Source organism: Notothenia rossii (genome assembly GCF_949606895.1).
Source record: "Notothenia rossii genome assembly, chromosome: 7".
Lineage (NCBI taxonomy): Eukaryota > Metazoa > Chordata > Actinopteri > Perciformes > Nototheniidae > Notothenia > Notothenia rossii.
Window position 1 is genome coordinate 11,338,658 of NC_136905.1, and position 71,075 is coordinate 11,409,732.

At 39.8% G+C, this 71,075-nt stretch overlaps 5 protein-coding genes across 9 annotated transcripts in view; 2 read left to right on the top strand and 3 right to left on the bottom strand.

Moving 5' to 3' along the window:
• Window positions 1-311: 311 nt before the first annotated feature.
• LOC307047159 (mitogen-activated protein kinase kinase kinase 5) lies at window positions 312-17,092 on the bottom strand. Its single transcript, XM_079693900.1, has 28 exons — window positions 16,592-17,092; window positions 16,367-16,506; window positions 15,425-15,612; window positions 15,126-15,294; window positions 14,335-14,441; window positions 13,992-14,162; window positions 13,672-13,784; window positions 12,985-13,144; window positions 12,685-12,835; window positions 12,350-12,454; window positions 11,989-12,038; window positions 11,293-11,388; window positions 10,125-10,209; window positions 9,789-9,922; window positions 8,938-9,065; window positions 7,477-7,613; window positions 7,243-7,348; window positions 6,980-7,137; window positions 6,063-6,264; window positions 5,683-5,842; window positions 5,187-5,352; window positions 4,164-4,349; window positions 3,959-4,064; window positions 3,617-3,866; window positions 2,350-2,462; window positions 1,263-1,360; window positions 1,086-1,162; window positions 312-890 (listed from the first exon to the last, which is right to left on the bottom strand). The coding sequence occupies exons 1-28, from the start codon at window positions 16,926-16,928 to the stop codon at window positions 794-796; spliced, it is 3,990 nt and encodes a 1,329-aa protein (XP_079550026.1). The 5' UTR covers window positions 16,929-17,092; the 3' UTR covers window positions 312-793.
• Window positions 17,093-17,789: 697 nt separating this feature from the next.
• Window positions 17,790-20,614, bottom strand: snip1 (Smad nuclear interacting protein). The gene is made up of 4 exons (XM_079693902.1): window positions 20,310-20,614; window positions 19,970-20,102; window positions 18,883-19,496; window positions 17,790-18,734 (listed from the first exon to the last, which is right to left on the bottom strand). Exons 1-4 carry the CDS (start codon window positions 20,468-20,470, stop codon window positions 18,476-18,478), a joined length of 1,167 nt encoding a protein of 388 aa, XP_079550028.1. The 5' UTR covers window positions 20,471-20,614; the 3' UTR covers window positions 17,790-18,475.
• Window positions 20,615-20,810: 196 nt separating this feature from the next.
• dnali1 (dynein, axonemal, light intermediate chain 1) lies at window positions 20,811-23,145 on the top strand. 3 transcript variants are annotated; one of them, XM_079693905.1, is made up of 6 exons: window positions 20,811-21,190; window positions 21,677-21,813; window positions 21,893-22,062; window positions 22,294-22,472; window positions 22,737-22,901; window positions 23,004-23,145. In XM_079693905.1, the coding sequence occupies exons 1-6, from the start codon at window positions 21,110-21,112 to the stop codon at window positions 23,037-23,039; spliced, it is 768 nt and encodes a 255-aa protein (XP_079550031.1). In that variant the 5' UTR covers window positions 20,811-21,109; the 3' UTR covers window positions 23,040-23,145. The 3 variants fall into 3 exon arrangements, with proteins under 3 accessions (XP_079550031.1, XP_079550030.1, XP_079550029.1); XM_079693904.1 differs by having other exon boundaries at window positions 20,811-20,966; window positions 21,102-21,190; window positions 22,737-23,145; XM_079693903.1 differs by having other exon boundaries at window positions 22,737-23,145.
• On the bottom strand, window positions 23,137-37,092 carry gnl2 (G protein nucleolar 2). The gene is made up of 16 exons (XM_079693901.1): window positions 36,871-37,092; window positions 35,420-35,504; window positions 35,226-35,320; window positions 33,556-33,695; window positions 31,715-31,899; window positions 29,981-30,047; window positions 29,722-29,880; window positions 29,508-29,621; window positions 28,140-28,268; window positions 27,167-27,271; window positions 26,137-26,295; window positions 25,678-25,785; window positions 25,054-25,577; window positions 24,643-24,713; window positions 23,720-23,799; window positions 23,137-23,575 (listed from the first exon to the last, which is right to left on the bottom strand). Exons 1-16 carry the CDS (start codon window positions 36,932-36,934, stop codon window positions 23,432-23,434), a joined length of 2,229 nt encoding a protein of 742 aa, XP_079550027.1. The 5' UTR covers window positions 36,935-37,092; the 3' UTR covers window positions 23,137-23,431.
• Window positions 37,093-68,359: 31,267 nt separating this feature from the next.
• rspo1 (R-spondin 1) overlaps window positions 68,360-71,075 on the top strand; it is an 18,033-nt gene continuing 15,317 nt past the window's right edge. For all 3 annotated transcript variants that reach the window (XM_079640430.1, XM_079640431.1, XM_079640433.1), the window contains exon 1: window positions 68,360-68,836. The gene's annotated coding sequence lies outside the window, so the exon portion shown is untranslated. The remainder of the gene's footprint in view (window positions 68,837-71,075) is intronic.

Below are 71,075 nucleotides of genomic sequence, written 5' to 3' on the forward strand. Positions count from 1 at the left end.
ACACACACACACACACACACACACACACACACACACACACACACACACACACACACACACACACACACACACACACACACACACACACACACACACACACACACACACACACACACACACACACACACACACACACACACACACACACACACACACACACACACACACACTTTCTATGGAGATGTCAACATTGTGAAAACAGAGGAGGGAACATGTGTGGATTTTTAAGACTGGTCACCGGTTCGTCACTCCTCCCAACCTACATGACTCTGAGCCAAGTGAAATAAATGTAGATAACAAGCCAGTCCAAGAGATTTTAAGTTCCTGTTTATTGCGCATGAATACTAACAGGATGTACAAGCGATCCGTTTTTTCCCCCAGACATTTGACTTAAATAAAGTATGCACTTAAAATCTCACGCACACGTTTTCTGTAACACAGAGTAAAACAGCATCATCAACAGGCACCGTTAAGACATATTTATCATGTTTTTTGCAGATAAATAAATACTCTTCAAGACAGCTGCTTTAAAAAAGGCCTAATAAAATCCCACTTTTGAAAGCCCTGCAAAAATATGAAATATTGGAAATATCTGAAATGAAAGGGAAGAATTTGATATGCACTAAAACGGCAAGAAGTCTCTTTTTAAGAAATAACATTCACAGTTCAACAACATGACTACAATCTATCCTGCTTTACATCCCTGTATGTCCGCCACGGCCTCTCGTCCTCTAGATGAAACGGGGCCAGCCCGTCAATAAATCTGTCCTTTGATGTTCAACATCAGCAGCCATTAAAGAAGAGTGTCCTCACTGTCCTCATTGTGTGTGGTGAGCTGTGTCTTCCTCCGAGCTCTGATGGCGGCCCAGATTCGACACAGCATGCCACCTCTGAAAAAGCAATTTTGTAGAAAATGAAATACAGTGTTACGAGCGTGCCAGCTCTAACACCACCGGGGCTTTTTGATGAAACTCAAACTAACGAGATAGACCGCATCTTTTCTCTGACACCATCTCTGGGTGAAATCCCTTTTTATATTTCTGCATGGAAAGATAGAGTAAGGGTGATGTGTGGCGGCAGCTCACCTTATTCCACAGTACATCAAGTCATCCCTGGAGGCCATGAAAAGGAGACAGTCCAAGGTGAACTCATGAGAGAGCAACTAGAAAACAGGATCACACAGGTTGATGAATCATGTGTAAATGACTAACGCCTAGACGCTTCAGGAGTAAAGAAAAGGGCTTATTTGAAATTGAGTTTACCTTTTTTATGGTGTCTTTATCTACAGGGACAGACTCGAGCCAGCGCACCAAAGCCCTCACTTCTGGATTTGAGCCTTTCCGTTTAGCCAATCCACCGTCTATAATGTACACAGATGACAAACATTCAGACTGGCTGGTGCCAATTACAATATCTTATGGTGTTAATGTTACAAACTATAGAAGCACTTGTTATGTTTCTGCACGCAGACTCTAAAATCGTTATCCAAACTGCCAAGTCAAGTTTGATCACATTAGCTGCCGGTCTTAAGGTCTACGCCTCCGACAAGAACCAGTCATGCAGAAATAATCCAGCGCCTGAAGCTGAGGTGTGCCGGGGATTCACTGGTACAAGTGTTGAGAAACAGGAATGGGAATCACTGAGTGTATTGATAATCCATAGAGGGCTTGGTCCCTTGATGCAATACTGGTCATGCGTCAGCTTGCACGTTTAATCGTCTGACCTTACGCTGAACCCTTACCAACCAGATAACGACTCCTTACATTCATGGCACACGACTTAAGAAACACAAGACAGCAAAATGACTCTACATTTTACAAGCAGGGGAACCATAACACACATGCTGACTTTAGCTAGATTAAGATGGTTGACATGGATGTTTGACCTAGATAAAATCAATAAATATTCTTGAATGATTTTTAAGAATGTGATGTACTGGACTGGTATGTTTGTATTGACTTAAGTCAAAGCTATTGGCAGAAGATTATGCAACAGCCATTCAAAATATTGGATAAGTTGTTCAAGCCCATTTTATATATTAGATATTGATTAGGTATATCACAAAACTGCTGTCTTTTAGTAAAAATTCTTTTTTTTGTGTTTTCATCAACACGTTTTTTACTGGATAGGTTTCCTGTGTGGAACATTTCCTGTGTGGAACATTTCAAAAACACTGGCAATAACCCTACATGTGAATATCAAAACAAAGATACAGACTTGATTTCACCAATTCGATCAACAAATTAGCTTCTCTTTTTTTAACAGAATGTGTATTAGTGTAGAGTAGTTGTATTAACTCGTCTCCTTTAGCCATAACCGTCTCAACATACATAACAACAACAAACTTACCTTCAGTGGCAGCTGCTCTCATCAGTGCATCTATCTGTTCCTGCTTCCTCCTGACAGAGTTCCTCAGTAGCTCCTGATACTCACTGTCCTTCTCAAGCAGCTGACTCAGCAGTCTGAAACAAAAACATCCATCATTACTCAGCAGAAAGCAGTGCCAGCCTAAAATCGCAATAATCACTGTGTTTCGCTTAATAGAGAAGCCGGTGTTGGAGGCAGTTTTTTTTATATGGTTAATAGCCTGCATTTAACACACACACACACACACACACACACACACACACACACACACACACACACACACACACACACACACACACACACACACACACACACACACACACACACACACACACACACACACACACACACACACACACACACACACACACACACACACACACACACACACACACACACACACACACACACACACACACACACACACACACACACACACACACACACACACAGTTTATGTAGCCTTTTAATGCTACAGAATAAATGTACATTATGATAATACAAACTGCTATTCACAGCTCGGTGGAAGTCTTTAAAAAAACACATTTATACAATTTAGCCTTTTAGGAAGCAAACTCCTGCTTTTGCGATGCATTTTAATAATAGTAATAATAATAGATTTAATTTGTTAGCGCTTTCACAGGTGCTCAAAGACGCTTTACAGATAATAGAGAAGACAAAAGAAAAGAGAAGAAAGGAACAACAAATAAATATATAGTTAAAGTTAAAGTCAAATAATACAAAAACAATCACACATTAAAAGCCAGTTTGAAGAGGTGAGTTTTTGTGAGTTTTTTTTAAGGTGGTGAGGTCGGTGCAGTCTCTGATGGGTTGTGGGAGTGAGTTCCAGAGGGAGGGGGCAGCGACGGAGAAGGCTCTGTCCCCCCAGGTCCGGGGGGGACAGAGCCCAGGTCCATTTTAACATGTCATCTGATTGTGTGTTGAATTTGCATTATCCTCCTTTTAATGCACAATTTCATCGTTGTAACTTTAATCTAAAGGAATTTTTTATATGTCTACTCTTTGCTATTTTTGTTTTGTTTTTATGTATTTTACTGGTACACATGATGTATCACTTGTATATAGACTCTTATGGCACTTCTATTCTATTTTATTGTATTTACTTCCAATATTTTATCTGTCTTATTGTGTTGCACTGTTGGAGCAACATCTCTCAAATCAACTAAATTGATGCAGCATGTAACAAGAACATAACATCTTATACATTTAGAAAACACCTGAAAGCTACCTGCTGGTCTCTATCCGCATGTCTCTCAGTTTCTCACTGAGGGGACAGTTGCTGTTGAGGACCAGGTCTGTTGGGGAGTCGGGGCTTGCAGTAGGCAGAATCTCATAAATGGAGGCTGTTGTCTGCTGCATGTCTGGTGGGGCCCACACCTGGTCTGGGACAATGACTACAGGAGTGTCTGGGTCAGCAGGATGCTCCTCAGAAGTGCTGTCTTCAGTCTCAAAGGAGGACTGCAGCTGGATTTTCAGCTCTGAGAGGTGGGAGGAATGGAAGAGGCACAGATGATGAGTATATAAAATAATCCAAACTACTAAACTCACACAGTATAAGAGGAAGGACTACCTGGTAGCAGCACAGTGATGGCGTCCTGCACTGCCTGTCTCAGCAGATTGTCCAGAGCAAACATCCAGTGAGGCTTCACCTGCTGTTGCCTCAACACCTTCTTCACCTGGAAACAGAGCAGGAAGTTCAACATGATTGAAATGTAACTTAGTCTATAGCTCACAGGAGTGTAATAATAACCATTGTTGACTCTGAAGGAACTTACTGCATCTTGGAAGCTGAACAGCACCGCCTGCAGGCCGTTCAGTGATACTGCAGCAGCCAGCAGGGTGGCTCTGAGGCGCAGCAGGCTGCTGGTCAGCTGCTTCCTGTCCGGTGAGCGGATGTTGTCTCCCAGGCAGTGAACGAGCTCAGTGATCTGATCTGCAGTCAGCGATGATCCCTCGCCATGCTTGAAACAGAAATAAAATGTTGGAAACACAAGGAAACACAAATTCCCAGCCACCTGCGTGCTTTCCATAAAACACATTAAAACAGCATTAGCACAGAACACCATTAAGATCAAAAAAGTTAGTTTGGAGAAAAATAAATATTCCATAGTCATGGCTGGGAATTTATTAAAAAATTGCTTATTTCATGTTTTTTTTAATTTGCTTAATAGGTTTTCAGATGTCAGCCTTTTTATCAGTATGATATTTAAATTAATATAATAACTTCCAGAGTATTTTAGGCTATTCTTTGACATAAAACAAATGTGAGAGAAACCGCCTAAGCTTACAATTTTCTTGCTGTATTTGTTCTGGGGGACATAACAGCTCTGGAAATATGGAAAACAAATGTTAAATAAAAAGGCAGAAATGCCCTCTAAAGATTATTAACTCACGAGCCAACTCTTATACTAACCCGAATTGATGGATCACAGCAAGGTTTCATATTTTGGGGTTTTGGGGAATGCAAATAATGCCAAGTCTGGACAATTTGTGTAATATCCAAATAAAAGCATATCCAGAGATTGTCATTTACACAGGAATGTCATTGCCGATTACACAGGAATTAAATTATTAGTGAACCAATAATGGTTGTAACACTAAGAATTGTTTGAACCGTTTTTTGGAATTTGTTTATATAATCTTTTTTAATGAACTTAAAAGCTGAAAGAGAAACTAAATATTAGTGAGATGCCCTATACTTCATAGGACATCCTATGTAGTGTGTTATGAAGGAAGCCATGAAGGTTATATATTTGACAATGTTTTGTCTCTTGTTTTTGTGACTTTGCTTTACCCACCTGGGGCACAGACTCCTGTATATGAGAGACAACATGGCTGATGTAGTCGGTGAGGACTCGGTGTAGTGTGGCTCTCCTTTCGCTGTCCTTCCTCAGCATAAAAAGACCAACGTTCTCTTCTGTGGTGGATGGACTGCCCATGTCTAATGGAGAGTCCTCTGGTATTCTGGACAGAAGGGGGCAATGAAGAGATCAATCACATCAGATCAACAGATTAAGATAGTTATGTATCTAGTGAAATAGAAATCACACTAAAAAGAAATGAAGATAAGACATTGATGATTCATTATGTAAGTTATACATTGTCTTTTGTAGACTGTGGCAGTCGATACAGTGGCATTGCACCCTTTTGACGCCTACACAGGATGTAGCCTCACAAGACTATATGACTGTAACCTTTTCTGTGGTTTGCCCCCGATCTAAGATCCTGTAAAACAATTGTTGATGTAGAGATAGTACATTTTTTATGTTTCTGTTGAGCAATAATGTTACTCACGACAGAAAGCTGTTGATACTCTCAGAGGTTTCAATTACTCTGAGGGGGAGTTGGTGCATCCTGAGGTCAAGGGAACAGGACAGGTCAATCGAACCCGAGTACGAATCTGTGTCCTCCACAAAGATGGAGATAGGTACAGACAGGCTGCGCTGGTAGTCAGCTGCAAAACCAGACAAGAAACCAGACAAGATTGTGGTTAGATATGAGTTCAAGATATCTGCCATTAACCAGGTTACAACATAAATGTCAACAAACGTGTATAGAAATGACAAAGCGTTTCGTAATGGGAACAAAGAAAGTGAGATAAACTGGCTGATGAAGAACTGACAATATACTGTATGTGAGAAAGAAAAGCAGTAAGTGAGTGTTAAGTCTCTCACCAGAAGAAAGGTATTCTTTAGGTTGTGATTCCTCCGGGGTCCTGGCCTTCTTCCTGGGGGACGACCTGAGGAAAGTGTCATTCAGCAGCTCTGCGGCCGTGGCTCTGTCGTCGGGGTCCGGTAGGAAACATTTCATCATGAAGGCCTTCGCCTCGTCTGACATGCACTCTGGCACCTTGGGGTGGATCTTGAACATGCCCACCTTGAAGGGATAATGTACATGTTACTGACAGAGTTTGATCAAATGTCATTAATACTTAAAATATTTGTTTTATGTTTATTTAAACAACAATACGTTATTTGTATTTGTTGTCCTGTGTGTCCTGGCTCTGTAAGGCTGTACTGATGCTGTGTTCACGCAACAGTAATTACAAAATTCCGACATCCGAAAAGCACTCACGTCAACAAACAATTCTTCATTTTGACTGGGACCTTTTTACGCAAACTCGTAACTTTATAACTTAATTGGTAATAAATAATATGGAAGTACCAACAAAACAACTCGTATCAAATATTACAACAGAAAAACCCAAATGTATGTAATATAATTTATGTGGCGTTTACATCATCATGCTAACATGTTAATGTTTAACATTATCACCATTTGAGTTTAATCTGTTAGCATGCTAGCATTTGCCAATTAGCGCTAAACAAAGTCAAATCAAATTTTGACCTGATGATGGTGCTAGATAAAAAGCAGTCATAGTCATTACAACTCATCCTCCTGGTGACATTAAAGTATGTAACACCATCCATCCATCCATCCAGTTCAGTCAAACACCATCATGTGGGACTTTTTCCTGAAAGCCTGGCTAGCATGTAGAGCTATATATATATATATATATATATATATATATATATATATATATATATATATGTATAAACATCAACCTAAAATACAACTTTCTCTTATTTACCTTGAACATGGCTGCCTGCGGACTTCCCAGCTCATGAAAGGGTGGTTTGCCCGTTGCCATTTCTATAATAGTGCACCCCAGGGACCAGATATCAGCCGGCTTCCCATAACCCCGAGGCCCCTGGTCGATAATCTCTGGGGCCATGTACTGCAGAGTTCCTGAAAATAATCATAAAGGTGATCAAAATGCAACCACTGTTATCAGTCCACAGATAAAATGACAGTACATCCTTCTGATTGAGTTAAAAGTAGAGAGCATCTTACCAGCAAAGGTCTCAGTGCAGGGGTTAATCCCTGCTAACCGCTTGGAGGTTCCAAAGTCAGAGATCTTTAACACTCCACTATAAGTGTTGATCAATACATTGTCACCCTGCAGCAAAGACAAAAAGCCCACATGGTTTTACTCAAATACAAACATCTTAGACAATAAAACAAGGATCACATGGTTCATTCATTGTTGGCCATTTGTCGGCAGAAGTCCCATGGTGCTCCGCTCACCTTAATGTCTCTGTGGACTATCTGATTGTCATGAAGGTATTTGAGCCCCTCTAGGATCTGCTTGGTGTAGAAGATGATGGTGGCTTCATTGTCTTTCAGGGGACCCCATTTGGAGCGGAGAAGAGATGACAAACTTCCTACAAGCAGAAAATATCATGTTAATTAAGCCGATCCATACTTTAACATCTACATGAAGGCAGTGAAGGGAATAAACATAATTTCTTCTGTTTGTGCTGGTAAATGCAATATTCTGTTTTTGTTGAATACGTTAATTCTCAGCAATATGTGGCAATATCAATCATGCCATAGTCTGCAGAGATTTTTCTTCAATGAGCAGGATGTGAGAAACCGCCCACTTTCTTAAAACTGGCTTCCAGTTGATATTACACAATCACAACTCCACTGAACACAAGAGAGACACTCAGCTTCCTTACAACGGACTGTAATAAGGGCATCATCCTGTGGGTCTCACAAATACTAGGGAAATACAGCTTGAAAGAAGGGGCGTTTTTCTTTTTGTTGGCACTTTTTAAGGAAGCAGGGCATGACTTCTTTGTAAGTCTATTTTAGTTCCAGGGAAAGTATCAAAGACATTGTTTCATCAGGGGTGTCAAACTCAATTTCATCGCGGGCCACATTAGCATTATGGTTGCACTCAAAGGGCCGGTTGTAACTATATAAATATACATATATAAATAATATATAAAATAATATATTATATTACACTATTGCCTCTGAATTGGATTATTATCGGATAGGGTAATAACTTAGTAATTAACTACCAACTACGTCTGAAAGCAGAAGTGCAGGGCAAATAATTGCAAGTCTCTTTTGTGCCATGTCACAAAACGAGATGCATTGTGGGACATGTAGTTTATGGGCAACCTGCTTCTGTAAAGTGGCATGTAACCGTATAATAAACTCTATTCTTTGCAAGCTCTTGCGGGGCCACATAAAATGAAGTCGCGGGCCGGATTTGGCCCCCGGGCCTTGAGTTTGACACCCCTGAATTCTAGTGACACAAATGTACTTATGTATAACTATTAGTTTGTAGATCAAATGAAAACAGTTCAACACTGATGTATAAGTCTGGGCCTCTTTGGGAAATTGAAAAGTGAAAGTGGAAACATTGAAAAGGCATGAGTAAGTATTAGCAGAAGTGAATGCATAAAAATAAAACAGAATTTGATTAAATTACCACATGTGTAAAGTTGGTCTTCAGGTTTAATATTAGCTTAAGACAGCATCAGTCAGTTCTGGTGACTTTCCTGTTTTTTGATACAATATGTTAAGTGTCATACTGCAAGTTGTGTGTGTGTGTTTAACTTTTAATTTGAACACCTTATTTCATATATTTATAGCCAGTGTGTGTGTGTGTGGATTTGGCCAATGGTATCCAGTAATGGACAGTTACCCTCTACTGCTCTTTGAGGCCAAAAGTGTACATTTCAGGATTCATACCTCCAGGTACTTCGTCCATGAAGATCTTGATGAAACCATCCTGACTGACAGAGCCCAGGTACTGGACAATATTTCTGTGTTTTAGCCTCTTGTGCAGAGCTATCTCCTCGTGGAGGGGCTGGGAGTACCTGGAAAATAACAAAGCATGATAAGTGGAACAGTGAGGTAAAAAGTTGAACTATGATTTTTAGATTTCTTACTGATAATGGTCATGGGCAGTTTCACTTCTCTAACTAAAGCCTATAGATTAGGGATAACAATATGATCCCAATATCTGTACACATTTGAATAATAATACCATCAGTCAAATGTTTCTTCAACTTTGTTTAGTGTGTGTTTTTGTCTTTTTGGAAAATGAATAACATAAAGTAGGAGTGTAAGGAGGCGGAGAGTGTGCATTATTTCCCTTTTTCAGTGTCATGGTGAGGTCAATACCGGTATGTCACAACACTTCTTATCTGTTAACCTCTGCCCCTACTGATTTGACACAATATTTCCCAATTTGTTTTTTGCCAAGACCACAGCTTTATAAAGACAAACAAATATTGTGTTGCGTCTTTGATACAAATGCAGATGCTTAAAAAGTTATTTAAATATTTTCATATGACAACGCAGCGCAGCCTTTGTGTGGATGAAAGAGGAACAAACAAAGAATGAGAAGTCGGAAAACTCATAAATCTCCCCTAAGATTTGTAAAAAGCACTGGGGATCCATAGCATGCCAGTGAGGAGTTTCTCTGCCAAAGAATTTCCCTTTAAGGGAAAAACCTTCTTGTGAGAAAAAGTGCAGCTTAAAGTCTGCCAGAAAGCGACGACTCTAGAGGGAAAACAGTAAAAAAGTGTTTCTCATACGTGCTGTCCTTCTCAGGGATTTCCTTGATGGCGATGCGCACTTGGTTGCTCAGGTCTCTCCCAGCATACACCACACCGTACGTCCCTTTACCCAGAAGCACCTTGTCGCCATTCTCATTGGTCTCGTAGACAAACTGTCGATAGGAGTGAAGACGGCATGAATCAGAAAGTATGAGCATCAGGAGAGATTTGAGGAATTACACACGCAGGCTAGAGAAATGTGAAGAGAACAGATGTTTCATTCAGGGACTTCTGGTATGTTTCTAACTTGTTGAGGCAACTGAGACCTAAAATAGAGAGGACTCTGCGTAAGAGGAATTGGGTACTGTGACTGACCTCTAGTACTCCCTCTGCTACATGGTTCAGGTCCTGAGCGGGGTCTTCAGCCTGCTGCAGCAGAGAGTTCACCAGCTCGCAGAAACTAGTGAGAGAAAAGTGTAGGGAGACATTTATGTAGATGAGAATATGCGCTTATATGGTTAAAAAGGAAATAAATAGCAACCGTCAGACATGCCCTAACACTTCCAAAGAAGTTACCTATGAAAGTTACACCCGATATGTGGAAGTAAACATAAACTTCATGAATATAATCGACTTTCACAGGCTTTGACCACAGTGCAATGACTTACAAGTGTGGCCTTTTTGTTTATATAGTATACAAAAGCATACATGCACGAGTGCGGGCGACGATATACACAGTCCTGACACACTTTCAAACGGTTGCCTTGATCAACAGCTGCAGGTGATATTCTTCATAGATAGTCTATGGTGGAGGCAATGGCAGTGAACAAGAAGACTAGCAACAAATCATGAATCTGTACAATGCAAAATGTGCAATACTTCAACAGTTGGCTTTGCAGATGTTCTACCAGGAAGGAAATGTACTAAGTCTTACAAGTCTTGTTTAACGGAAACCTTAAGAGGGCATTTTTAAGGGATCACTTGACCAAAATCTCAATAAAGCAATCTTTTTCTTCTTTAAAAATAGCATTCAGCTATGCAGGAAGCTTCAGTTTGACTTCCCTTTTTTTGGAAGAGACTTCCGAGGGAAAATATCTACAGTCCTAAATTAACCAGGATATTGTACGAGGAGTTCTCTGAGGTCACTCCGTTATATTAACGTGGCAGTTAAGTTTTAGCAGTGGGTCGCCCGAAACTGAATCTATCAACAGAGGTTAGACATTTATTTTATTTTTTAGTTGGCTTTGACTCTTTAAGTCGGAGAGAAAAATATGTAAAAGGGGATTTCCAAAAGTAAAATAAAGGAAACATGACTCATTCAATGTTATTGCATGAAACTCATCACGTTAGGCAACCTACTGTACCTTAGTCTGCAAAGGTGAATTACCTATTTGTGACGTGTGATAATGTTCCTGTACCCTGTAATGATGGGCTGTTTCTCTCTATATTCAACCCGTCAGTTGGTCGGTGAGCGAGTCATTCGCATTGCCTCACTTCACACACTCTGACCGGGTGTTTCTTTACCAATGGTTTAGTGACTCACCCTTTGCAGTGAAGCTCGGAGGGGAAGCAGAGCTGGAAGTCATCTGAGTTGTAGTGGACATACAGGAAGCAGCTCCGCTCATCAATCTTTGAAGCACTTAAGAGGGGAAAAAGCAAATAAGGATTTGAAACATTTATAATCCCTTCTTCAATTGTTTAGGATATGCATTGCAGAGCAAAAACATAGAAGTGTGCTAACCGTAACCGAGACTCAATCCCTTTTCTGAACCAGCAGCTAATGTTTGCAATACAGAGGATATCTGTTTTGATTAAACAGACTCACCATTGATTCATTCTGTAAATGCTGATGAGTAAGGCCCTTCACAAAAGAAAAACATGTTTCTCGTATTTTCCCCAAACATTTACAATCTGATAAGGTTGTTTGTTTGGTGTTCTTTGGTGACCCAGCAGCTGACTGTTTTGGGTATTTGCTGAAAACAGCCCAAGTGGCAAATCGGCAGACAATACAAGGCCAAAGTACACAGCGGCAGTGATCAGTAACCAGAGGGAAATCAAAAGGACTATACGAACAACAAGGAGGCAAAGCCTGCCACTATATCAACAGAGAAGAAATCTGACAGACAGCCAAGGTTTCCCAGACAACCTTTGTGTTGAGGGCTTCGCTGCAGGCTTGAACACACCCAGAACTCAGAGCAGATATTTGAGAGATGTTAGCACATGCTGAACTGCACTTTACCTCACTCCCCGAATTGCAGAGGCTGGGAAAGTCCACTGGTGTAAGCCTTTCTGTGGAATCAAGTAGGACGGATAAAGATTGTTGACTGCTGAAACACATGCATAGCTTTTATTTACATGCATGAGAAATACAAGAGAGGGAAAGAAAGTAAACGGTCCCGAGGTATGAAGTAGGTCATTTTTCCCACACAGTGACGTCCATTGAACACACCCACACACTCATCCTATTAAACATTCACTGGGTCATGAATCATTGTGAAACTTGCTTTTCACAATACCATTTATTTTAAATTCGGTTTTGTATTGCAGGAAATATGTATCCAGATAAAAGTGTGGTTCTAACAGAGGAGGGGTCAACATACCTTTAAGGGAGTGACGTGTCTCAACTGGACAGTGCGGCTTTCATCCTCCTCGCTCACACACACAATAGCTGGTTGGAGGATTTTACTGGGCTCCATAATGAGCACCTGACAAGCAGAACATTCACATTCTGTTACCAATATTTTAAATAACCAAAAAACAATCTTTTATTTCTTATTAGAGGACAACATTTTCTCTCTTTTTACATGTTTTCTCTTTCTTTATCCATTCATTACAGCACTGAGTGTTGACCTTAAGATTCAAAAGGACACAGGGTGGAGGCGAAGTTTGATGTTTATCGTTACAGTAAGGGTCAACGTTATCAGTGTGGTCTTACTGGGCAGCGGCCTGTGGAGTCGGTGGGTTTACAGGTTTGCAAAAGCAGCTCCATCCAGAAGTCCAAAGTTTCCTGTTTGGGAGATTTCACCTCGGGAAGCTTGGTAAACTGACGGTACAGGATATACGTCTCCATGATGGATGCCACATACCTGAAAGAAGTATTAAACTCATTAATCCACAAAAACATAATATGGCTATAAAACCAAAATCCTTCTGAATGCTTTCTTATTCAAAGGGATTTAGATTTTTTAATCCAACAATGTACATGATTACCACTAATCCAGAATTAAAGCCTCACCATACAGGAGCATTGAGTCTGTAAAGTTTATCAGAGGCCATGATGACTTTCCGATGTTCGTTAGCGAGGATGTTTGCCCCAAGGTAGAAGCCGACATCCCAGTAATCCTTCATCTTCTCCAAACTGCCCTTTCTACCGAGCAGAGTGCTTAGAGTCACACCTGAACACCAACACACAGCAAAACAATTCAGTAACAAATTCATACGAAATAACGATTATATTTAGAAACTAAAAGGCTTATATGTGTATCAACAGATGACAGCTGCCCTGTGTCCAACTATAAGTCATTCTCTGGGGTGCCGAGCAGGTATACAAAGAAAAGGCAAGAGTGATTTAACACTACATACATTCTAAATGATACATGAACAAATAAATAAATGAATTCATGATGTGTATTGGGAAATTGACATGAAATAAGCTTTTCAATGATTGGTTTCCTCCATATTTCATTGCATCTTAAACTTTTAAAATCTAGCCTGAATTGTGCTCTCACATTAAAATAATGGATTGCATCATAATTAAGTATAAGGGTAATACACCTACAGCATAAAGTGTAATGTGGAAGTAGTATAAACTCATTGACACAATAAATCCTTAGACCATAAACTTGTATTGCCGCCATATTTGATCAAAGCCGATATTTGTCATTGATTCTATCTGATAAAGAAAGCAGAAAGGAGTAAGCACCTATTTTGCGCAGTTCAATAGAAGTGTCAAATTCATGTCCAGCTGCCATCAGGAGGACCACGTTGTTGATGGCCGAGTGAAGAGTTGGCTCTGTCTCAAACCCTTTCCCATACCTGACAAATGATATAAACAGAGCAATAACGGATTATAATTGAACACTGCCAGATAGGGGGAATCAGTTACGCCAAAATAGTAATGCAACATAAACAGTAAACACATATAAGCAAGTACTTTTAAGTGGAGTATGTAGCAAAGAACAGAAAACATACAAATGCCACTTTTAGCAGTTTGTAATATGCACATGCACAAAGTGGTTGTACCAATAGCAGGCCTGGTCTCTGCTGCGCACATCGGTGAACCCAGAGCTCATGAACATGTCTTTGTAGATCCTTCCACACAGGCAGTAGATGTCTGACGCCACTCTCACCCCCGAATCCACGATGGGTAGAATTGCATCCAAAGCCTTGGCGCGATCTCCAGGGCGATTCCTCCTGAAATATTTGTTGATATCAGCTGTGATAAGCTTGAAGAAAATCCCTCGTATCTACTATTCATACAAGCTACAGGCTGGGAATGGTACTAAAGTGTTTGATCTAAACAAGAGCAGAGACTATAATACTATACTAAAAATAACTATAAATGCAATGGGGGCTTTATGGGTACCTGTTTAGAGCAAAGATGTAGTTAAACTTGATATTCTGATGTCTGGCTACCAGACACATGGGCAGGTCATTCAGAGTCTCCACCAGTTTGATTATGGCATCGTAGTCCTGAGAGGGTGCAGAATTACAATGCATTATTGAACATGCTTCTAATTACATTTAATAATGTATATGACTACTAGATTTATCAACAATAACCATTGGAACCTTAATTGTGGTCTACATCACACCTGACATGCAATCTGATCATGGGCTTTGGTCATATCTGATTACTTTTAAGGGAAACATTGCTGATTTTGAACCAGATTTGTAGTTTCTACAGTTGCAATGGGGATAGTTAATGTGCATGTATAGAGGGTTCAGCTTTGTGATACTGGCAACTGGCAACTGGCAACCCGCTAATTTGACAGCTCGAATGTCCTTAACATTAATATTTTCACCACGAAACACTGGTTTTTATTGTGTTTTAAGCAAAGATTCCCTGAATGTAGTCAATGAATCAGTTAATGATCCATAAATCCCAAACTTGTTGTGGTCTGATTATGTGAAGGTGTGCAGTTTTGTTATTCAATGAATTTTCAATATTAGGATAATTGCTATTTTTCTCAAACAATTGTAATATGACATTTTTGGCCTTGAAATGAATACATTTCTCAAACTAAATCATTTTAAACGATGACTAAAGAAATAGAATAACAACTGGTTGTAGCCCATAAGCTTTTACACACTCCATGTCAGAGCATTTACTAATATGCACACCTAAACCGTGCAGTCTATGACGTAAACACACACCTGATTGTCTCTGTAGGACAACATCAGGTTGGTGACTATATCAGGGGTGAGCAGCTCGACACTGTCCAAGCGTTTCTGGATGCGGCTCAGCTCCTCACTCAGGGCTTGACCACTAAACCGCTCCCGTGCCATACGGATCTCGTGCATGATCGACTCCCGGAAGTACTCACTGTCAGCACAAGAGGAGAAAACATTTTAATGTCTGTCTACAAATCGGCAAATGCATGTGCAATCTGAGACGATGGCGTTTTTTGGTGAAGCACACGATGGTAGACAAAGCCCTGCTGTGTGTATCTGACCTGGACTGAACGTGCACATTGTTCAGCAGATGCACCAGTCTGTCCACCAGCGGGGTCAGTAGGGGCTCCAGCAGGAAACTAGGCTGCATCAACTCATTGATACCGTTCATCATCGCAGCATCACAGGCCAACACTTTTCCCTGAGGGGACACTACGTAAGGGAGGAACGTGTAGCTTCCACACTGCTCCTAAAGGGAAAAGTACACAATCATGCGGGGTTCAATACACACTATGGGGACCTCGATCGGGCTGAGGAATCATGGATGTGTTTTTGCTTTTGATGCTTAAGGTTTCATTTCATTTGACTCAAAAACAATGGATTTGGTTGTGATTTCAAATGCCTTGATCATCAACATAGTATTGTTCTATCAAATCGGTTTTCATCTATAACATTTCATGAATTACATGATTTCCTTTAGAGGTATTAACTGTTTTTTACACAACTGTGATTAAGTGCCATTGGCCTGAAAACAAACTGAAAATAATGTCAACATTCATTTGAACATTAGTCACCTTCATTGTTAGGAAATAGTGATGGTCATTTCTCAATAATTTCTTACATTTTAAACACAAAACCATTCATCGATTAGCCATAAAGTAGAATCAGCAGAATGATGAATAATTACAGCCATGGTTGCAGCCTTGTCCAGATCAACACACTTAAGTGAGTTTAGGGCAAAAATCAATTGTGTGTCTCTGTTGGCTCCCATTATCTCACACTCATTAACTAATAATGAAAGACTCTCCTCAAGCGCCTCTTTAAATGGTGCGTAGTATGCCACACATTATCAGTTATTATTCCAATTATCAATATGAACTATTTTACACAGTGCACCTGATCTTTTTTTGGAAGGGCAGTTTGTAATCCATTGATCACTCCCCGGTGAAATCATCACATTGATTCACAACACAAATGCAAATAATGTGTTGTCATTAAGGTACCTTAACAGCCGGTAGATCACTATCTTGCTTGTAACAATACAGTATTATGTTATTGTTCATGCTGAAACTTTCTCTCACTCCCAGGTGGTAGAACAGGGAGGGCTGGCAGAAAGTGTCACTCATCTCCACCACTGCTACATCTGGGGGGGGAATAAACAGGACGGGTTAGTCAGCGGGGTCGGCCTAGTGCTTAAATTACCCCGCATTCAGCATGCCTGCACTTGCCTGCGTTGTAGAAACTATCCAGGATGTCCGTGGTGCCAAGGGATATTCTCTCAAATGGGATTGTTTTGAACACTGCCTGTGCGTCCGCGCAAGCTTCCTTCAGACATTTCAGGGATAAGTTCTCCTCAGTCTGCGGCACGGACGCGTCCTCGTTCAAGATGTATGCCACGGAGACAGCCCTGGTCCGACTGCGTGGGGAAACGATCGGTCTAACCGAGCCGCTGGCAGTCAGCTCTATAGCCAGAGAGTCCTGCCACAAACTTCCAGCAGACACCCACACTGGATCTTTCCTTTTCAGCTCGCGCAGGCTCATTCTCCTGCGCTCCGTTGTGTACATGTTGTCACTTATTCCGCAGCTGGAACTCAATGCATGAACTTTGTAGTGACAACTTCCATTAGAAATCTGACAACACGGTTGCTTGTTCTTGTAATTCCCCAGGTGTGTCAACGCCCCCGCTCACAGCACATATCCACTACCATTCCCGTACTCTTCTCCACTCGACCCGCCCTCTCTCCCTCCCTCCTCTCCTCCCCTGCTCCGCCCGCTGACATTTTCAGACTGACACTGAACGCCACACAAGCCTCGACTCTCGCATGACCTCTGCTGTGAAAATCTGTTATTCAATTCCGATGGTTACAGGTGAACACTGATGGGATGATTAATGTGTCCAAACAATAATGCAACATGTTAAAGATAATTATTTATTTCGTTCAAATAATGTCTTCTTGCATATGAATAATGAAAAAACCTGTCTTTGATCCGTTAAAAAAAATATATAAAAAAAAAACATGTTATTTTGTCATTTCTCTGGCTTCTTCTTCTGTTGACCTGTCTGATTTGTATTCATGTAATTCCCTTCAAACAAAACAAACTAAAAGAGAGCATTCAGGGGTCAGGGAGAATTTAATATTATAGCTGAACAAGGTTTGAACATGGGGACATTTAAGGACTGATTCTTAAATATTTACTTTAATCTGAGGAGAGCTTGGAGTTCAGTTCCAAGCCCCCGACCCAGCTGCGCTAAACAAAAAGTAGATATGCTGAAAGAAAGTTTTCCATGAAATGTTCCCAGTAAATGTTGAATCACAATTTACAAGTGCTTAGTCTTAATGTTTGGTAATCTTACATTACAATTATTGACATACAAAATGGAAATGTATCTGATGAGGTGTCTACATTAAAACTCTCCAGACAATCCAAATTTTCACGATCTTTATTCAAAGTACATAGATGGAAATTTACTATGAATGCTGTCGGCTTCAAAAATAAAAAATAAAATAAAACAGGGAGTCTGTAAATCCACACAGTATTGGTGAAAGGAAACAACTGAATCAACTAGTTTCCCCCTGCTCTACAAAGCAAAAAAAAAAGGCAACATCATTACAAGGATGTCTGTAATGTTTTTACTCTGACAATAAGCAATGCTTATTTGACATGAATCTAGAGTACACATTCCACGTATCATACATTGATATATACAGCCTGGACAAAGACAAGAGATCAGTCTTCTGCTAAACTTTGTACGAGTGCTGTGATCCAAAAATATAAAATTAACTTTTTTTTTATTTAGCAAGAATCTTTATCTGGCACTGAGCACTTTGTATAGTGAGCGCTGTCAGATGTGAGATCAGTAACGCTTACACAGATATTACACAAACAACCTGAGAATAGGAAGTCTTCTCTGAGACAGTTGTGGCAGGTTTAAGCAACAGTTCGGTAATTACAGAATATACAAACCAGCCTTGTTCCATTATTGAAATAAAGTCCAACATTTACCAGTTCCATTAATTGTTCCATTCCCTGCAAAAACAGCCGTTTGCTGAACACTAATGGAGAAGTTATCTACCCTTAATGAACTGGACAAATGGGTTTTTGAGAACAATTTACTCATCAAGGCCCTCATCATCCTCTTCCTCTTCCTCCTTGGTGTCCACCTCGGTTGTGTCTGAGAACTCGTGCAGGAGGACGTACTCGCGGCTGCTGAAGCCAAACTTGATAACGTCTTTTTCTTTGAGCTCGTAATAGCGTTGACCTTCGATGCGCTGGTTGTTCAGGTAGGTGCCGTTGCCGGAACCCAAGTCAATGATGTAAGGCCTCACCCTGCGGCCACTGGTGCCGTCTGCACGAGTAAACGGCATCAGCCTGCAGAGAAACAGACAGGAAGGAAGACCAGTTTAAATCAGTGTTATGCAGCATGTAGAGGAGTTCTATTTAAATGATACAGATTGAAATAGGAGATTTATAGCACAGCAAAGTAAAAAAACACATAGCTGATAATTGTTACTCTTACCTATACTGGAAGACTGCATGCTGCTTGGAACAGGAAGGGTGGTCAATGGCGATATCAGCAATTTTTCTCTGCCGCCCCAACAAATAGGCACTCTGTCTGTGAATGTACATGACTGGAAGGGGTTCATCATTCTTGAAAGGGTACAGTCGCCATCTGCGCTTGGGAATGCGAGCCTCAGGTGGCTCATTGTACTTGATCACCTCCCCCCGGAATGTGTTGGTATCTTCCGTTAGAGCCCCGGACAGTCCAAAGTTGGGCTTCTCTTTGTCAGGAGGCGGGTCATCTGGGTCTTCAACCCCTCCTTCAGACTGTCCAAAATCCTGTTCTTGGTTTTCTTCACGCCGCTGGCGGTTTTCTCTGCGCCGCTCATCGTGTTGCCGTCTTTCATCTTGTTGAGAGCCAAGTGCTTCTTGCTCTTGCTGTCTGTCTCTGCCACGGTCTCTCTCTCGCGGTATGTCTATTTCCCGCGGTCTGTCTATTTCCCGCGGTCTGTCCGTTTCCCGTGGTCTGTCCGTTTCCCGCGGTCTCTCTGTTTCCCACCTGCTCCTCCTTTCTTCTGGCTGCTCATTTCTTCTCCTCCTATCCTCCCCACTGGTCCGTGGCTCATCCTGCTCCTGTGAGATTATTTGTAAAATCGACAGAGAGTTGAGTTGACTTGCCTTCAATAACCACGTGTAGTCATTCTTCATTTGCAAATTCACATGTGGTAGCTATGCTATCGGGCCCAATAAAACAAAAATTCTGGCTCTCAATGTAGCGAGCAGAGCCAAGTTTGAACTACAAAAACATTCAATTGTTACGTTTAAAAAAAAAAGAAAGTGTATTTGTTTATTTTTATCAAGTAGAAATAGCCATTGAAATAATATAATTTAAATGAGCGAGCGAGTGAGAAGTGGTATCTGTCGTAGGAACATAGTTGACATACTCTTAGGTACTATGCCAATACAGAAGCAGCTGTTTAAGGTACAAAATTATAAGACAAACACTGGTAGCCAAGAAAAAGTGGAGTAACTTAAACCTCTGAATCAAGAAAAATCCAATGATAAAAGCTATATGGCATGTTTCTAATAATGTAGGACCTAATCACCCTCTTTATTTTGACATCAGCACCACGTTGTGGAGGAGTGCGACTTCTTCTGTTTCTGGTGGATCTGCTTCCTCGTTTGACGGGAGAAGTCTCTCTTCTAACTGGTGAACGGTCTCTTGTCCTGGCGGGAGACCTACACGAAGAACACAAAAAAAGGCCCTAAATTAACTTTGTAAAGACGTTTACATAGCAAACTAACAAATGATTGCCGTTCAGATGCAGCTAAAATGTGCTAACGCGTTAGCTGCGTTTGTTCGGAAGGCAAAACATCTTTAAACTCACTGGCGAACGCGTATGTTGTGTCTGTCAAGGTAATAAAATGACTTTAAATTGAAAATACCTGCTGGTTCTTCTCCTCTGTGGACTGGAGTGGCCGCTGGATCTGGACCGGGAGCGGCGTGTTTTCTGTGGCCTAACAGGGCTCACCTGCTCCTGCTTTATCTTAACTTTGGGCTCCCGCTCCGGGGATTCCCGTCTCCTGTGTCGCTTTTCTTTGGTCATTCTAATGTATGTAGACTAATCCAACCGTTGTGTAACTAATCAAACATCACCGTTCGCCCAACAGCATGTAAAAAAAACAAACAAAAGCAAACTCAAAAACGTAGCGATTACAAAACTTCGACTATTATGCTCAATTCGGAAACTTCCGTTTCCTGTGGTGTACCGAGAAATGACGTCGACGTGATGACTTACAGGGCTCGATTTTGGTTCCTTATGACTCAGTCTATCATTTACGTTACGGTTACGGTAACATATTAAATAAAGCTGGTGTTGTGTAAAATGACAGGACGAAATATTAACATTTATTACAACGAGTGTTTCAATTAAAACAGCGATCTCCCTTAAAATAATAAACAAGTCGTAAAACGAGCGTATAATTTATACTACAGCAAGTACAGCCTTTCTTCTTTCCTCTAATTAATGTTTGTCCTAAATATTATAAACGAAGATTGTGTTGCTGACCCAAACCGCTGATCCCAACCGGACAAATCCAAATGTAACACCGATACGCTGTTGTCATAACAACGCAAACAATGAGCATTTTATTAGCAACCACACAACGGTATTTCTGTAAGTGAAGCTCACAGCAAGACATTTATGATTTAGTGAATAACTTTATTATTTTTTATAGTTGACAGAATGATTCCACCTTCCGAGTCTCTCCTGAAATACGAGAATGCTGTTTTGGTCAGCAAAAGCACAGACAGAAAATCACCAAAGGTAAGTTTAACCAGAAATCCGAGTTTAGACCAGCTTTAGACCTTACCTGGCTAAAATAATTTTGGATTGAGGATTGAAGTGGTGCAGGTATAGAGGGGAAATACTCAGTCAGAAAGTGATGAAAAGTATGATTGTGTTACACATTGTATATTGTTTTTAGATGTTTGGTTTAGTCTGAACTTGGCTTAAAAATAAATATGAAATAAGATCAATCGTGTATTGTAGGCTATTCATAATTTACTATTGTTTTGTTTATTTAAAAGTGGATTTAAATCTGAAACAGGAAAAATATTATATTAATCACTCATTCACATTACACCAGCTATTATTTTGTATGTGTGGCCACATCAGCATAACATCTGCAAGAATACTACTGTTATCACTTTGCTTTTAATGCACAACCAAGAAAATGTATTGGTTATTTTCAAAATATGATTTAATTGAGAAATGTAACGTTTAATGCAACTTACATTTTGTTCACCACAGGGACGGCCTTTGAGAGTAAGCCCTCAGCAGCCTGCTGACTCTAGCCCTGTTCCCCAACCCCCAAAACCAAAATCAGCCTCTGCTGATGCCACCAAGCAGGAAAATGATGAGATCCTCAATGCCATCCTTCCGCCCAGGTATTGCTTTCCCTCTCAGCATGTTATGCTTAACAAGCTCAAACCATGCTTTCATTCATCCAAACTTCTACCATTACAGGGAATGGATGGAGGGAAACCAATTGTGGGTTCAACAAGTATCCAGTGCACCTTGTACACGAGCAGATGTTATTCGCCTAGAGGAACTGCTGGACATCAAGATGCAGCAGAGGCAGGCCAGACAGACAGGAATCTGCCCCGTCCGCAGGGAGCTCTTCTCCCAGTGCTTTGGTAAGAAAGAATCTGAGATGCTGGTGACTACTGAGGTTACAGTAATAGATGTATACAATGCCTTACACACAGAGAGTAAGGCCAAGGATTTTATCTAGGTTTTCATACAACGCTGGATTTATATCCCTTTGTAGTCTTTCTTCTGATGGAGCAATGTTCCTATTATCAAATGAAGGCAGTTTTCACTCACAACATTAACTCAACTGTCTGATTTTCCAACTTTCTTTTAAGATGAGCTAATCAGACAGGTGACCATCAATTGTGCCGAGAGGGGTCTGCTTCTGTTGAGGGTCAGAGATGAGATTCAAATGACTATGGCCGCCTACCAGACACTGTATGAGAGCAGCGTGGCTTTTGGAATGAGGAAAGCACTGCAGGCTGAGCAGGGCAAGGACGACATGGAGAGAAGAGTAAGGACATTTCATTATTTGTTATGACTTACAACTGCCAAGACAATAAGGGGCATGAAGACCCCCCAAATCTGAGAGTTTTGCTACATGCAATAAGAGATTTAGTAGTTTTCCACTGATCTCAAGCCACAGGAACAGCTCAGTGAAGTATCCAGCAGAGGGCGCCATTTCCCTTTAAGAGTTATTGTGAAATAAGGACGGCAGTAGAGCTCTCGAAATATTTTATTCTGGAACTAAATTACAATTGTTTCTTTTTCACCCTAGATTTCTGAACTGGGAGATGAGAAAAAAGAGTTAAAGAAGCAACTGAATGAGGAGAAAGCTAAAAGCGATTCCATTGAAAAGAGAGAAAACGAGAAGCGACAGGTGGAGGAAAAGAAACACAGTGAAGAGATTCAGTTCCTGAAGAGAACCAACCAGCAGCTCAAGGTATGGTTTATTAATACAACAAGAAAAGCACCTTCTTTAGTTTTAACCCGGACAGTAGCCGTGTTTCCTGTTTTCAGAATTGACATTTTTCTTTCTATTTAGAACCAACTGGAAGGGATCATTACGCCAAAGAAGTAACTCCGCCAAACAAGATGCGTTACCATTTCCCAGTACACAATGTTAGTAAATGTGTCTTTTGTCTTCTTTCTACATGATCAATTGAAGTAAACAGAAGTGAGTGTCATTAGCACGTTTTTTATTACAGCATGACATGACACGTAGTTTTCTTTAACATCAAGAGAGCATTACACCTGTCCTGTAAATGATGAATGAAATGTCATTCAAAAACAGTTCTGGTCTGAAGGGGAGAAGGAGTTTCAAAAGGCAAGGCCGCAAGTGACCACTTGATACAGACTTTTTAATGCTAAGTTAGCATTCCACCTTCTGTTAACTCCACACTTTCAAAAAAAAACTTGGCTTTTGGCAAGTTTCAATAAAGATTTATTACAAATGTGTTTCACGACGCCAGTCTAGTGCTTTCTTCTTTTGGACCTCTGGCCTTCTGTGGCAGACGCTGGGGCCTTTCTGTCCTTGTTCTTGTTTTTCACATTGGCTGTTTCGTAATAGCGCACGCCAATTTTCTTCCCCTTCTGAGCACGGTCAATCGCTCTTCTCTGTAGAAAGAGATAAAGATAAAGACAAAAAAAAAAAATGAGCTTTTCAACTCCAGTCCTGTCTCATCAGTAAGATAAATCCTTCACCTACCGCGTCGACCCAGAAAGATCTGTTTGACGTCAGAGAGAACAAACACTGCATACCTGTTTAGACGTCAGTTTCTGGACTTGGTTAGACCTCTCTTCCTCCTCAGATCTCTTCTTCTTGCTTCTCTGGATTACAGCTGAATTCAAACAAACATTGACAAGTCAGTTGAGTGCCTGGATGGATCACAATGTCCGCTTTCGCACCAAGTACTTTGCCGTACTTAGTTCCCAGCACTTAGTTCCCCCATGGAACTAAAGAGCAGATCGCGTTCACACCGGAATAAGTTCCCTGAGGGAAGATTACGCAAATGAAGCCGCTGACGTCACTTCTTCTTCTTCTGCTTTGGGTTTACTGGCAGGCCGCAAACAACTTCACGGCGTATACTGCCACCCGAAGTCCCCGGCCGGAAGTCCCCGGAGTTGCGGACTGGCTTCAGTAGAAGCTGCTGGGACTCCCAGCAGCTTCTACTGAAGCCTTCCGAGTAAATCGCCAGAACGCCGACACCTCCTCATCTCCACAGCTCCCATGTTTTTTTTTTGTGTTGCCATAAGTTATTCTCTCTCCGTTGGTGCGCAGGGCTAAGGCTAATGCCAGCAAATACAATGGCGGCTTCACAAACCTTTTCAGAGTTTTACGGGGCGTGGTTTGCAATCCGCCCAGCCAATCAGAAATTGGAACTTTTTTCTCCCCAGGAAAATACCTGCTCTCTAGCAGGGACTGAAAAGGGGGGAAAAGTTCTCATGAACTAAGTTCTCTTTTTGGTGTGAACGCAAAATCCCAGGAACTATCGGAACTAAACGGGAAAAGTACTCCGGTGTGAAAGTGCCTCATGTCAGCCTGACCAGCCCAATTTGTATGGCTTCTATATTTTCTATTTTGTTCACATGAATGTTCCTTTGGACCCGAACAACAAATGTCATACTTCTGATAAAAAGCACGACATCAGCACCATACAAAGTCATACATGTGGATAGAATACCTTGAAGCTGTGCTGCAGCTTGTTTTTCTTTGATGTCTGCGAATGCTTTTTCCGCAAGTGCCTTGGGTATCCTGCGCAGAGAAGAAGAAACAAGTGGATCATTAGCCAACAGAGCAAACAGTTTACTCCTGTTGGTATCTGTTGGAAATCAGAGTGGTTCAATATGGCGCAGAGTGTCAATGCACGGTGTTCTTCAGTGTGCCGGCTGGAATTCAACAGCAGATCAAATAACGTATCAGTGTGCCAAAGTTCAGCAAAAAAAAAAGTTAAAGTGACGACTGCTAGTCCTCAGGGGTTTAGCGGCTGGTTAAAACGGTCAACTAATCATGCATCTCTCGGTCTGGCAACTTCACGTTTAAAATTAGGGCAATACAGAAAATAAATAAATAATGTAAGTGAGTGTGGTCTTACCGGATTGATGAGAAGCACTTGTTTTGGGCCCGGTCCAGGAAATGCTTGTACTTGTTGATCTTTTCATCCAGCTGACGGATCGTCGCGCGTGGCTTCTTCTTGTCGGTCGGAGCGGTCGTGGGCTCTGGGGCCTCAGTCTCTCCATCGGCTGGTTCCACACTGGTCCCGTCTTTCCCTTCTTCTTTCTCTTTCTCTTTCTCTTTTTCTTCTTCTTCTTCTTCCTCCTCCTCCTCCTCCTCCTCCTCTTCACTGTCTCCCTCTCCTTCCCCGTCAGAGCCTGAGAGGTCAGACATTCCCAGGTCAGGCATCTCCACAGGAACCAAGTCTTCTTCATTGAACTCTGGGGCCACGTTGATCTTCCCGAAGTTCTGTTTCACACTAGAGATAATCTTCTGGACCCGCTCCTTCTGTCTCTGCTTCTTTTCGTCCTGTTCCTCCGGGACGGCTTCAGGATTGTCTGTCTGTTCCTCCATCACCACCTCTACTGCCTCTGAGGGGCCTTCAACTGGCACTGGCGCCTTGCCCTAGAGAAATACAGAAACACAACACAGGTCCACAACATAAGGCACAGTTGAAATGTCGTTCACTGATAAACCACAGGTGGAGAATTCAGTAAAGTCTCACCTCGTGTTCCCCATCAACACCGGGGGGTTTTACAAAGAAGGGGATACGTCCTCTCTGCCAATCGTTCAACACCATTTTGGCAACTGTGGAGATGTCCGGCTCGCCGCCCTGTAGAATAACGGGAATACCTTGATTTAGTTTAGGAACTAAAAACAGACTTTTACATTTGCTATTCAGCTTAAAATAAACCATTTGTATTAAATAAGGATTCACTGATGGACACTTTTTAATATATCATAGGAAACATTTGTTGAATATCCACAAAGGCTTTAACTGAATGTATGACTCATACTGATAACGAAGTCTTGTTGATAACCATATTCACTGCTTGTTAGCCGGAATTATTTGTTACGTTTTTCATGAAAAAAATGGATAGAATTACAACGTACGCGATTAACAGCTGTAAGTACAGACAGTTCATGTTCTGCAAGCAAGACAAAAGGAAAGGAACATGCACACCTTCATAAGTTTCCCGGTGCGGAAAGCCAGCTTCTCCAGGAAGTCTTCAGCAGAGATCCAGGTGGGGATGCGGTACGTCTTCTGAATGTATTCTGGCTTAGCCCGCTCCAACACTGCCCCGATGTGCTCCTCCGGGACTCTGATCTTCTCCACTTGAACCTTTGTGATGAGGGAAAAGACAAAAAGATGTGAAAAAGATGGACCTGCAAACGTTTCATTTACGGGGGACTAGGGCTGAACGATTAATCAAATCGCAAAGCATGCGTTTTTTTTTCAAAATCTTTTTTTTTTCTTGTGTGTCAGTCATCCACGCCAATCAGAAGTGCTGTGCTCCACATTTACCAGCCATTGTTAACCAATCAGAAGTGGCCCATGATAGAAGGTGATAGACAGATTGTGACAGATTTTGAAAGTGCCTGCCCTTTTCCAAATGGCTTCCAATGGAGCTTTCCTAGATGGTTTGGTGAAACAAACCATCTGAGTCAGGTTAGTAATGCTCCATCACATGTTCTACATCTATTACAGGGTGAATCTTAAACTGAAGCTTGACTTTAAAGCAACCCAACGGAAGTGTCATGTAAGTTTAGTTCTTTCACTCGTAGCTCGGGCTGCGGGGGTGCTAGAGACTGGAGCATGTTGATACGACCTTCCTAGCCGGAGTTATGGCCGCATTTTACAATAAACTTAAGTTGGGTCGCTTAAAAACAAATATCGCAATTCGAATCGCAATATTTGTCAAAAAAATCGCAATTCGATTTTTTCCCAAAATCGTGCAGCCCTAACGGGGACTGCACGGCCTCCATGTTAAACCCAATAGCTGGAAAAGGCATCTGGAGGATCAGATTAAAGCCAGATCTAAAGCAACTTTGACATTTCGTCTGATCAGATGTTACACTTGTTCAGTGTTATTAGGAAAACAATTGAAATTGAATTCACCTCACTTGTATTCTGGTGATAGCATAAGTATAAAACAAGGCAAATATCACGATACCATGGTAAACAAAAACAAAAACATATAAGGGAGACTTACAACTCCTTTCAGGACGATATCAGACTCGCTGTCTTCTGACGGATAGACAACCCCAGGACAGTCAATGAGGAAGATGCGTCTCATCAGAGTGATGTACTGCCACACCTAAAAAAGGAAGGAGATTAATGTTATCTGTAGAATCTAAATATTTCCGCTCCATATGCCATGTTCAATAATGTGTGATTTGACTTGATCTAGTTGGTATTTAATGATATAAAAAGAAAGTCAACTATTCAGATAAGGGAAGCAAAACATTATTGAACATTATGTTTCGATGGAGCTAAGCAGAGACTGTTTGTCTTATGTTACAAACATAACCTTTTCCACTATTGGTTCGTCAGAAGGACGGTAATGAAACTTCCGACTGAAACACAAACACATATCGGGTATAACAAAAGGGAGCGTGAGGGTCACAGCGGTGCTGCGGATCATCAGACTGTTTTCGCTGTTAAATAGCGTCGACTGTGAGGTGAGCAACAAAGACAAGGTGAGAGATAAAGGAGTGTTGGCCACAGGCCCATCAGATTCATTGGCTAGGTGTTCAAGGTCCCTCTCCTTTTGTAGGTTTTCACACCCTCTTTCTTCCAAACAGGATAAGGATAAAAGGCTTGTTGTTCTTTCTCCTGTTAGTCTTTTCAGTTATGTAGTTAAAAACAAACTACTTCTGTTGTTTCAGCTATAAACAATAACCAAGAAGGAGGAAAAACACATTTTCCCCTCACATAACCTTCCCTTGGAGCCAAAGCTTGTCTCACCTTTCCACTCACATAACGCCTTTTTGCACCAACACCTTTTTCTAGTAGCGTCAATGTACTCTTTTCATATTCTTAGTCTTTACATTGTCGTGAGTGTAAAGTCAAACCTGATTTTCTTTCTTTCTTCTTCTTCTTATTTCTCTTTACTCGGCACATATTCCATTGGTCACTTTGCACGGTTGCATGTCAGAGGTCTGTGTGGCTGAGATGACACTCACCTTGGTCTCTCCAGCGAGGGGGGCCACATTGCAGACTTTCTTAGACCGCAGGGTGTTGATGACCGAGCTCTTTCCCACATTAGGGTAGCCAATGAAACCCACACTAATCTGTTTCTTGTCAGTGTGGAGCTGTGGGAGACAAAGAAAGTCAGAAGGTTGTGTTTCCATTGAAGTCATTTTAGACGGGGCTCTGTTGCCATTTGCAATAAACCAAGTGAACTTGTCACAAGTCCAGAACCGCAATGTAGTTTGTTCAAAACACAAAGGATATCTGAAAAAGGGTTTCTTATGTAAACACAACAATCACGCAACCTTTTAAAACCAGGGATACTTCTTAATATCCCTGGAGGTAAACCCTAAACGCTGTTTTGGAACAGGCTCTTTTACTTTGTTGTCTCACGAAATCTGGGTGAATGTGGTGCAACAGAGTACACTGTATGTTATGTCAAATGAAATCCAACATGAATATAAAACCATTTTGATTTCCTGACCTTTTAGATCTTTAAAGCCCCACTTTCACAAATCCGTTCCGTTCCTTAGCCACTGCGTCATGTCTCTTGTTCAGGTCAAGAACACCTTTATTAATGTCTGTTTATTATCATCATCCTCATCATCATCATCATCAGGTAACTAAACTCAAACGCAATGAGGGTTTTGAAATTGTGAAAATCGGATGTTTATGACGAAAGAATAAAAGCAGCTTTAATATAAACCTTTCCTTACTGAGGATCTCTGAATTATCATATGGACTGTAATTATTCCCGGCAGTGGCTCAGTCAGTAGGGGCTTGGACTGTGAGCCGTAGGGTCGCCGGTTCAAGTCCCCGACTAGAGCTAAAATATGGAGTGTGGACTTCTACTTGGAGAGGTCCCGGTTCACCTCCTGCCCTGCCGTGGTGCCCTTGAGCAAGGCACCAGACATCTCCCTTCCCCCCCCCTCACTCCCATTGTTCCCCGGGCGCTGTGCAATAGCTGCCCACTGCTCCTATACTAGACTCCTGGTACTAGGATGGGTTAAAAGCAGAGAACACATTTCACTGTGTGTGCTGTGTAAATAGGTGTGTGACCATTAAAGAGGGTTTCGTCCCTCCCAATTCTATTCTATTCTAAAATCGAAATAATAAATAATACTTTATAATATAATAAAATAAGGACTACAGAGAAGAAAACCGAAACAATATCATACAAGATGAAAGCAAGTTAAATAAAAGATACATTAAAAAAGCTAACGCATAGTTCTGTTGCACTTCAAATGATTCCACTGATTGAAAAATAAGATCGGGGACAAAAAGGTTGTTATTGAAGCAGTAAATGTGTATCTGCTCTCGACTAATCACACATATGTTTTGAAAGTGAGGCATTAGCTTACCTTGCCAAACTGGCGGAGCAGCTGGATGAGGGAGCCTTTACCAAACGAGTTGGTGAGGCTGGCATGGAAAGCCAGAGTGGGGTACTCTTGGGATAACAGGGCCACCCACCGTTTCTGGTTTCAAATTGAGAAAAACAAAAACACATAAGAAAACAGACACAAATCACTCCCACTTAAATGGGAACCAAATATGAACATTTTGCACATTCCTTACCGTGACCCAGGTGGGGATGAGGTCACACTTGTTTAGAACGAAGATCAGATGTTTCCAGGATTTCTCTTTCTTCATGTAATTCTCTATGCTTTTAGAGCGTGTTCCCATGGGGTCTCTGGCGTCCAGCACTTGGATGACGACATCAGAAGAGTCGATTACCTATATAAGTAAAAACAGAGAGGAATGCAGAATGACCCTTCGGTACACACGCTCAACAATGACACAATTCAAAGAGCTGAGACGAGGATGGAATCAATACCTTATAAAGTTCTCCCCAGATCCTCTTGGACTGACCCTTTTTGAAGATTTCATCACGTGCCTCCGTCCTGTTGCAGAAATAAAAAGGGGAATTAAGCATTTCTAGCGTGTCACTATTTTCTAACATTTAATGAACATAATTGTTAGTTGCATGTAGGGCTGGGCGATATATCGACTTTACACGATACATCGTGGATTGCACTCCATGCGATGTCGTAAATGACCACATCGTGAACATCGAGTATTATGTTGTCAAATCAATTTCCCGCCGCGGCCAAAATGAGCTTTCCTTTCTCCGTCATAGACACAGTCACACACGCAGGCACACACGCAGGCCCCGTCTAACTTGCACACAAACATTACACACATGCACAGTGACAGAGAGCAGGGCTCGACATTATAAATGGCCCGCTGGCTCGGAAGCACTATTTAGACACCCCGGGCCAGCATAACGTACTTTCCACTTGCCCGCTCGGGCCACTAAAAATATTGCTTAAAAAAAAAAAAATAGTCCAGTGGTATAGGTACTTTGACAAGCAATTTTGTTAAATTGTTTCGTTTATTCACGCTACAACATAGCGTTTCGTGAGGCGATTGTCGTTGTTGGGTGAAAGGCAAACGGGAGCCTGCTCGCGCTGGCTCCGTAGCAGCTGTTTGCTGCAGAGCCAGCGCGAGCAGGCTCCCGTTTGCCCGTGAGCGCCGGGCAAAAGACAATCTTCAAATAAAAGAAAGTCACCGGAGGAGTTAAAGGAGAGTGACAGGGAGCATGAGAAGAAGAGGGAGAGAAAGTTTCAGCCAGCTAGATCGATGGAGTTGGCTTCTAGTGGTGCAGTCACGCGTCCTAAAATCCTTTTATAATCTATCAATTAGATTTATGATTAGAAAATTATAAAAGTAGGGTAGACATGTGGAGATTATCCGGCTGAACAAAACGTGCATTTATCAAACAGGTTTGTTTTCCACAGACCTTGTTTCCAGCTATTTTCCAAAACCCTGTGGAGAAATCCCGCTGATTTTTTGTCGAGGGAACCAGCAGCTTCCTTCCTGGTTTAGGACGCGTCACTGCACCTCTCAATATGATGCCAATATAAACAAGGTCTTCTGTCGGCTCTGTACATCAATGCCGACCTATGCTGACAAGTAAGTGAAGAGTAGAAAATATAAAAAGGTATTGGCTATAGGGAAATGTCCCAGCAGTCTAGGATAATGAAGGTTCTAATCTAATCTAATACATAGCCATTACATGTCTAATTCCTGATAATGACAGGAAGACAGAAAGCGCATTATACTAATAATAATAATAATACTACTCATAATAATAGCAGAGATTTTTTAACAATGACCACAATATCATTATTTTCATAAACCAAATATGAACAATTGAGGAAAATGAGGAAGAACTGATGATTCAAATGTTGTAGTACAAGTAGTAATGTAGTTAGTGCATAAATTACTATTGCAACAAATGTGTTAATTTTCTTCATTATTAGTCGATTTTTTTTAATGCAGACATAGGTTGCAGGGACTACTAGAATCATCATACTGGCGTGACTGTAAACATCAAGGGGTTAAATAAAAATTTTTTTTTTTTTTTTTTTAGAGGACATTTCAGAATATCGCGATATATATCGTAAATCGCGATATAGTCAGTAAATATCGCGATATCATTTAGAGACCATATCGCCCAGCCCTAGTTGCATGCCATGTTATTCGTAGCATCTTCTGAGGCTCTTACCGGACCCCTGTGTCCTCGACCACCAGGTCTTTGTCCTTGTCCTCACTGTAGGTCAGGCCCGAGGACTCTGCCTTCTCCACGAGATCCTTCATGTCCCCCACCATCAGACTGGGCCTCTTCCTCTGAGCCTTGGGCCCAAATGTGGTCTCAAAATTCTCCGTGTCTAGAATGTGCACCTTGGAGTTCTGCAGGTGTAGAAACAAAAACAAAGATTAGACGTACAGCGCCGACTGTTTCTTTTAATCAAACAGTAAAGAGAGAGCCCCAGTTCAAATTGTTGTGTTAAAGATTAGGAAAAAGGATTTAAACTGTATTTTATTCATGGTTTTTCTTATCATTCGTTTCCCTTCACAATACAGCTACACTGTGCATATTTAGCCTAGAGTAGGATTACATTCAAATGAATAGTCAGATATGATGCCTTTAAAGTAAACTACTAGAAAGTTAGGACATTACCAATATATAGTCTTACTTATATATTATAATGTCCCTTCCTGTGGTGGATAATATCTGTGGAGGTTTTGTGATTTGAGGGTTTGGGCAACCTGTGTTCTTCGACAGCATGAATGAAAAGCAAATGTGGCCACGAGTGACTTATGGATTGCAAAAGTGATATCTGAAACATACAGTAATGTTGTATGTAAACACATAAGCTAGAGGAACGGTAATAGCCTATGTTACAACCAATTTTTTTTTACACAGCCAAAGTTATGCAGTCGTTCCAGGGGATTCAAGCAGTATCAAAAAGCAAACTTAAGTAAACAGAACACCAAGGTATGCAACAACTAAGCCAAGGAAACAGCCGAGCATGTGCCAGGAGGGATTATGTGTTCCAATGATTTTGATCAGAAGTCACGGCTTGATTGCAACACATCCATGAGGGGTGAAAGGGGACCAATGGGTTCGTCAAAAACACTAGTGGTAAACGTTTAGGTTGGCCTCGCTATCAGCCCAGATCCATTACCGGTTATTTGAAAAACATTTCCCCAACCGACCCACAAACTCTGTTTTCGGGAATAAATTCTGGCCAATCAAATGTCGGACATCCATTATTTCACTTACCTAGTAGTGTTATATCAAAGTGTGAACGGAAAGAACACACCGGGGTGTAACTAATGATAAGACGGTGATTGCAATATGACATGTGCTATTATGGCTACTTGTCGATCAATCATTAGACATACATGCTAAAGAATCCCAGAGCAATAACTCCATTCCATGAGGAGCTACAGTGTATATCAAAACTAAAAAACACTGAAACGGACCCCATATGTTAGAAAAAACTAGATTATGTGTTTGATTATGGGATGGAAAAGTCAAAGGCTGGCGAACTTCAACTCTCAGAGGGTCAGAGTAGAGCAGTCAGAATTGAATTAGGATTAGAATGAGAGTTCATGTATATCACACCTCATTACATTCCTAGAAACAAGCCATGGGGTAAAACAGAGACACGATTCTCTTTTGAACCGAATCATTTAATCCAGGTGTTTATTTCGATAGCTTTAAATGCCAGTATATGTACAATAACATTTATAAAGGGTGCTAATTCACACACAAAAAATGCACATTCTATGCAAATATTTCCTTCTTAACAGTAAATACAGCATTCTGCCCTTTATATCAAATCAAGTTTTATTTAATAGCACATTTATAAACGATTTTTGGTGGAGCCAAAGTGCTGTACATATAATAAAAATAGCCTACAGTAGAGACACTTTACAGCTAATAGAACAACAGATTGTTCAGAATATCAGTGTGAGAAGAAGCGAGACCCTCTGTCCTTAGACCCTCACATCGTACAAGGAAACACTTCCGGAGAAAACCCACAGTTTAATACTCACATGGGCTTTGACTCGATCATGCAGGAGAGACATGGGGAGTTTGCTCTGTCTCATCACCACCCGATATGGATCCTTCTTAATTTTCCCCATCTCTTCTTGAAACTTCTGGAGGGACGACTGCTTGATCACACGGGTATTAGCTGAAATAAGAAACAGATTGGAATTTTCTCTTCACAATCACTGATGAGATATACAAGGTATTTAACGTTTTCAAATAAGTGATCCAAATCAAATCAAATCAGGTTTTATTTATAAAGCACATTTTAAAACGAATTTTGGTCAAGACCAAAGTGCTGTACATGCAAATAATAAATAACACATTACTACATTCGCAAAGAACAGAAGACAATAAATTACCACAACAAATATAAAAATCCAACACAGGGAATTGTCCGTAGTCATACTCTGCTGGGACTGGAATGCCAGGGAGAAGAAGTGAGTCTTTAGTTTTGTTTTAAAAACCCCTAGAGTCTGGGCCGACCTGGAGGGGCAGAGTGTTCCAGAGCCTGGGACCAGCTGCTGCGAAGGCTCGGTGCCCTCGGGTTTTGAGCCTGGTCTGGGGCACTACCAGCAGCAGCTGGTCAGCAGACCTTAAGGCTCTGGCTGGGGTGTAGCGCTGGAGGAGTTCAGCCCATTTAGTAATTTAAAAACAAATAAAAGGAATTTAAAATCAATTCCGAACCGAACTGGAAGCCAGTGCAGTGAGGCCAGAATTGGGGTAATGTGGTCACGCTTTTTGTGGCCAGTAAGAAGACGTGCAGCGGCGTTCTGCACTAGCTGCAGGCGTCTAATTGAGGCCTGGTCCATACCCACATACAGACCGTTGCATTAATCCAACCTTGTGGTTACAAAGGCGTTGATAACCCTTTCCAAGTCTTTAAAAGATAAAAACGACTTGGTCTTAGCCAATAGTCGTATTTTTAAAAAAGCAGGTTTTAACTACGCTGCTGACCTGCTTATCAAATTTAAAAGTGCTATCGAAGGTCACTCCAAGGTTCTTGACAGAGGGGAGGATGTTTTTTTTTAGGGAGCCCAGAGTATCAACTGGGGAGGCTGGAGGTTGGGGATCCATTACAAGAACATCACATTGAAATGATAATTAGGTCAGCTGCCTAAGCACAGCTCAAAAACACTGGTGGAAAGGAACATAAACTCGGACACAGCACCGCTAGCTTTTAGCTTGGCTGTCACTATAAAGAAATCGACGAGTCGCTGGAAGTGCAATGGAAGAGATGCTACCAACACTTTACAGAATCCATCTTTCTGTAAAATGATTAATAGAAATCTCATCAAGCTTATAGTGCTATAGCAACTAGTCAACTACTTTATGAAACCTGATGTACTTATATGATTCTGTTTCTTCAAGGTTGTATCTTCCTGGTCGAATGTACTTATTGTAAGTAGCTTTGGATAAAAGCGTCAGCTAAATGCAATGTAATCTAGTTGGAGTCTCGTAACACTAACATTTATGTTATTATTAATAACTTTTAGAAACATTGGTTGATATGGAGCCAAAGTCAAAATATGGAAATGTACCGAAGAGAAACTTTGAGTTATGTGATTCGTCTCCACAAAGCCAGACAGAGCAAATACAATATACTGACAAATGGCAAAGAGAACACTGCTGTAACATACGACAACATACACAACAGTTGAGAGTGTGAACTTACTAAACCATTTGATGTTCGGTTCCACTCTGGCCACAGTCCCTGGAGCCACTGTGGACTGGTACGATAGAGGTCGGATGACTTGTCCACGGTCATTACTGGGAACAGAACATCATTGTCAGTGGGAATATTATTGTTATGCATCTGGCACTTACACAATCTGCCACATCTCACAAGAGTAATGCACAAGGGGTTACCATCTTTTCTTCTGCCTGTACATATTCAGACGTTTGATGGTGGCTCGGTCCCTCATGTTGTTGCCTCCAGCCCCTTTGACTCGATCTGGGGAATACATGTAGAGTTAGAGAGATCTATTCAACAACAAAAACATTCAATCTATTTATGTACGCCAGAGATATTTGGGAAGCAGTGATGTCAAGTAACTAAGTGGAGTTACTCAAGAACTGTATTAGTAAAAATTTTGAGAGACTTGGCTGCCTTGGGTATTTAAATGTTTTTCTACTTTGTACTTCTACCCAACTACAATTCAGAAGTGAATCGTGTACTTTGACACTACATTCATTTAATACCTTTAGTTACTACAGATTTAAGTTAATTATGTGAATTATAATAAACCTTTAAATAGGACTTTAGTTCCACCTGGAGTCAATTCTACCCTGCAGTATACAAAGTCATTCAAACTAGCTGCACCTTTAATAACACTTTAATGCATCAATAATTATAATCAAAACAAACATTATGTTATTCTGAAGCTGGCCAATCTGTACAATTGTGGTACTTTAAGTATATTTTGATGCCAACACTTTTCTACTTTTACTAGAGTAACATTTTGATTGCAGCGCTTGTACTTGTAACAGAGTATTCCTACACTCAGATACTTCTACTTTTACTTTAGTACATGATTGGAGTACTTCTCCCACCTCTGTTGTGAATACATCTTATAGCTAGACCATTTCATCAGCAGCATAGACGGAAATGTACCTTTAAGAATCAGTTTGCACGGACTACTTTAACGCAGATGTATATCTCTGTAGTTAACGTTAAGCTGTGTCATTCTTTACAATATGATTTAAAGGGCTGTAGGAACATTTTAGGTTTGAGAAAATGATAAAAGAAAGAGTCATTAGACATTATGAAGATGTCAGGTAACCTGTTTGGCTGATGGTAGATTGTTGTGTTGACTTTTGATTGTGATTTTGGTTTGGACTATTTGAAGCAGCTGTGACCTACCATCGATTTTTATTTTTATTTATCATCTTTGAATAAGGGGCAGGTCAAATACGTTTTCTCCATGCTCCTTTCCATCATGGGCTACACAACTGCTTAAAGTGTGCATGTTTTGTTTTATGAAGTGTACGTGTGTAGTTTCATAATAGTCGCCATGATTTGAATAAACTAATAATGCATCAACTAATAATAGCAGCTTTTTCAAGTCCACTTGACACAAATCCCACTGAAGTGAAATTACTTCAGTGTCAAATTTAAAAGGCCTCACGTTAACTGGTGTCTAATTTCTATAGCCAGTTATCTTTCAGTCAACATGAATTATGCGTTTAAATTTGACTCATTGTACTCTAAATATCAGTGACTACTTTAAAAAAAAGGATACTACCCGTTTTGTTTGTATTTTAGAGAGCATTATATCACCCAGCTAGCAGCAATTAGCATTAGCTGTAAACAAACTCACCAGGGTTGCTGCTGGACGTCGAGGTGTTTATGGAGCTTTTCCCCTTGAATCCGGGCTTCACCATGTTGACGGTTTAGTCGGCAAAGCCTACACCGAAAATAAAATGAAAAGAAAACACAACGGTGTGTGAAAGCTGAGGTTTAGTTGCTGTTATTCCCTGCAGCTCGACACTGTACACCGCACACGTGTTGTTACGATGAAACAGGAAGGACGTCATCAAAGGAGCGACGGCTCACCAACCAGAGGAAAAAAGAAGAACAAATAATCAGATAGTTTACATTATGAGTATTTATTTCATTTAGTTGTTTTTCAATTTATTTTTAATATCTTCGTTTGATTTAATGTATATTAACCTGTGTCTATTTAATTTTAGATATATTTCTGTATACTGTACTCTTCTTAACTGATTAAAAACTGTTTTATCAGAGAGCTCCACTGTTATAACTGTAATGTATAAAAAGGCCTTTTGTGAAATTCGAATTTATATGAATAGCTTCACGCTTAGTATGTTATATTATATTGTGTTCTGAATTTAATGTAGAATTTCTGTAATTGTAAATGGAAATGATAGATTGTAAAAGTACTTGCACAAGAATGCACTAAATCAGGGGTGTTTAAGACTATATAAAAATACTTATATAATTATTTAATATATATAAAATAATATATTATATTATATTATTGCCTCTGCATTGGATTATTATTGGATAGGGTAATAATAACTTCATAATTAACTACGTCTGAAAGCAGAAGTCTAGGGCAAATACCTGCAAGTCTCTTCAGTGTGCACGTCACAAAATGATTTTAAAAGAAAAGCCAAATTCTGGAGGAAAAAAAAGTCAAAATAAAATAAAAGAACATGTGGGACATGTAGTTTATGGGCAACCTGCTTCTGTAAACCGGCATGTAACCGTATAATAAATATACAATATTCTTTGCAAGCTCTTGTGGGGCCTCATGAAATGAAGTCACGGGCCGGATTTGGCCCCGGGTCTTGAGTTTGACACCCCTGCTCTAAATAGACGTGCTGTTAAGGTGTCCATAAGGAAATAGCAGGTTAATGTAACAGAAGCTGGAGCTCAATTACTGCCCTTTTATGATTTCCTAGTGCCATACTATTTGAATTCCAGAAGAGGGTGCAATACAATACATATTAGGGTATTATCATGTGCATAGAAATGGCCAATTTGGTCCCCACCGCTTTTTAAAAGTATAACTTATAAATCTTCTGGGGGAGGATTCCGATCCCCCTATATATGGAGGACGTAAGTATAAATAAATATATGCATAAATAAATGTCTGAATAAAAACATGAATAAAGAAATAAATACGGCAATAAATACAGGAATAAGAAAATAGACGAATAAATAAATGTGGAAATAAATAAATGTGGAAATAAATACAGGAATAAATAAATATGGAAACAAATAAATGAATGTATGGATAAATACATACAATTTGAGAATAAAACATAACACACATTATTATAAATCTTTAATACATTTCTACATTTACGTTCACTTACATGTATTTCTGTGTCCGTAATGAGGCGGTCCTAACCAGTCTGAACCATGTTCAACGAAGATAATCACTTCACACGTCTCCTAACACTTCCCCTGGTGGGTTTACTACCCTGATAACATCTGTTTAAGGTATAAAAGCATTTGCATCAAGGATTTTTTTTAATTGTACTTCATTCTTATTTTCATTACGTTTAGTTAAAAAAAATTATATTAAATATCTTTATATCTTGTTTTCCAAGTTAGTTTATATGATTATATTATGTATTATTATTTTTATTATTTTATTTATTTCCTGATCATTTTATTTTATTATTTTAATTCTTATAATTATAATTTTATTGTTTTCGTTTTTGTATTATTTTATTATTATTCTTTTTAATATTATGTATTTAAATATTATTAATATTTTATCAATATGAATGATTATTTAATTATTCATTGTTTATGTATTGATATCATTTTTACATTTAATTTATGTATTCATTGTATTTTACTTGTCACTTCTTTATTATCATTATAATTGTGTGAATTTATTTCATTTTTTTAATTATTATTATTATTTATTATAATTGTATTTATTATAATTTTTTGTTATAATTTATATTTTATTTAAGTCCCCTGGCAGCCCCTCCTCACTGAAGAGGGGTCCTCCGAAAGGTGTCGTCCCTGTAAGGCTGGCAGCCCCAAAGACTCATTGTTTATTGATTGATTTTTTAATCTATTTCTATTATTGTATCTATATATTTTTTCCATGATTATTATTCTTTATTTTAATTATATTTTACTTTTTTATTAAAATTATTTCTTGCATTGTTTTTATTAAAATATTGTATTATTATTATTATACTTTTTTATATTTTTTTAATATACAATACATTACATGCGCATATTACACAATACTGGTGGCAGTCCCTTGTCTCAGGGGGCTTTAAGGTTTATACAGGAAATGAACACGCCGGAAATGTCCAGTGCTGTAAGCATTTAGTTGTCCCCAGCACTTTTTCTAACAAAGTGACATGATCATTTCCCAGTATCTCCTGCTGTGTATACCTAATCTGCAATGCTGAATTCACCACCTGTATGGCTGCTTTTTAGCAATTTGAAGTGAATAATTAGACTTGGAAAGGTGAATGTGTTTTGTATGATTAAAGGTTGGTTAAATAAACGTGTGTTCACTTCATTAGCAGGGCTGTGGCAGGGTTTTTAGCAATGTTAAAGTCATCTTAGTTTCTCCAGGTCTCTTAAACCAATTTTTTTTTTGAAAGTTCAAATTCACTTGATTTTCTGTTATTCTGCCAAAATGAGAATGCACATATTTATTCAAAGCCTGTTTCACACTACAATCACATTCTGGTAGGAAAATACTGTTTTATCTTCAGTCGACCAAAAAGTTTAAAGATGTGACCCAGTATCCACAGCTGGTTACAGCCCTCCAAATGAATTCCAGAATAGCCAAATCACAACTATAAATAGATATTGTAGATATCTAAAGGACAGAAACTCAAAAATGATTTCACCCTGGCTGGGAGGCAAACTCCTAGGAGAAAAACCCAATGATTTTTGATTAACGCAGAACTGATGCAGGCCTTCAGAAGGCCTGTTTGACACCTTGGTATGACAGGCCAAGTTTTGTCTAGTTGTGATGATGCTGCCCTTATAGTGTGTACGATATGTTACACAAGTGTGGCTCAGAGCCAAGGTAGGCAAGTTCATATGACTCCAGTCTGGAGAGGCGCCATCCAGTATTCAGTTTACAGCAGGGAGACCAAGGAATGTTCTCTGTTCATTTTCATACAGATGAAATTGGAACTGACCTCATCAGCATTTCGCTACGATGAATTATTTTTTTAAATCTGAAAGGATTTTTTCCTCTTTATGCTGAAATATATGCAGAAGAAAAGTCAAGCAGAAATAAAACAAAAATAAATGTTTACACTCCATCCAAACATTTCTTCCATACATTTACAATTGAAAGGTCCATCTAGCAAAGTATATTCATGCAGACAGGGGAGAAACAAATGCTGTCAAATTATTTTTATTTCAAGCCAACTTCAATTAAAGACAAAGTCGTATGGTTGCAGCTGCAGACACAGATTGGGGACCCTTCCAAATGTACCATTCTTAACATATTTCCTTAAAAGCCAACCTTTTTGTGGCGGGATCCCTTTCTGCTCCTTGAAGAGCGTTATGGGGCCATGTCTGTACATAAAGTGACTTCTAATTTAGACTTTCTTATAAAAACCTCAACACTGGTTTAATAATTTGTAGCTAAATACTGAAATTAAGATGTCTTCCTGTTGGCCTAAGGAAATGTAGTTTCCCCCCATAAAAAGCCACCACCAGTTATACCCTCTTAAATCAGAAGAAGCACTATACACTATGGTCTTTGCCATTCTTTCATCAGAACGAATGCAAGTTATATTTTGTCTGTCTTCGCGTCTGTAGTCCGTGGTCGTGCATTTTATAGCTGCGGAACCATCAGGTTGGCTGAACTTCATGTTACCTTAATTTGCATGAAAGCACGTAGTTAGGCAAGCCGCCGCCACCACAGAGAAATAGGAATAGATTAGCATGCATTAATCAGAATTTGCATGCAAGAATGCAACAGAAAAAGGATGGACCATGTATCTGCCATTGGTGACGGACCGACCACATTTATGATTAATGCTCGCAGCTGTAAAAAACACAACACTTGAGTGAGGCTTAAAGCAATTTTAAACCAATATAATTCATGACAGGGTACATACTGCTTGAACAAAAATGAAATATAACCAATTTGCTTGCCAGGAAGTAGAAGACATAATGGAAATATATGAATATGGTGCATCAGCATTCATCTTTTTGTGCCGACATACTAATAAATAATAAGAAGCTGAGAATTACTTCACTACAATAAAATGTTTTTTTCACACACCATTTTGATACAAACAGCTTTCAAAGACCAATATAAGGTCGAAAACAGATTATTGTTCTTTGGACTGCATCATGGTGCTGGAGTGAGAAGTGAGAATACTTAACAGGTGAAGTGAACATTTGTCTCTGCTCTTCGGTCTGGCGTGGAACATGGCAGGTAGAGCTTGTTTTTAACCTGCATGGGGAGCCGATCTTTGAAGTCACAGCATTCATTCTTCAGCTAGATATTCAGTCAGCCGATCAGTCACCGTTAGTGTGACGGCTCAGGAGTTATAGGGAGTGCGGCGTCAACAGTAAGCACTACGCCTGTGTTTGATAAAGGTGTGGAAGCTTGCACCAATTGATACTTCAGTCCCAGCATGTGCCTTACATATTTGACATATTCAGGTTTTTTTCAAGTTAAACAAATACTTATGAGATGTCCATTGTATGAAATACTGACCCATTCTTTCACATTGATAAATGAAAAGGAGATGTTTCAAATTTAGAGCAGGGAAAAGGCCTAACACTTGCTAGAACATGCTATTATTTAAATATAAAATGAAAAAAATGAATAAATGTCACTTTGATCCTGTTGAAATAAAACAAATCTAGCAAAAATATGTTTACTAAATGGAAACATCATGAAAATCTAACGAGCAAACAGTTACACATTTACTGTGTATTGAACAACCACATCAATCAAAAAAGTACGATGTTTCATCATAAACAATCCAATTAAGCAAATCCTCCGCTGTTGCTTGCATGGTTATTATTTGCTGTGGCAGAGGTTCTTGGCTTTAAAAGTGCCCACCCCAACATACCCCAATAACTTGGAGAGAAATACCTGATGCAAAGAATTTCAGTAAAGGTAATAGAGTTCAACAAAAATGTTTTATTTACAATTGACAGTGAAACAGGAATAAATAAAATGTGGATAGTGTCACGAATGCTGTTTCACAAGTCAATGGCAGTGTGTTGAAGCTCTTCACAACTGTTCATGTGAATGTGTGCATTTGTGTGTTTGAGCATAATATTTCAGCCTGGCTCACTTGCCGTGTCTCTGTTTTGAATCAAAATTGGAACACCAGCTAGACGACGGAGAGCAGCCTGCAGCCGGCCTGACAAAACAAAAAGAGAAAAATTGACCAAGGTCTGAAGGTCGCTCCTCCTTCTAGCCTAACTGTTTAGGAGGTTTGAGAAGTAAACCTTCATTTCTGCTGTGAGTGCTTCACTGATGGGCTACTGAAGTGCAGAAGGCTGAGGGTCACTGTTTTGTCATGAGCCATTTTCATCAAGTTCTTCTGTACTTAGACAGGGGTCACTGCTTTAAAAGGTGTTTGATAATGCTGAATCATATTACGTATCCATTTTAGATGGAAACAAGACAGTTTACAGCAATGCTAGCAGTTCAGACCTTAGCAACAGCAGTGCTCTTAGCTAACACAAGCATGCTAACATGCTTTAAATGACAGTGCTATCATGAAGCTGTTAATCAAGTACAATGTTCACCAATTTCACTGTCTCAGTTTTGGGTGGTAGCTTGCACTTAGCACAATATAAAGCAGAGGCTGGTAGAGATATCATTATCTGCAGGCTGAAGTTCGGATTTAGTGATGGGATTATATAGGGTCTCTCGGAATACCAAAGAGATAACAAATCATCCCGAAGGTGACACAAAAGTCTGTATAATATATCTTGGCAGTCCATCCAATTGTGATCAGGACACCAAGCTAAAACCCCAACATGTCAAAATCATTTTGGCACTAGAAGTTAGGAAATCACCTAAGTATTAAATCATGGCAAATAGTAAATTATTACTGCTCAAGGGCACCATGGCAGGACCCAGGAGGTGAACTGGGACCTCTCCAAGTAGCAGTCCACACTCCATATTTAATACTTGTCGGGGACTTGAACCGGCAAACCTACGGCTCACAGTCCAAGCCCCTACTGACTGAGTCACTGCCGGACTAATATCAAGACAATACATGTGCATTTCTTTAAATTTAGGCTATGACGACATTTGGAAATACTAATCCTATTACAAATGATGGATTGTTTTGTTTCTAACTAAACTTTCTCCCATCAGAAAGCACTGAAGCACTGAAGGACTCTTGCCAGGAGCTCCTGTCCAGATAGCACCCGCACCTCATTTGTATAAAGAGATACTATTGCCAGTTTCAAGAACGGATTAGACAGATTTCAAATCACATTGTGGCAAAAGAGGGAATGAAGTGGGAACCATGAATCACAAGACAAATGAAAACCACACCTGGAAAAACCCAGCTGGAGATGAAATGATGGGATATGATGTTCTTCAACAGAATATGTATCTCAAATGCGCAATATCCTCTGTGTTTATTTTCACCAAATCTTCCACGTATTTAGTTCACAGCTTGTCGTGTCCTCAAGTTTCACACCACATAAATCATGGCATAATCTGTTGGCAAGGACCTTCGGGAGGCGTTCTCTAAACTCTCTATTGAATAGTGTTTATGAGTTCTAATCTGTGGCATGTAAACAACCATTTTAGGTAGAGATAGGACGCAATAAGGTGAAAATAGATTTTAAAGTGTGTTCATTACACTCACTGAACTTGGCTCACAGGTCAGTTTCCACTTGTTTAATCAGTGACCTTCAGTTTGAGATGTACTATCAATGTGAAACCAAAATATTTACTTATTTGTAATGTCACTGGGAACCTCCAAATTGTTAAAAAGTAGGAAAACATTTGCAATTTTTAAGGTGGACATTTCTGATTTGGAAGAAATTCATGAACAGTAACTTAATATTTGTTTTATAGTTCATGTTAGTAGTTGTGTGTGTGTGTGTGTGTGTGTGTGTGTGTGTGTGTGTGTGTGTGTGTGTGTGTGTGTGTGTGTGTGTGTGTGTGTGTGTGTGTGTGTGTGTGTGTGTGTGTGTGTGTGTGTGTGTGTGTGTGTGTGTGTGTGTGTGTGTGAAATGTAGTGAGGAAATCAGTTCAACCATTCCACAAAACAAAAGCGGTAGCTTATTTTTGGCGATTCAGTGCTGCGCATGCAGGGATAGTTGAAGTACCCCAACGTGTGTTGACTTGCGAAGGCCCGTTTATCGTTTATCTTTAATTTATTTTGATTTCTGGTAATTCATAGTTTAACAAGAAGTTGTTCTGTTACCTAAAAAAAATGTTTTCACTTAAGGTTAGTATTTTGCCTGATAAGATTTATATCTTTTGAGAAACATGTGGGAACGATTACATGGAAATAGGCCTGAAGGTTCGAAATAACCGTGATTTGAAGGGATTTTAAACAGCTTTAGGGGCCTCTATTACGGTAAACCACAGTGCACGAGTGACCTAACAGAGACAAGCTTGTGTCCTATAGTTCCCATGGCAACAGAGCATCAACGAAGAGTTCTCCCTCAAGTTAAAAGAGCGAAATTGAAGCCTGTCTTTCTTCTTGGTGCCTAAAATAATCTTGTGGCCTGAAATGTCATATACAATTCTCCAAGAAAGGCATGAATACAAGTTATCCCACTGTGTTAAACAAAACAATTAAATAACATTCCGATAAGATAAATATGTGTCATGTTTTTCTCAGAAACTTAACACTAATCCTTAGTGAAATGCATGATTGCTTCTCTGCCTGCAATCTTGATGTAACAAACAGCTTGGTTGCTGCTCAAGCACTTGCTCAAAGAAGCTGGCAGCAGGTCTGTCTTTAGTTCAACCAAGACAAACACAGTCCAGAGATGAGCTGCCATGGAGTTCAGGCCCCTCTTTGCACCATGCCTCTGCATCTGGTCCGCAGCACAAGCTTCACCTTGCCAACATAGGGTGTTCGTGCACAACGTTTGGACCGCTACTACACTTTGAGTGTCAGGAACTGGACCGTGGTGTGGCTATGATGTCAACTTGAAGGGTCATCTAAAAATAAGTGTTGCATGGCAAGTTTCAGGTGGGCTGTGTGCCATCGTGCTTCTTGCCAACAATCTTCTCCAGTTGAATCGAAATAGTGTTCACCGGAGGCGGGCACCACCTCCCCTCTCTCCTCTCTCTGCTTGTTTTTGTGTGGCTCACCAAGGCAGCTTGTCTCTAATGTTTATCTGCTGCCCTTTCAATTAGATAGGGACAACAGAGAAGCCTATTTTGACAGAGGTCTGTGTCACCTCAAGGCTATGGTTGCCACTGCTGAGGTCATGCCATGAAAGGGAAATGGAGAAGTACTGTTTCCCCTGACCACTCTGAAACACAAGTGATTACACTGACTGATCTGTCCAAGGGACCCTGGTTGTTGAGGATCAAAGGCCTCTGGTAGACCACCTTCAACTTCTCTTGGCAGTAGACTTGGCCTGTAGAGGGATGAGAGGGTCTGAGAAAAGAGGCAGAAGCCCAGTGCCTCTCGTTCCCATCCTGATCTTCGTGAGAACACAGGCTCTTTTTGAGGAACCTCCTATGCTTCTAATGTGATTTTTCTAAAGCATTCAATGTCACATCAAATATAATATAGCCTTGCATTTACTTTGGTACAAACTAAGAAGACTCGGGTGGGTCGCCATAGTTAAACAATTGGTCTCTGTGGTCTTAACACTCTGGTAGGTCTTCCTTGGCTCATGTGAAATCTGGATAAACAAATTGGGACCAGGCACAGAAACGGCAGAACAAAGTCAGACAAACTGCACCCACAAACCAATGTCCCAGGGCTCAGAAATATCTAATGTTTTAACTTTAATATTATTAATGTATAACATTTACATATGGTATAATCACATTTTAGAAAGAATAATTTAATTTCCAATATCTGAAGAAGAAATATTGACAAGTACTGCAAATCAAAGAGGGATGAACAAGAATAAGTAAAATGTTGGAACAATTGGCTCCTAAATTCCTATCTATTGGCCAGTAGTGTGGTTTGGTGGAAACTTTACCCTCTTTATACCCGATGACAAACATTCCCAAATGTATACTCAGTGCAAGAGAAAAGACAGAATACATTTGCTTCTTGAATTGCAGGTTGTTAACGGTCAAGAACTCTTCAAATGCAAGTTGCACATTGGAAAAAAAGAATAAAAAAAGGTTCAAAAAGTGTTCTCGGTGGTTTGAAAATATGTCTACACATACATTGATTTTACATTCTGACAGGCAATGTTTTGTACATATGTCAGAGGTTTACACAGTCCTCATGACCATGAAAAATCCATTTTGTGTGCTTTATATAGGCCAATGCCAAACTGTCAAACAACATTTTGATTGCATGTTATTGTGGTGGGATGTTTTCTTAGTCTGTTGCTTTGCAGGCAGGACGTTTGTGCCCAGCATTTTATAAGCAAAGAAAAAGAAGTTGTGGCAAGTTCAATAATCTATAAAGTCACGAACTGTGAAAGTGAGATTTCTCTGACCTAATGGTTTCCTTTGTTTCTGTAGCCGTTGCATTCGTCCATAAATCTGAGGTAGATAGCGAACTAGGTTTGTGTGATTGAATGCCAGCGGAAGTAAATGCTTAATATCCTCATAATACCAATGGAAACAGACATGGGATGTTTGTTTCCACCAGCTAAGGTTTTTAATGATCTGTGTCTCATGTTATTATTATATGTGATTGTTTCCCAACTATGTCTCCCTGGCAAACAATACAGTGTCACCATGGTTCATATGTTACCTTTAAAGGACACAGCAGCTTAAAAGGAGCATCAGGGTTAGTTTCCAGCCTACCTCTCTTGTATCTAACCTGCAGCCACCAGACGAGACAAGAAAAAGCAGAAGGACTTTATTGGCGCCTTTTTACATAGCTCTAAGACATGTTTACCAAAGAGCTGTGATGCTGTTGTTCCGGCTTCAAGGAGATAAAAAACAAGATCATCCACTTGCACAATGTTTGCGAGTAGAGTTGGGTACCGAAACCTGGTGCTAATATGGCACCGGTTCCTTTACAAATGGCTCTTACCTGTAAAGCTACAATGCAGATTTCGGAGCTTCATTTTGGTGTCTTTTAAATACCTGAGGTGTTTGGTCACAGAAGCATAACGGCAATGCTAGTCAACAGCATTACATACAATTGTTCTGATGGCAGCAGGTAGCATAAGGTTGGAAATCAGCTTGCAGTGTGGGTGTACCTGGCTCTGGCCATTGGGGGGAAGATTATTGATGTTGACGACATCAGCGTATCCTCAGGTAAGTAACTTAACGTTGATTGCAAATGTTGTATTTAGAAAGTACTAACCAATCATCAAATAATGTAGAAATGACATAGCTAATATTCATATTTGTGGCTTTCCAGCTACTACAGAGACCCTGGCAAAGGAGGCTAATTTATATTTTGTCCCCCTTTTTTAGCTGATTAAATAACAAGATTCATTGGGTTTCTCTTCTAGCACCCCAATAAAAACTCTGAACTCTGTGACCCCCTCCTGGTCCATTGGCCAAATGTCTGCTGATCACATACCACTTTATGATAGGCTGGATAACAAATAGAAGAATTGTACTTTCATACAAATTCTTAAAGATTATAAACTCTAAAGCCTGTCCTTAAGCATTGCCTTCTGTGCATACAGTGATGTTGGTCCAAAGGAAAAGACAAACGAGTTTCCCTTTCATCACTCAACAAAGTTTGGCAATGCATGCTTGGTTAAGAAGCGAGATAACTGAGTTCACTGCCATCTGAATGCACCAGAAATGTATGCACTCAAAAGAATCAACTAATGATACACTTTGCCGCAGTGGAATTTGAATAGCAAGTGCTAAATGGGACTAGAGCTAATGGGTTTTCTAGATTTCAAGGTCAAGGTTCTTTGTTTAGTCATACGAACATAGCTACAGTGTACTTATGCCGATGAAAATCTTGTGTCACAGGCTTCTCCAACAGTGAAGCACAGATAAACAGAAACAATATAGTGCAAGTAAATAGTAAATAGTATTACAAAAAGAAAAATAGTTTTAAAAAAGTGAAATAGTGCAATAAGAGTATAGCAAGTTATTGAAATAGGATATATAGGTAAATAAATAAATAATTAGCAGCCAGATGAATATTTGGGATGTTGTTTCAACTGTTCAGGTGTTTAACAGATATATTTTGCTTCAACAGTTCAGGTGTTCAACAGTCTTATTGCCTCTGGGATGAAACTGTCTCTGAGTCTGTCTGGATGCTGCGGTAACGCCTGCCAGACGGCAGCATACAAAACAGTTTGTGGCTGGGGTGATGGGGGTCTTTTATAATCCGGAGGGATTTCTTCCTAGGCGCTGGGAGCAGTGTTCGAATTACCCATTTGCTTTCGTGGGAGCCCTATTTTTCAGTGCACATCCTGCTACTAAATATATCACACGCACGCTCTGTTGACTGGCGCAGCAGCGGAGATTCGATCAATTGCTATAAAATCACTCTGCTACTACTACAGACGGTGTCACTACGCCGGCGGCTGTGGCCGTTGTTGAAGCCTCTTCAGGCTCCGCATCGGCAGGCCTCTCCCTCGGTTTGGAAGTTGAGTAAAGTTAGAACGATATTGGCAGATTCTGATTTCACGGATCAATAACTGATGAACAAAACGTTATTCAGACACAAATTACGTCTCCTAAGTACCGTGGTAAGGTTGACAACGAATTACAATCACATGTTGATAAAAAAAAAAGCCAACACGTGCTGTCCTCCAAACTGGACACATTAAATTGGTCTCTTTCCGCAGCCGGAGAATAAACGAGTGCTCAGGGACCGTCTAATCTTCAATAACGTTACTATTATATTTCTACCAAACTCACCACACACATCAATAGTCTCCTGTTGGTACTACAGCAGAGAGTTTGGAAGAATATGGTTTGGAATAATTTTGGTGAATATTTATAATGTATAATATTGAAGATGATGCCATGTTTATTAAAGATTTTACATTAGAAATATTCACCAAAATTATTCAAAAGCACATTCTTCTAAACTCTCTGCGGTAGTATGCAACAGCAGACTATTGATGTGTGTAGTGAGTTTGGTAGAAATATACTGTATAAATGTGAAGTGATTGAATATTATTGTATTCTCTTTTTTCGGAGTTGCACTTTGCAGACGGTCCCTGAGCACTCGTTTCTTCTCCGGCTGCGGATAGAGACCAATGTAATGTGTCCAGTTTGGAGGATTGGCTTCTTTTTTTTTTTCTTTTTTTTATCAAAATGTGATTGTAGTTCGTTGTCAACCTTACCACGGTACTTAGGAGACGTACTTTGTTTCTGAACAACGTTTTGTTCATGAGTTATTGATCCGTGAAATCTGAATCTGCCAATATCGTTCTAACTTTTCTCAACTCGGTGAGGAGCTATCAAACTCGACCCTAACGCCGCTTACAGCCGGCCAACTAAAAGTTGTTTTCCGTTCACGTTGTCAGTTTTAGACTCCTTTGCTTCTTTGCTTGTGAATCCAAAAGCTGTGAGGCAAGGCTGTTTTCGTTTTGCCATATTTGTTATCACAAAGCCAGAGCCGCCATCGCCTGCCGTAACCATAGCAACGTAAGGAGCGTAAAGAATGCAGCGCCGCCACGTACAGATGGCAACACCCAGAAATATTCACAAATATAAAAACAAATATTCAGAAACTGTAATGAACAATAACTATTATTTATTTCAAGAACTTTTATTTACAGAAACTCAACATTTCTAATGTGACACAAATATGCACGATTGTTTTGGGCTCCCCCTATTTATCTCAAAGTCGGCCTTCAGGGGAGCTCCCTCCCTCTTCGGGGGAGCCAAGCTCCCCCTGGCTCCCCCCCATTTCGAACAGTGGCTTGGAGTAAAGGTCATAGTAAAGGCTACCCCTAGATTCCACCGGGCCCGTCTGCGTCGCGTTACGGCTGTGTTACAGCCCCTACACACGGCGGCGTGCATTGCAACTTCAACGCTGCTGCCAATTCACTTTGAATGGGGTGACGTCACGATTTGCCGAACTGCATTGTGGAAGCAAAGTGTAGCTTCTCTCGCGGTGCTCGCTGCAAAAGTAGAGCAATGTTCTACTTTTGACGCCTCGACGGAGGCGTCAGCCAATCGAATCATATGCCAGTACAAGCTCTAGCCAATTAAACCGCGTGCTTGTGTGTCTGGGGCGGGAGATTAATTTGATCGGTTGTTGGTCGAGTTTCAGCCCCCCCCCCCCCCCGCCGGCAAGCGACAACGCTCGCCCCGTGTGTGGGCCGTTACATCTGCGCCGCGGCGTTCGTAAAGATCGTGGCCACTCTAGTCAATGGGTGCTATTCCACCAGACGCGCCGTTTCCCAGAAGCGTCTCGGCGCTGGGCTCCGGTCAAAAAAGTCTATTTTCAACGCAACGCTAGGCGTTGCAGAGGCGCCGGGCAGGAAGTGGAACGGTCAGAGCATCTGGCCCATCCCCAAAATAAACTATTTTGCAGACCCTATCCCTCCGTAGTCTTTCCAGTAGGAGGAGAAATGCCAGCATTCTCCTCCGGTTTACAGGCACTGTGTAAATTATATATTGTAGTGCCGAGAGACGGGGCGGGGTATCAAAGGTACAAGCTTTCACTTTTCCATCGTGTCTTCAAACGCCGCAATTTCACAGAATAAGTCAGGAATGATATGCAAACTTAAACATCACAGACACTTTTTTGGCCTTCTTGGTTGGAGCTAAGAGAATTGTCCACAAAAATGCAAAAACAACGATTTGTACAGCCAAGGCCTTTATACCTAAGGCCAAAAAAAACATTTGGCACCAGACAGATTAGCAAGACAGTCTTTTAAGAGAAGGTCCTAAGGGGAGGCTTAATTCATGCCTTACATATGGCAGGAAAACTACACACACATTTTAATGGACTTCTTTAGTCACCTTATCTTCTTCTAATAGCGGTCGGGAATTAATCCTCAAATGATAAGAAGTTAGTATGCCGGCCCCCTGCCATGAGCTATATGAGATCTGAAATATTGGCTCCGACATGGGGAGTTAGGATAAAGGGCCAACCTGTGTCTGTCTCCAGGAGGAACTAAACCTGAGTCTGAAGGAATGTTCCAGACCATAGAGAGTTTCTGTGGTGCAGATCCGAACCCAGACGTGCAGACTATTGTGAGGGGATTATTAGTTCCCATGTAGTCCCTATGCCCTCTCACCCCCTTCTTCCTGTTCCACACTCGTCTTTGTGCCTGGGTCCGTTGAGCTGAGAAAATTAGGTTCTGCTATCAAAAGATTCATGTACTACATGACTCCGCATTTGTATAGTGGTGGTTTGATGTGTAGGTAGGTTGCACAAAAAAAATCCTGTTTCCATGACATTGGCCTGCAGACCAGACTTCAAGACCACAGTTATTTTACTGCATTGACCTTCTTCTCTAATTGTCTGAGTTTGACCAGAAGTGAAAAGAACATTTTGCCATTGGCTGCAGTTTTGGCGCTCAAGCATCGGCAGCCAACCACAACACAATCTCCGTGGTGGACCTCAGGACCTGTAAATTAGACAACATCCCCCAAAGTCCCTGTTTCTTGATTAATCGACAAAAGAAATCTAATGATATTTCCTAACTGGGCAGGCAAAAACGGCTGATTTGGCATCGACCTGACTGTCTCGCTGTGCAGGGTCTCGTAAATTTTGCACTGAGTTTTGGTGTTACTGAGTTCGATCTGCCTCCCCTAACTCTGTCTGTCTGGAAGATGAGGAGAAATGAAGACACTCAGCTTGTTCCTGTGTTGTTCTACTCTAGGGCAACGTTGCATTGAACCTCTCCCAAATCCGGGGCCTGGTAGCCTATTTATGGGCTCTTTCATGCCTCACCTACTTTTAAAAACATTCCATCATTTGTGCACCATTTAGTTTGGTGTAGATGGATGTGAGATTCCTTCGATCACTCTTTCCAGTCTCCCAATCTTGGATGCAATTTTGACACGTTTGTGATTGCATTTCTTCTTTGTGGTCTCACGGTATGTCCACATGCAAACATAAAATCAACCAAAACTTTGTGAAGACGTTTATATACAGTATCTGTTCAATATAGCTGTCCATCCACTGCATTTATATATTGGAAGAACACCAGGACAAAGATGATGGCATTTTTAGGAAAGGCATGATATAATGTAGTTGAAAAGCTGTAAATCACTTACATAATCCCAGTCTACCCATTATATTACATCACACTTTCCAAATATCTGTCTCTTTCCTTGAAGCTTTACATAGAGGCTTGAAGACGCATTGCACTGACATGTATGGGTGTAAACATATCACTTATAACTAATGCTGTCAAAATTATCGCGTGAACGGCGGTAATTAATTTTTAGAATTAATTGCGTTAAAATATTTAACGCATTTAACGCATGCGCAGAATGGCGAGCCCCATACATCCCACCAGTGGCAGCGCCATGCTATGGCTGGGCTACAGCCATACCAAGAAATGGCTTAGCCCCAACTTGAAAAATGATTGAAGTAAGCAAAATAAATTGATGATTAAAGTAAGCAAAATAAAGTCCGCCAACTGGCGCCGAGTAAATTGCACAAACAGCAATTAGGAAGATTGATTTCAGTAGTCACTTGTCTGGAAATACCGAAGACCAGAAACGGTTTTGAAAACTTATGTCACGTAGTGATCGTCTTCTCAATAGAACATCTCTGATAATGTCTTCTGGCCAATCAGAATCAAGATAACGGCGTGGTGTTGTTGCAGGAAGTCCCGACGGAGAATACTTTTGCTGTAGTGCATCTCTATATACATCGATACAAATAAAGAACCCACGGTTTGATGATTGATAGGTTTGTGGGCTGTCTTTCCTTTTGACACACAGAACAATGTTATAATAAACATACATAGGCTACTGCATGTTAAATGGATATATCCGCCTTCTTTCATTTATCTTTCAATTCCCACAACAATATACATAAAGAAATGGCATACTTTGGACATAGTTCGAATGGTGATTAATCATGATTAATAAATGTTTAAACTGTGATTAATCTGATTACAATTTGTAATCGTTTGACAGCCCTACTTATAACGTAAAATACGATGACAGAGTTTTACCAACCGATTATTGATGAGCTGAAAAAAACAGTTTGCTGACAGATAAGGAAGTATACATCAAGCCTTCTTGAGAGATTTTTATTACTGCACAACATAATATTTATACATATCTATACTATCTGACTATATAAATAGCTAAAACATTAAACATATTTTAATGATAACTGCTTAAATTATGTTTAAATCAAAACAATTGGGGTTTTGCACCTAAATTGTGTTAAATGGCCATATTGTTAGTTTATTTAAGCCGATTCCAACAAATGACAAACGCTTAACTCTAAAAAAGCACAATATTTTGTTTAAGGTTGTTCGATTTATTTCTTATCCTCTTGGGCGCTGGTTCAATTCATTACTGTCATTACAATGTGAAAAACAGGTATTCTTTAGGTCATTTCTACATAATTTGAGGAACGACTCCTTTTCCGTGACCTTTGCATAGTGCCCTTTTGTGTATTTTATATATCTTTCTGATCCGATCTGAAATAGAGAGATAAAAAAGGGGTGAAGCTATTTATTACGAGCTTAGAAAATAGTTTTATGGTGTGTGTGTGTGCGTGCGTGCGTGCGTGCGTGCGTTTGTGTGTGTGTGTGTGTGTGTGTTTGTGTGTGTGTGTGTGTGTGTGTGTGTGCGTGTGTGTGTGTGTGTGTGTGTGTGTGTGTGTGTGTGTGTGTGTGTGTGTGTGTGTGTGTGTGTGTGTGTGTGTGTATAGGGCAGAGTGTATTTGCCCCAGCTTCCCCACTCACCTCCCACTTGAACCACATCTGGAAGGGATCAGCTGGAAGGGCTGGAGACCGTGAAAAATTAAGAAGCACTTAAAACCGAGCAAAATATTTAAATTGAGCGAGCAGATAGGATGTGTGAACTTCACCTCCTTGCACTGCAGGAATGTGGAACCGGAGAATCTGTGGAACATGCATCCCAGTTTCCTCCTCCTTCCTCTCTCCCTGTGCTCCTCTATTGTGTTGTTCTTTAATACGTACTCACAATGTTATTGCCCTTAAATGAAAAAAATGCTTTGTTTTAGTTTTTTATTATTATTTTCCACCAAATATTGGTCAATTTTCTTAGGACATTTCTATATCAAAACCTCCCCACTTTCTTTTCCTTTTGAAGTGTCAGTTTTATGTCTCAATTCTACCCAATAAAACACAGATTTTTTCCCTTCCGCTGATCTTGTATAATATTATAGTCATAACATGATGTTAAAATCACACACCTGTTAGATATGGATGTGATGTGTCCATTCCACCCCATTCCTTTATTCCCCGACCAAACACAGACATGCTATGGGACTTTCCCTCACATTGGAAAATTGTGCCAACTTTTCAAAGAGAGAGTTATACTCAGGTGACCGGAGTAAAAAGTGTAGTCCACAATGCTGACAACCCTTCAGATAACATCAGTCCATATATGTGCTAAAGGAAGCGCAGGGTTACAATGTCTGCATGTGTGACATGTAAGAATGCTTTTGCAGTCTATCAAACCCACATTACAGGATATTGAATGTTGTCTTTAGCAACAAAATAGTGGTTCCATTTAAAACAGCTGGAATGAATTTGGAGGAACAGTGTCCTATTTGTTGTTGTTCTTTTGAGTACAAGTGTGGGATTTCATGATGACCCAGCCTTTCTGTGTTTTATTAAGTGCCTGCAGTGACTTATTTATTTATTTATTCATATCTGCCAAACTATACATTTTCACATCACCAACATAAATCTGTGCTTGTCACTTTCAGTCTTTGTTTGATTTAGAATTGTCATTATGTTGCACAGTTCAATCTGTGATCAATCGTGCAGGGTTGCATGTAGTCATGAGAATCTCTCTGGCGGTTTTCAATGGCTTAAATTCTTGTCAAAAAGCTGACAATAAGTTATGTGTCGATAGCGATCTGTACCCCAAAGCATTCTTCAGAAGTTGGGCAACTGTATTTTCAACCACAGCAAGGGCATTGCCGTTGCCAATGGGGATGATGTTTCTCCCCAAACCCAAAAGGAATTGCCAATCTGTGCCATTTCTTTTCGAACACAAACAGATCCTTTGGTTCCCTGACAAATCTCCACTGGCACCCTCACCCTTGTTGTTTGATCTGTCTCCTACTGCAGCACTTGAGATCAGTTGTTGGGCTGTGAACAATTTGTAGACAGTTTAACTGACTTTCAAGCCCAATGGGAGAAACCAAATGCTTTCAGAAATGTTTCTTCTTCTCTTTTCCTTTCTCGTACTTACAAAATCACATACAAAGCAAATCAAAGTCATTCTTCAAGGGTCAATTAGGAGTTGTTAGGACAAATGATGCGTGTGTATTTAAGGGCCAGTGGGGGTTCAAGTGTTCGCAGTAAATGTGTGATCAGTTCTGATTTCTGAGCAGCTGGGGGGTCACATGGGGTTTGAACCATTGTGTTTACTGCAGAGTGACAAACTTAATCGCAAGCACATTGAGATTTCCAACACACAGCTTTTCCTTTGTTTTACTATACAGATGGGAAACAAGTCCCATTATTGACTTCTGCTACCAATAGACACGCGTGAGTCAACAGCAATTTGATTATGTATTTGTTCTCAAAACACACACGTACATGCTAACATATCTAAGCTGGTAGTCATTTATTTTGAAGTCAAATAAGTCATGTTGCCAAGTGTAGATAGTGACCAATTCGCTTAATTAAGATTGTTTTCTTATGAACAAGTAATAAAAAACCCAACCTTCTATTAAGTCATTAATCAGGCACTAAACATGCCGTAACTCCTCTATGAAGCAATATATGTCATATGTTTGATCTAATGGCTCTAGCTCTCAAAACATTGTCTTGACATCACAGATGCAGATTATACACTGTGAATACAAATGACTGTTTGACATGTCTGACACCTGTTCCGCAAGCAGAGAAAAAGGACAGCTGTGAAGAGGGACAGCAGTTTCAAATAAAACATTTTTCAATGCCTTAGAAAACACCATTACCCCTCTCCAAATTGTGATCTTGTTTATAATTTGATGAGGAAATCTACTCCATATAACTCTGCAGGTACTGGTGCGGCTACCACAATGCTAAGGACTGTGGTGTGACTCCATATGTTTTTCGTGTGAATGTGTTGAAAGGTATATTTATTGAACTAAGGCTAAAAGAGTTGTTTCAGGTGGTTCCGATTCATCAGCCAGATTGGACATCTGTTTCTGACTGAACAGAAAAAAGGGACTTACAAAAATGTATTTATTTTGGAGTGTGTTTTCAATGGACTTTCCAATCCTAACAACTTGTCAAGTTTATGCAACAGGCAGGTAAATTGCATAGTGCTGCCTCTAGAGCTGCTCAATGACGTGATCAAAAAGCATTAAATATGCTCATAATGCAGTATGTTCAAATAAAAAATGACAATGGGGCTGTTAGATATAATGTCATGGTTATACAGGTCTTCGACTGCTTAAGATATTTGTACTATTTGGTATGAATATTATTAACTGTGTCATTTTGAGAGAGATATCTTTTCAAAGCAGGACTGGTCTATTCAAATTAAACAGATTTCAAACTCTGACATTTTCTTTTAAATGTTGAAATGTCATGTGCTGTTGTTATCAGTTAGGATCATTGGACAGAGAACCAAGGAATAGACAGAAAGGGTACAATTGACCCACAATAAAGTACAGATTTAACCCAATTGAGGTTTATACCCCGTATACGAGGAAATAATTAGTCAGAATAATAACTTCCCTTAAGTGTGCTGTGCTCCATTAGCAGGGCCGTTTCCACATCACGATCAGTCATTCCTTATCACTACATTAGCAACAAATCGTTTACATAAATAAATTCTTCCTATAATTAACAGCTCAGTTTAAAAAAGGAAGATATATTATACCGTTTCTGACACAAATCCTGGATGAAAACGTTTTAAATAGTGAATAATAAGTTAGCAATTTCTAGTCATATCTGTAAATCACGACTGATCAACAAACCTATCCCCAAAGCCACGCCCCTGAAGGGCTAAAAATAAACACAACAGTTTTTTAACAAAATGTTTTTCCCCAGAGTTGTTTAATACCAGATGACGATGGAGCACATTTGGTTCTGGCAAAAACGACCCAGTCATCAATCTTCTCATGTCACCTTCAATAAACAACTTGAAATATGATATTATCCATTTTCTTTGAATGTTATGGTTATCTTTGTGAGTCACGTTGTGCTGTTTTCATTGTGTGGACTTTTTTAAAAGCCTCTCTTTTCTTTCAAAAATATAAATAAAATCTGAAATCAACAAATACATTGATTTTAAGACTAGCTTTCGATATCTATAAACGTTGGTAGATATAAATGACAATCCATCAGTGTCTCCGGCCAAAGCTAACATGAACTCAAGACACTGACAAATTATTTCTTTATTATAATCATGATCCTTCTCTAGTTCCTTATTTTTAAGGGGGATTAAAAAGGTGTATCAGAACTACCAGTATATCTACAGGATCATTCTGGAAATAGAGGGCACATGAGGATACGGATGAGCCAACGGTTGCTCCACAGTTTCACTGAGTCGGTCAGTTGTAACACTTTATCTCAGCAGGTGCTATTGGATGTTTCTGAACACAATAAATAAATTGACAACGTGTGATAAATTGAAGCGTTTGAATCGCAGCAGATTCACTTGTTCCATCTGGATGCTATTCTATTAAAGAGTTATTGAGTGTCAATTGTTTTTACAATTTGATGATTGGTGGAAATGTTCATGCGCCGCAGCTGACCTCAAACAGATGCACGCCTCTATGATTTATCTTGTGGGCAATAAACGGCAGTAATCGATGTGAAATAGTACAGTTAATTTTACATTTCAACAAAAGTTTATTTCCATGTCGAGAGCATTGTAAGTTTACACCTAGCAAATGTGCACTGTTTCCATTCCTTTGATATCATCTTAAGATCATAGTCCAAGTACAATTTTGCTTTATTTCCTCTTGAATCCAGAATAATCACATCTGTAATGTAACCCGATTGCTCTCTCAATCTGATTCTGATAAACTTAACTTGTAACTTTCTGTTGAGCTAACTGTATGAAAGGACATTGATTTTACAGCAGTATCGGTCAAACTGCATGTCTCTGAAAATCCATTTTGCTCTCTGTTAACAGCACAGTGGGGACTGACCACAAATCCAGCAGCCATGACGTCTGTCCTCATTGCTCCCTGAATCAAAATTCAACACTTAAAGCTTTCCGTGCATAGCTCACAGAACCGCGGTGAAGACCAGACCTGCGGCTTCTGTTTGTCGTTCAAGCTAACAGAGGTGAAGGTTACCTAACTGCAGCCTATTTTGTAAAGTCCCGCAAGACAATCAAATGTCTTTATTTTGACATCCTCACCACCTCAGGGCATGCCATTAGATATGAATCAAAACCTTTCTGTTGGGTTTTGGTTGTTTTCTTGTCTTTGTCACAAATCTCACAGCTGCTCGTGTCAACAGACTAACTCTCTGAGACAATTATTGAAACATTATTATTTTGTATGTTTTTCATTCAATCTCAGAACTACATACCAACAGTGTTCTTCTGAGAAAGACAACAGTGAAACATTACATGTTGACCAAGACATTGTTATAGGCTGTGGCTCAGTGGGTAGTGTGCTGGACTTTGTATCAGGGGATAGCAAGTTTGAGTCCCACTGCAGTCAGCATGTCGTTGTGTCCCTGAGACACTTCACCCCAAATTGCTCCTGTGGGGATTGTCCACAGTACTGAATGTATGTAGGTCGCTTTGGATAAAAGTGTCTAACAAATGACATGTAATGTAATGTTACATTTTTAATTGGGACATTTTTTAGACTTTGTGTTCATGGGAATTGTAATCCCACAATTAAATTACATACAGTTAGTATTTCTGAAAAGATGGGTATCTAGAATTTACAATGAATTTATTTGTCCTCACCAGAGCTTGTATGCATAACATACATACGTAATGAAGAAGCCATTTGATGTTTGAAGGAGTTAACCAATACTATAATGTATTCTAAAGCAATTGCTGCATCATAGTTTCTGTGTCTAACGTGTTGTTATTACTCTAAACGTATAACTTACTTGCACTAAGATACTCAGTATGGTTACAACTCATATTGAAGTGAGTTTAATCCGATAAAATGTTTTATGCGCAATGGTTTGATTTGTGACATTCTTAGGATTCTGGCATTGATAAAGGAATTCAAGACAGAAATATGACTACTTTACAACTTTACCATTATTGTTGCCTTATATTAGCAATGGTAAAGAAAAAAAAACTACTATTAACATTATTAAGGCATCCGAATTTAAAACGTCCCAGGCATCGTACTGGCAAGTCCTTACTTTTATTACTTAGGATTTTGGATAAAACCCTAGGATATACAGTAGTGAGTGATGCCTGCACTTAAAGTATTTCATCTAGTCAGTTTATACACTTTAAGAGGCCCCTTTCCGTTTCAAGTGTTAATGAACTCATTAGCCTCTGGATGGGAAAAACACACCCGCCTTATAGAGACGTTTGGGGAAGGTTGAAATGACGCCAGGCTCCTTTACACCACAGAGGACGTTACTTGTGATTAACACCCTGGACAGTTCCAGAACATCTGTGGGAGGCGAATCATGGTCGAGTGAAACATAAACAATATCGTTCAGAGAGAAGAAGCATGACTGGAGCTGTGTAATCCATGCACCATGCAGGGAAAGGGGATGAGAGAGAACAGCAGAGAGAGTGAAGGAGCAGACGCAGAAAAATGGAATAGAAGCTTTGTAAAAACGGAGAAATAAATCCTATTACCTCCTAATGTGCCCACAAGTGGCTCTTAAATTGTTTAATTTTGTTTCTGAGTGCACTACTTAACGAAATAAGAGGGAATTTAGACATAATGATTATTTTCCTTTGATTAAATGAAACAATTAAAGTGATATTTTGCCACCACAAATCCTTCTCAGCTGCACGGCTAACTGCAGCCATTACTGACATTTGACTTAATCCGAGTTTGTGAAATTCCAGTTCCAACGGCTAATGAATTGTTTTTTATTGGAGACAAATATTTTTTAGCATGCAACTATAACAATGGGTGATTATGCGTCATCATAGCAAGGAATCACTGTCAAATGTTTAATTTACACAGCATTAATCCGCTGTGAAATTACTTTTAGAATGGCAGCCCACAAATTATGGTTTTATCAATCATTTTTTTATATACATATTTTCAGAGCTTGTAATGGCGAAACTGAGACGTCGACTAACATTAAACTTAAGAACGGACAGTTCTAGTTTCTTAGAGAATTACAAAAAAAATGAAAAAATGACTTTCGCAAAATTAGATAATCATTTCAAGCATTTACTGCCCAAAATCATCCAATTGTATGATCTAATTCAAACAATAAGTATTTCAAACTTGGATCTCGTATTGCTTTTTGTGTTTATCTTTAGCACATGTTTTCGATGGCACAGATAAGCAATTTCTGGTGATGGCTGTAACCAAATTAAAAGAACATCTATCTAAAGGTTATTGGATCAAATCAGCCTTTCTTCTGAAACACCTGGAATATCCTCCTGTAAAATAAAACTAAATATGGAGATTGCAACAGCACTTGTTGACACATTTATTAAAACCCCATCCAAAATAACTATTAAAGGCTCATCTTACATTTTAGTTTTTATGGTTAGGATTGCACTGTCAAAAAAATCACAAAATGTTGGCATCTGATTTTGGCAGTCCTCTGTTAGATGCAGGCCGCATATCTAATTTGATTTGACGGTATCAAATGTAACATCATACACAACTGATACACTTTGATAAGACTTAATAGGTGAATCGTTTCAGACAAGCAGTCTGGATTTAAGTCATTTACTCATACCACAGTGGCACAAATCCCTTTTTTTATTTTCATTGGATTACATTTGACCTGCCATTAGCTGTGCCCTCATCAATTTTGAATTCAATTCAAGAGGACAAGTGTTTTATGTTTCACAGGCTATCATCTTTTCGTTCACCTGCCAAAGCACAACAGCAAGTTTATGAGATTGACCTCAACGACCACGCTCAATTTAAAATACCTTTGATCTTTTTTGTGTGTGGTTTTTTCAGTTATAAATGTGCACCCGATAATTCTAGCTCATCCTACTTCACCCAGTACTTATCTGTTACAAGTAGCAGATGACTTATTATAATAATTGTTTTAAGAAATGTCCTTGTGTTTAGGAAATCAAATTGCATGATTCTAAGGATTTTAGTCCATCTTTTATTTCACAATCATATTTCTAATAGAAAATATGCACTTTTTTATTTGAAAGCTCTTGGATTTATTTAACGGTTTTCATATCATGTGACCTAATAACTCAAAATCAATGGAAAATGATATAACTAAATATAACAAATAAGACATACCTCTTTTGATTGTATATGTAGTTCACATGACAAGGACGGTTTGAAAGAAAATCTAAACTTTTGAATGGAGATCTGATGAATGTCCATGGAAATATTCAGAGAATATATAGCGTAGTTAAAAACCAATAGAAGACGTTTTGTCTAATTGGACCGCTGTATCTGGTATGGATTTGCAGTCACTGGGTTACATTACAAATGAGGTATTGAAAACAAAAAGTTTGTGGCAGAAGAACAAGCTGCGAACACAACATTTACATATATCAGCAGCAACATAAGACATATCGTGAATCATGTCTCTGTCACACTCAAAGTTTTTATTTCTTTTCAGGTTTTATTTTTTACCTTCATGCCAAATCCTTATAAAAACTCTTGCTATGTTTAACAATAAGTCACTGGCATCCGTTTTTTGTATGATAAATTATGTATAAGCTTGTAGCTTATAAAACTAAGGTATAACGAAGATGAGGGAAGAGGCAGAGATTCTCTGCAGAGATATAAAGGTGTGCACAGGGTGTGGTCAGTACATCGTGACATCGTGTTGGGTGACCACACTCCTCCACCATGCTGTGTTATCAGAGGTGAAACTGAATTTTAAGAAAGGGCAGTAAAACACAGCTTTCAGAGTTTCAGCCCGGTGTTAGGTTACTCTTTACAAAGCTACTCTGTCAGAAATGCCACATGAGAAGAATATCTGTTTACAGTGCACCCACACAAACTGTGGGCTGAGAGGAGTTTGAGAGAGTACTACAATGTCTACGGTTCACATCTGGACGGTTCAAACATCTGTTGCAGTCGAGCAATTCGTCTTGTACGTTTGCAGGCCTCTTTCACTCTCTGGCTCAATGATGTTATGTCTCAAATCTCCATGACATGAGAGTCTTTCACTTGGTCTTAGCCAACATTAATGATACCCTTAAAACAAATATTTACTTAATTCAACTCATACGGATCAAGATTGGATTGCAGGTGAGTATTTGGAATCCTTTGAAGTGAGTAAATTACATTTTTTTAAGTTGGGACTTGACATCTTAGCATGCAGCTCACCTGGTTCAAATTGTCCGAGAATAACACAACATATTTATGTGTTATCCAGGAGGACGTCCCAAAGGGTAATTTAACATAAATGAATGTTTTTCTGGGGATATTACTCCATAGTCTTATTTTTCTGTTTTTATAAACATCCATTGCATTGCACTGTTTACATAAAGAGTTTGCCCACTCTGTGTTTAACCAAAGTGAAACACATGCTAGTAATGTGATAGAAACCCCACCCTGTACATGTGATATTTCTTCACTTAGGTAATGGTACAGATGGAATTTGATGTACCGTAGATTTAATCGTTCGAGATTGATTAAGGTATGCTCACTTTGTACGCTAAGACCGAGAAGTGATTGGCATCGCACATCCTTTTAAATAAACCACATGCCCTGTGTGTGCAAAACTAAATTGATGTTCAGGTTGTGCATTTGCGCACCAATGTGGCAAACACATGTTGGCAGCAGCTACGTTTCTGGGCACGTTGTTTCAAATGTGATCAATCTTTATTCTCAAGCAGTGGGAAGAGTTTCAAAGAAAAGGCTTCCCATAACATCTGAGCTTCACATACATCTTTGATTCACTTGACATTGTGGCTTATATTTAAGTCAATCGTATTATTGATGTTGAATACATTGGTGTGATAAGTTGCGTGTTATGATTATAACTATTCAGATGCCCGTGAATGTATTGCAAGATGGATAATGGAAGCATTCCTTTCTTATAGTAAACATAGCTGTGATAGGGTTTCAGAAGTAGCTCGGTTACGGTTCAACTGGAGAATTACTTTTGAAAACCATACACAAACTACTACATTTTACAAATACTACACACAGTTATTTATACAATTTGGATTTGGTCAGTCATGAGTTTAAAGATTTGGTAAGTAAACATTTTGTCTCTAAACAAACAGTGCAGTCATGCGTTGAGAAAAACCCAAATACTGGACATTGATGCCCCTGCACCACCGCTACAGTTTAACCACCAGATCGGAAAATACTAGAGCAGGAACTGAGAGCTTTTGCTTTACTCATACCAAATGAGCCATGAATACTTAATTAAGGATTATTTGTCTAAATGTCTCCTGCACTAACGCTGATTAATTGCAGGTACTTGTCTACATCCATAGAACAATGTTTCAACCACAAATGGCCATCTTTTAGCAGTGAATGATTTAGGCCAAAAATGCATTTCTGATCTCCTGCTACATTATGAACCACCCAGATCTCTCAGGTCTTCAGGGACGGGTCAGATCTCTGTCCCAAGAGTCAAAACGAAACATAGAGAAGTTCAGTTAATATGCTCCAAATATCTGGGACAAACTACCAGAAACCTGCAGGTCCGTTGAAACTCTGACTCCTTTTAAATCCAGGCTGAAGACATTTTATTTTGCTGCTGCTTTGAATTTAACTATTCATATCTTACACTGTGCTGTAACTTTTATACATGCATTTTATACCTGTGTTATTCCATATTAGCTTTTTATCATTTTTATTTTATTCTCTTTGCTTTTTAATGACTGTTTTTTAATGCCATTTTAAATGTGTTTCCGCAGCACTATTTGAATGTTTTCGGGAAATATTGTGACTGCATTTTAACGAGACAGAGTAGACAAGAAAACTCGAGAAACAATAAACAAAAGGAAACAGTTCAGAAGGCTTTTATATGTGTACCAATAGGGTTGCACAGCTGTATCTATCCCTCTTCCTCATTCAATGTTTTCTGGCTCCTGTCTGTTTCTCAAACACAAAACATTCAGAATCATGGGATTGATTTAGTTCCTCTGACAAAGCAATAAAGTGTTTATATTCGCCTGGAGATAGAGACGGAGAGACAGCTCAGTACACCACTTTGTCTTTTGTCAAGCTGCATGTTTTTGTTTTAAGTCCCATAATTGTTTTCTCAGGGTGTTTAAAGCCAACTAACTAATGTGTTGGGTAAATCAAATTAGTTCTAACTCATCTCAATCCGAATGGCTTTTGTGATTTAAGGTCAAGCAGTGAGTCAAGGACAAATGTCAAATGATATGCACCATCACACAAACCATGGAGCCAGTGTAACTGTTTGCTTTAATTAATTTTATGCTGCAAAAATATTTTCTGGGTACTGGTTCTGCTATGCATTTAACTATAACAACACATTTGATATATCGTAAAAAAGGAGGACACAGTGATAAAAGGCTGTCTTTGATACTGAATTGGAAAGAACATATAGTTCTCTCAAATGTAAGAGTTCCCCGTTTTTACTGGTTTTGTGTTTCCTAATGGATACCTTATTACTTAAAGGTCCCATGTCATGGCCATTTCTACTGATCATATTTCCATTGTTGAAGTCTACTAGAATAGATTTAAATTGTGCAATTTTCCAAACTCACATTGGTTTCTCATACAGCATCTCTGTATAGTATGTGTATTCACCAGGTATTCACTCTCTGTCCTAAACGGCTTGTTGGAGCTCCTACCCCCCCTCCCTGTGAGCCCAGTGTGCTCTGATTGGTTGCGAGGCTCGTTGCGAGGCTCGTTGCGAGGCTCGTTGCGAGGCTCGTTGCGAGGCTCGTTGCGAGGCTCGTTGCGAGGCTCGTTGCTGCTCGCCGCTGCTGTGAGCTGCTGCGAGGGGCGGACAGGTTTCCAGGTCGGCGAGAATAAGCGAAACTCATCCTGAGCACACACAAACACTCACAGCCGAAGTAAAAACAATAAGTGTGGCTTGATATTGAGTTAGAAAAAGGTTTAGAATGCTGTGAGCATGGGTCTGCGGAGAGCATTTCTCCGTCATCCCAACTCGTCTATTACCAGCATTCAGGGAGCTCTATGCAAGTCAATGGGGACTCCCTGTTAGTTAACCAAGGGATCCTGGTGTGTGAGGTGCTCCGCCCATTTGGGCCAATCCGGTTATTTGTTGTTGATTTGGGTGTTCACACGTCACAGAACCCATGAAGCAAACAATGGAATGAGAAATCTCCAACGAGGCGTTCTGGGTTATCATAGACAGGTATTTTCTGTGTTAGAGCTTTACTCGCTACAGGGTGTACTTTGAGGGTTTTTGACTCTGCAGACCGTTTACATGCATAAAAACCTTCATAACACACAAGGGGACGGGTAATAACCAGAAAAGCATGACATGGGCCCTTTAAGTTTCTTATCATCGATAAGCATCTGATGACAGTCCATTTAAGCACTGTGTAGCGTGCGTATTGTAACCGAGCTACAGTTTGTGTGTACTTTGGATCTAATAGCTCGGGGTCATGAAGATTTCTGCACAGATGACTGGAGAGATAATTGACTTTGGAGCGAGCCCGTGCTGTGGTTTTGTCAGACATGAGGAGGGAACCGAATGTGGTAAAGAGCTGCTGGAAGAGGAGTTTGTGACACGTTACAGCACACAATGGCACAAACACAAAAATATGCAAAGCCCCGCTTAATTCAACCATTTATGTTTGGCACAGCTTGCATGAATTGTCAACTCGTGAAATTATTTTTACAATGCATGAAAATGTGTTGGAAGGAATTAATTCCTTGAGAACCAAGTCAATTTTACCACAATACAAACAGAATTAAAAACACAGAAAATGGGGTTGAACATATTTGTTTGGGGGGTTAGTTTAAGTATTTTGTTTGTTTTTCAGCATAATTTTCACGGACCCATTATTTTCCCAATGACAATATAATTAGAATAACTTTGCACTTAAAATGTAAATGTTTCCACAAAAGTATCTATAACCCATGAAACAGCTTTATGCTTAGTTCAAAAACTGTTTAATGTATAATGGCAGTGGCTCAGTAAGTAGGGGCTTGGACTGTGAGCTGCAGGGTCACTAGTTCAAGTCCCCGACCAGACCAAAAATATGGAGTGTGGACTGCTACTTGGAGCGGTCCCAGTTCCCCTCCTGCCATGCCGTGGTGCCCTTGAGCAAGGCACTGGATACCCCCCCTTGCCCCCTCACTCCCATTGCTCCCCGGGTGCTGTACAATAGCTGCCCACTGCTCCTATACTAGACTCCTGGTACTAGGATGTGTTAAAGAGGGGTTTCATCCCTCCCAATTTTAAAATGGTGACCAATTTGTATGTATTATAAAATCAGCTTGTTTCGATAATCATTATTTATCAGACAGTGTAATGGTGGATATTAAGAATATTTGATATTTCCTCTGACATTCCCACTGTTCTGCACAGTCACAATGTTGAAGTCATAAACCTTTCATTAATCCCCAGGTCTCTCTTGAAACTGGCTGCTCTGCCGTCTGCCCTGAAGGTATTACTTATAACTACCCTTGGCTTTTAGGCTATGACAGAAATTATGACCTTAATAAAGTCGACTTTGCAACATTTGCATGCCTAAGCATCTTGCAAGTGATACAAGAAGTCTGTCTGGCTCTGTTTAAAGGCTCCCCTGGGACGTCGCTTGGCAGGCAATGGACGTCCTCGTGGCTGAACGGCTGTCAAAGTAACTAAAAGATACTTAAAGAACAAAGTCCAACTCGCCACTTGTCATTTGACTTATTTATGTTGCTATAAGACGTTTTAAATAAAGGCACAAAGCTTTATTAACATTTAGGAGGGAATGTACCACATAGGTAGAGTGATGTAGGTGCACGATTACTCCTAAAATGTGAGGAATTCACTGCATCCTCAGTCATCAAATTGCAAAAAAGGCAAACGTTAAGATGGAGTGGTGATGTTTTAAAAAAAGTTCTGGCTCTATATTTCTTGTTGATTCTGCAAAAATCAGCCTGCACCGCTACTTCATTCTCAGGATACATCTCTCAGCAGGATGAGTGTAGCTGTGTGTGGCTGGGGTGTATCCAGTAGTCCTTCTCAGCGTAACACTGCAGATAAATGTCACAGACCCAACAAAATAATGCTGGAATGAATTATCCACTTATTGTTGTTTATGGCCCCCTGTTGGATAACAAAGATATGGGTTCTTTTGATTGGATTGATTATATATTTATAAAATATATATATTTAAATCGTTAACTGATATGTCAACATGATCAACATTTCATCAGGAGGGTGTTTTTTTATTTTTCCATTATGATCCCTTGATATTACTTTTTTCCATCTCAGATTTGTTCATAGAAAACCCTACAGTTATCTAACTTTTAAAACATTTCCAGGAATACTGTGTTTAATGTTCAAAATCATTTGTAAACTGATTGAACAACCAAATAACATGGTTTGTGAACAAATCTAAATGCCCCTTTCTTTACTTTTTATTACACTGAATTGTTTTTTTTTTACTGATATAATTTCTGTCATGCTTTTGTTTATCCATGGCCAAGCTCAATGGGACTTGCCTGGTTACATAAAGGTAGTAGATATAAATATATAAGTGAAATGAAAATGGGTCCTGCTCTGGTGTTTTAAAGGATTTTTCTTTTTAAATCAGAAGTCAGAAACGTTAACCTGCATATGCATATAAAGTGATTAAATTGAAGTTACTAATTGGTCATATAGGAGTTTATCTGTATTTTATGCTGGCTTAAAATCACGACATTCAAAACCATCCACTTGCATAGGCTTTACCTTTTGTTTTTATTTGTGTTATTTATAACTTTTCTCTCCAGGCAGAAGGCCCAGTACATCAAAACAACAATCATTATTAAATCACATTAAACGAGGGAATAAATGTGAATTTGCACGCAATATAAGCAACACTTAACACAAGTCCACCGCAGGTTTTTCATCTCTCAGTGAGAACTTGAGGGGTGGGGCCTGTAATGCCCGTTGGCAGCTAGGGTTTGGATGCAAATATCACGGCTTTGAAACTAACTACTTGTCTGAGTTGGATGCAGTTCGACGCTCCTAAATGGATTTTAAAAGCGCAACTCGCAGGAGCTTCATTGCAAATACGCAGCCTGACTTAAGAAGACGAAACAAAAACTCTCAGTGACTAAATTCATTGGAATATATTTATATATCTATGCATTTTTCACGCGTATAATCTTTTGCTGGACGAATTTTAAATTAATTTTACATTGCAATGAAGTAACCTCAAATTGTGACAGATGTGAAAGAGATGAAATCATATGTCTTCCTAAAGGATGCCAGAGAAAAGTTGCATGGGGGTATCCTGTAGGAGGAGTTCTTTGTGACCAAACAAGTAACGGATTTTCCCTTATAAAAAAGGAAATTGAGTCCGGACTGCTCAATGAACAGCATTACCCGGAGCCCAGGCTGTACAGGTGGGTGGATTCTTAATCTATATTTTACTTTTTTGATAAACCGGGGCTTCTGAGTAACATTTTTTTTTATTAATACAACATGTAATTTGGGGTTCATTTTCTTTGTAATGAATCTATAATTTAGTTGGTTACGTTATTACCAGAACCAATACAACACGATCTCATTTTAACATGTTCATTTACCATTATTATCATTATTTTTTTTACAACTTTCACAATGATATGTATGCCAGTGACGACCATTATTGTATATTTGTCATTGACATTTTCCATGTTTGTGATTTACACCTGAGAGTATTATCATGAGTTTCTGCAGATTTTTCCTTTTTACAAAAAAAAAAAGACTTATCTTTACCTATCTTAAAGTAACCTTGTCATCCATTGGAGCTACTTTAATGTCATCCTCCAAAGCTCTGAAGTGAAAAGAGAGAGATAGAAACAGGACAGTAAGTTGAGACAGAGATGCTGGACTTGGGACAGGTGGGAATCTGCACTTGATGTTCCCTTTTCTCTGAGAAGCAGAGCAATGCTACAGCTGTATGCAGCATGGTGTGTGAGCCTCCAGGCAAAGCTGAACTGTGCTTAACTGAGCTGTATAGAATCAAGCCTCTGACTGCTGGAGCTGTGCAGGGCTTTAGTCCTACATGAAAAAAAAAAAAGAGTTTGGTGTGGTTGGGGGAAACAGGCTCTCCTCTGCTCTGAGTGTTTTTCAACTGCTACTCATTTGACCTGCCACGGCCTGAACTGTTTAAGCTGCAGAGCTGAGGAAGTGATTACCAAAATGGTTGAGGCTTCTGTGGAGGCAGCAAGGTGTTTCTCCACACTCTGTAGAGGTGGAGAGGCTAATCACCTACAGATGGAGAAAAGGTGTTGAGAGCATGGGAACCTGCATAAGGATAAAGCCCCAGTCAACACCTCATTCCCAGTCTCATCATCTCTTGATGTTCTTCCTGTTCATTGTGGGTTGATTTGGCTAGCACTGCCAGAGTTTATAGCTTGGATGTACAAATCATGGCTTTTATTAATATTGAGAATGTTTTATAACATGAATGTTGAAATCACCCACAGGTCCTGAAGCTCTGTTTGCTGCAAACACGGGCAGCCACATTTGTGAAAAATGTCCTTATTTAAAAAACTGAATTGACCACTTACTCTACTTAGGGAGTGGCAGATGCCATTTAAAAATAATTCCATTTTAAAACAAGAGTGTTTTGAGGTTAGTGTGGGTACAGGGAAATGTTGGCTCCACCGGTCGGTCATTCCTGAGAGAAACAACACATTATGACGGACAATAAAATCTCTGAAGTTCGTGCAGTTCTTTGCTTTTGTGTCTATTGTTGCACATTGCAAAGGCCATTATAAATGTCCTTCTAACCTTCATTGCTTTTTTAAGATCAAAGCTTTTTTGCCTATATTATATGTGTTAATGATCCTTATTTAGCTCTTAAATATGTGTCCGATAACCAGTAGCTAGTCACAAGTAGAAAGTTCATCGACAGGTTGCATTTGTAACTCTGAGCTCAGAGTTGTGGCACCTTCTCGAGTTCAATAAATTCCCAGTGTGGGAGCTCCCTTTCAGTGTTTGAATAATTGATAGATCAAACTTTGGACTTACAAAGGAGGCAATTTAATCTCCTGACTATTTGATGAGAGGGGCTTAGTTTCATTGGGCTCAGCTGAATGTGGCTGATGGTGAGGCAAGCACACAGTTTAATGGATGAGGGAGCAGAGACAGGGAACTTTCAAAACACACAGGTGCCACGAAAACACCGCAGTTGCCCGATGAGATGACAAGTTGAAGACTGGTTAGAAACAGGCCTTGCAATGAAGATGGGCTAAGAGTACAACAATCTGCTTTCTCAGTTGTATTTAACAGCCTGGTCCTGTCTCTTATCTCCATGGTTTGTGCGAGTAGATATGGATGGGCTGAGGTGTGCTTCTGGCGGGTTGCACAGAGCCGTGGGAGTGCTGCGTTATGAAAGAGTCTCTGGCACATGCCTTGAGTTACTCAGTGCTGGAAAGGTTATGTTCTGAGTGATCCAGAGACTTAGCATGTCCCATTCTCCACTCCCTCAAGGAACAGGTGCTGAAGAAACTGGCTGCGCCACTCTTTTGGCTCATTCCCGTAAATATGACTTCAGCCGAGAGGTGTCAGTGACATTTGTGAGTCATTAAGTGTTAAAAAGTAAATAAACCTAATGGCGGAGAAGAGGGACTGAAGTGTTTCCCAAATAGGAAA

What these genes read in the sequence shown, in the direction of transcription:
- gnl2 (XM_079693901.1), bottom strand. Translation starts at nt 36,934, where the DNA reads ATGGTGAAGCCCGGATTCAAGGGGAAAAGCTCCATAAACACCTCGACG. An exon ending in TGCTCCGCCAGTTTGGCAAG is followed by an intron (nt 28,269 to 29,507) that starts GTAAGCTAATGC and finishes TGTCTCCCACAG; the next exon opens with CTCCACACTGACAAGAAACA. An exon ending in CCCTCGCTGGAGAGACCAAG is followed by an intron (nt 27,272 to 28,139) that starts GTGAGTGTCATC and finishes TTCCTTTTTTAG; the next exon opens with GTGTGGCAGTACATCACTCT.
- LOC307047159 (XM_079693900.1), bottom strand. Translation starts at nt 16,928, where the DNA reads ATGTACACAACGGAGCGCAGGAGAATGAGCCTGCGCGAGCTGAAAAGG. An exon ending in TGTCCTACAGAGACAATCAG is followed by an intron (nt 14,442 to 15,125) that starts GTGTGTGTTTAC and finishes GCACCCTCTCAG; the next exon opens with GACTACGATGCCATAATCAA. An exon ending in TACAGGAGTCTGTGCCCCAG is followed by an intron (nt 4,350 to 5,186) that starts GTGGGTAAAGCA and finishes TTCTGTTTCAAG; the next exon opens with CATGGCGAGGGATCATCGCT.
- snip1 (XM_079693902.1), bottom strand. Translation starts at nt 20,470, where the DNA reads ATGACCAAAGAAAAGCGACACAGGAGACGGGAATCCCCGGAGCGGGAG. An exon ending in CAGAGGAGAAGAACCAGCAG is followed by an intron (nt 20,103 to 20,309) that starts GTATTTTCAATT and finishes TTCTTCGTGTAG; the next exon opens with GTCTCCCGCCAGGACAAGAG. An exon ending in CTGATGTCAAAATAAAGAGG is followed by an intron (nt 19,497 to 19,969) that starts GTGATTAGGTCC and finishes ATAATCTCACAG; the next exon opens with GAGCAGGATGAGCCACGGAC.
- dnali1 (XM_079693903.1), top strand. Translation starts at nt 21,110, where the DNA reads ATGATTCCACCTTCCGAGTCTCTCCTGAAATACGAGAATGCTGTTTTG. An exon ending in CAGACAGAAAATCACCAAAG is followed by an intron (nt 21,191 to 21,676) that starts GTAAGTTTAACC and finishes TGTTCACCACAG; the next exon opens with GGACGGCCTTTGAGAGTAAG. An exon ending in AGGACGACATGGAGAGAAGA is followed by an intron (nt 22,473 to 22,736) that starts GTAAGGACATTT and finishes TTTTCACCCTAG; the next exon opens with ATTTCTGAACTGGGAGATGA.